The 72,089-nt window shown below is 41.0% G+C and overlaps 2 protein-coding genes across 9 annotated transcripts; both read right to left on the reverse strand.

Moving 5' to 3' along the window:
* Positions 1-1,181: 1,181 nt before the first annotated feature.
* atp9b (ATPase phospholipid transporting 9B) lies at positions 1,182-47,433 on the reverse strand. 7 transcript variants are annotated; one of them, XM_030740892.1, is made up of 32 exons: positions 47,324-47,379; positions 46,791-46,862; positions 46,122-46,160; positions 45,900-45,962; positions 37,516-37,689; positions 34,268-34,418; positions 33,067-33,180; positions 32,725-32,833; positions 32,055-32,113; positions 30,892-30,943; positions 29,464-29,558; positions 27,825-27,905; positions 25,956-26,031; positions 24,657-24,733; positions 21,668-21,828; positions 20,762-20,904; positions 18,541-18,653; positions 16,287-16,538; positions 12,384-12,545; positions 12,046-12,138; positions 10,180-10,263; positions 9,397-9,567; positions 8,889-8,987; positions 8,332-8,421; positions 7,917-8,061; positions 7,439-7,503; positions 7,196-7,351; positions 6,988-7,052; positions 6,761-6,869; positions 6,595-6,652; positions 3,622-3,825; positions 2,631-2,767 (listed from the first exon to the last, which is right to left on the reverse strand). In XM_030740892.1, exons 5-32 carry the CDS (start codon positions 37,650-37,652, stop codon positions 2,631-2,633), a joined length of 3,258 nt encoding a protein of 1,085 aa, XP_030596752.1. In that variant the 5' UTR covers positions 37,653-37,689; positions 45,900-45,962; positions 46,122-46,160; positions 46,791-46,862; positions 47,324-47,379. The 7 variants fall into 7 exon arrangements, with proteins under 7 accessions (XP_030596754.1, XP_030596748.1, XP_030596752.1 ...); XM_030740891.1 differs by lacking the exon at positions 46,122-46,160 and having other exon boundaries at positions 46,807-46,862; positions 47,324-47,405; XM_030740890.1 differs by lacking the exon at positions 46,122-46,160 and having other exon boundaries at positions 47,324-47,386.
* Positions 47,434-48,251: 818 nt separating this feature from the next.
* On the reverse strand, positions 48,252-57,920 carry sall3b (spalt-like transcription factor 3b). Of its 2 annotated transcripts, none has more exons than XM_030741908.1 (4): positions 57,017-57,920; positions 50,384-53,368; positions 49,945-50,288; positions 48,252-49,082 (listed from the first exon to the last, which is right to left on the reverse strand). In XM_030741908.1, exons 1-4 carry the CDS (start codon positions 57,096-57,098, stop codon positions 48,690-48,692), a joined length of 3,804 nt encoding a protein of 1,267 aa, XP_030597768.1. In that variant the 5' UTR covers positions 57,099-57,920; the 3' UTR covers positions 48,252-48,689. The 2 variants fall into 2 exon arrangements, with proteins under 2 accessions (XP_030597768.1, XP_030597769.1); XM_030741909.1 differs by lacking the exon at positions 57,017-57,920 and adding an exon at positions 53,519-53,636 and having other exon boundaries at positions 50,384-53,329.
* Positions 57,921-72,089: the final 14,169 nt, after the last annotated feature.

Here is a 72,089-nt window from a genome sequence, read left to right on the forward strand (position 1 = left end):
CAGCACATTAATTCTCCACTTTTGCTCGTCTGGAAAACAAACCACAATAACTCTCATAGATGCTGCAAGAACAGTAAAATACAACCTGCAGTGCAGCCCTCCTTCCCCTCCCTTCCCTACAAGTGAAAACCGGGAGATGAAAGAACCTCTCTGAACATGTCGAAACCATCGGACCATCACATTCATCACTGGGTCACCCTCCATCAACAAAGTACTTCCTGCTCCATGGGGAGAGAAATTGATAGCACATTGTCTGTTTGCTCAATAGCTGCCTTAGATTACGCGGTAAAACATAGTTTCTTTTAAATGGTCGTTAAATCTTCCTCCATACGGCTCACATTTAACTGCACGCTGGTTTCCTCCATTTGTACGTACAGTAAGGAGTAACAGACATTTCCCAGGTGAGCGGCATTTGCATCTAAAAATGGAAATGTGGGACAGTTACAGATGCTCTTATAGGTTTGGGTGCGTGAAGTGATTTAAAACATGCGTGTGATTTAGCTTTAAATGTTGGAAACTGGTACTCCTATTTTGGCATCAACACTGATGAAAAAGGATGCAAACTGCACACATGATATAAAATGCTTTTAAAAGGTTAATAAAATATGTTACAACCATCCAAACCTCGCACTTCATTTCTAAATAATTTAAACCTTAATGTTTCTCAGCAGGGAGGTGAGTCACGCAGGTTTCTGAAGGGGTTTGGAGCACACGCTTAATTCACAGCCTTTAAATTGTGCAAACTGACCAACATTTCAACACCACCGCGTCTTCATCGGGCCTCAGATGACTGAAATGTTTGCACGATTAAAAAGCTGTGAACTCGAATCCCTTCTGTCCTTTTGAAGTTTGCCTTCCTTCAGCTGCGCTTCACCTTTTTTTTAATAATATTAATTTGATTACACGTAAAAGTGTTTGAAAGTTCTGGTCATGGGGTTTTAAAATGTTATTTTTCACTACGCGAGACTTGTAACAATGTATATGTTATTTGTAATCTCTGTTATGACAGATGTTATTTTTTTAAATACATGTAGAGGAAAAAAAAAACACCTCTAAGAAGAAGAACTGAAACGCTCGATTATTCTCCACTATTTAGTCTCTGTCTCCATCTAGTGGTAATATGATAAACTTGACATGAATATGAAATATCCAAACAGGGAATGTTTTTCTATTCATCTTATATTTTTATTACTCATTAATCAATACCAGTTTTTATAAATAAACATACAATTAGAAATTGCTGTGGCAGACATGGAACGTAAGGTCATAAGAAAAGTAACACAGAAATTGCTGCTTATAAGAATGTAAATCCCAAATTCAAACCTTCAATGCAATTTGCATTAGTGTATTTACCCCCCCCTCCAATTTTCCTCCCTCCCCAACAGGGTCGCTACATTTAACAGCAGCTGTGAAACTCTGTTTAGGAAGAATGACCCTGAGTTTAACTCTGTTAGGATGCTGACAACCTGATCAACAAAGCTAAACTACAACCGGCTCCCTCAGCTGTACAGTTAACGCATCATCGGCATTCTTTTTATTCTTTCAGCACACACATACAGTACACAGAGTGAATGATAAAACTCATTCCTCCTTAAAAAGAGCTGAATGTCAAAGTCAACTGCAGGCCAAAGTCAAACAGCTGCAGCAGTCAAATTGTCAATCAAGGCCGAGACGAGTTTTATCCGGGCCCTCGGTGCAGTCAGAGAAGCTGCAGGATTCACGTCCAGATTTAGCTGCAGAGGTAAAAACACAAACACCTCTGACTGAGTCCACGAACGCGCATCATAATGAGGCACAAAGCGAGCTGCCGCCCTGACAGGAGGACTGATGGCCACAGACGCACAAAAAATGATACAATCAAGGCCAAACACGGAAACATTTACCGCTGCTCAGGAGTCAAACACTGTGGGGGACCGATGTCTCAAAAAAAATGTGACACACATTTAACACAAAGTTCACTTCAAGGCCCGTCGCAGGAAGTTTCAGCCTTTAATGTTTAATCAGCATTTCCTCGTGAGTGTCGTCTCAGCTGATCGTGTTTTTGGTTAACAAACGTTTGCGCACGATTGAAACACAGCGATGGTCACATGAAGAGCGTTAACAATCAAAGCTGCACCGAAACACTTTATTTACAGCGAATCATCTTTTTATCCCTCAACACTGTTCAACAACACCGGCCAGCAACTGTAATTAACACCATTAATAAAAAAAATGACGTCATAAAAAAGTTCTGAACACCACGTATAAAAATCTAAACATTTAAAGTAATGCGTCTGAGCTGTAGAAAATGATGAGCTGATTTTTCTAAATGCTTTAAAAGAAAAGGCGGCAGGTCGACCTGCAGTGGGGGTCGAGTGTTTCGGGCTTCCACCGCGTCCCGCTTCTTCTCCGTGCCGATCAACCACGCCTCCTTTCACAGTCCGAGCATGTGTGCAATCTTTTCAAGTAATTCCAAGTCTCAGTGGCAAAACCGCAAAGAACAATAACCTCCCCCCAGTTTTTTCTTTGATTATTCCAGTGTTTCCTCTGTCCATCATTGAGGACCAGTGAGTACAAAAAGTGCTGAAAATGGCGAAGCTCTCACTGATGCCCAGAACTACAAACCTAACAGAAAGTAATCCCAGTTCGGCTCACGAGGAGAGCTTGGAGTAGCTCGGCGGTGAAAATTTGCGCTTCAGGTATTTGATTATGTAGAGAGGAAGACAGCTGACCAGCGTGATGGCGGACACCTTCCACAGGAAAGGCCAAGTCGTGATGAAGGACAAGTCTGAGAGGGAGAAAGAGCACAACGGTCAGAGTTCTATCATAACTGCACAGGAGTGTAGGAAATCTAGCAAAGTTAGAGAGAAAAATACTTTATTATAAAGGTATACGAGACATGAACAGCTGAGATGCAGCTTAGAAAGTCTAAAATTATGTTGGTGATTGTGTGAAAACTCATCGACACATGAGACGACAAAGACCCACAAGGTAAAATAAAGATGATGCAGACACGGAAATGTAAAAGTGGATATGCAGTACCAGAGACAGATGAGGGGGAAAAAGGGGGGGTTTGAATTCACAGGCTATACACCTACCAAGGAAAGCTCCAAAGGACACCCTGCCTATGCCTGTTGCCAACATACAGAAGCAAAAGAAGCGCAGCAGAAACAGTGAGTGCAGAACTTTGAGGTTAGCAGTGAAGAGAGAAATAAAACAGGGGAGGGGGGGCACAGAGCTGAGGGTTTAAACAACAGCACTCAGGTGCCAAACATCATTACATCAAACCAAACTGAAAGCAGGCGCGGCGACGAGGACAGCGGCTCCTTGAAGCACTCAGACCGATCAATACTGGACTTATCAAACCAAATGTAACCACTTTTCTCACAGCGACTGTCCGAGCCGCTCACAGGTACTGTACAGGTACAACGAGCAACCAGACAACACCGGCTGGCACGATTAGCTGATTGTTTAACAACTGGAAAAAAAAAAATCTCATATTTGTTTAATACTCGATGGTTGTTCAGACTTAAGTGGTATTTTAACTTTTCACATAATTATCCAATAGCATGTTCTCAAATCTGAAACACTTAAAAGGTCAGCACACGAACAGTAAAGAACTCAGAGGAAAACTGTACCTACCGAAGTACTCGTTGAGAAAGGCGAGCGAGGCGAGGTAGCAGCCCAGGCTGAAGAACTCAGCCACCACCATGAGCCAGTGCCAGGTCCGGATGGTCAGCGCCACCATCAGCAGCTCGGTCAGGATGAGCGCCGTGAAGGAGATGGCGACCACGTGAACGAACTCCGACTCAAACAGAAGCAGCGCGCCGTACATGAGGATGCCCCCTGTTGGCGCAGAGATAACACTGAATCTTTGATCAGTGCAGAACCAGAAACTCGCCCTCTGTTTGAGCTGAACTGAAGCATCACAAACACTGAAAGGACTTTTACTTTTTTATGACTGCTAAATTACATTACTCATTATCCATGTGGGACCTGCTGTGCCACAAATCTCCATGTAAGAAATCACTATTATTTTTCAAAGATAATTTGGCCCAGTCTATCGCTTTCACCAGGGCTGGACTGGGACAAAAAAATCGGCCCTGGCATTTTTGGCTTAGACCGGCCCGCAACTATGTCTTAGAAGCATTTGACACTGTTTTACTCTTATTCAGTGTGGGCATACCTTTTGCTAATAATACTTTTACACTTTTTTTTTTTTTAACTTACTTTAGTAATGCTTAAATTGCAAAGCTTTGATGGATCATTTAGTTTTTTAAAATCTGTTATTTCACCTGCTTGAGGGCTTTTTAAAACATGTTTAACCAGCACAGAGGCTACAAATCCAAACTACTGTGCAGCCTTTCAACACACCTTTAACCTAAATATCTAAAATGCTGTGATGCAGCCTAAAATGGACACTTGCTGCTCATCCAACACTTCTCGGCCTTGACCGTTTGCTATTTTATCAGATTAAGGTGCCATGGCTGCCAGATTTGGGGAAGTATGCAAATGTAAATAAATATTGATATTAATCAGTCGCCATTGCTCATCACACTGCTGCTGTCTTCACCTACAGCAGAGTCTGCCCAAGCCTTGAAGGGGACCTAAGCAATATTTGATTTGGGGCCCCCTTCATACCACTTCATTGTCCCATGAACTTAAATGTTATTAATGCTGGAGGGTTAAAGTTGATTTTTTTTTTTTTTTAGGATATATTACAGTTTCAGCCTTTTCAATTCAATTTTTCAATTCAATTACATTTTATTTATACAGTGCCAACTCACAACAAGCAGACCTCTCAAGGCACTTTATAGTGTAAGGTAAAGACCCCACAATAATTACAGAGAAAACCCATCGTTCATCCTAATCTTAAAAATAGAGAGGGTGTCTGTCTCATGAATCCAAACTAGGAGCTGGTTCCACAGAAGAGGGGCCTGAAAGCTGAAGGCTCTGCCTCCCACTCTACTCTTAGGAACCACAAGTAAGCCAGCAGTCTGAGAGCAAAGTGCTCTATTGGAGTGATACGGTATTATGAGCCAATGAAAAGAAGCCAATATGGGAAATCTGCTCTCTCTTTCTAGTCCCTGTCAATACTCTAGCTGCAGCATTTTGGATCAGCTGAAGGCTTTTCAGGGAGCTTTTAAGACAGCCTGATAATAATGAATTACAATAGTCCATCCTAGAAGTAACAGATGCATGAATTAGCTTTTTAGCATCAGTCTGAGACAGAAATATTAGAGTGTGCCTACTCATTATATTAGTGTTGTTACAAGTGTACAAATCTGGACAGTTAGAATAGTCTCTTCTTTCTTTTAGGAAATTGGCATTTGTAAAATTTAAAACAAACCAAAAAAGTTTCATGACAAATGTGGGCGAGCTTGGGGTGCCCCTGGTGGTCAGGGGGCCCTATGCAGCCGCATATGTCGCCTATGCCTCTGGCCGGCTCTGCCTACAGCCTGCTGTTGCTGCAGCATTGCTGTTACAGAGGATGTGGAGGCTACAGCAGCAAACATGTCTGTGATCTTTACACATTTTGTAGCATCTACAGCGACACTCTTTAATTTCTTCGCACGTAACTTCTCCGCACCTCCTTTCTGCCGCTTTGGTTTCTCCATATTGCCTCTCCTTTAACACACGCACTCAACACTGAAACTACTAGCAGGAGTAGTTTCAGTGCTCTGCACCACGCAGAGAAAGGGTGGGGCCGCTTTCATCCTATATCCTGATTGGTTCTGTCCACTGTCTATATTGAAGATGGGCCAATGGGCCGCCCCCTCTAAATTGTGGGCCGGTCTCTTAGAAAAAAGGGAATTAAAAAAATCCACCGGCATCGGCCCTTGAGGACTGTCGGCCCACCGGGCAAATGCCCGGTACGCCCGATTGCCAGTCCACCCCTGGGTTTCACCAACATCGGTCTGGGACACTGAGTTAAGGATTATGGTGTCTGCAGATAAGGCCTGATTCAATAACATTATTTATGAGCCTGAAGGATGCACAATGACTTCCAGTGTGTCTCACTCTCAAGTGTCCAGACACTCACTCATCTTTGGGCGCCTGCTGTATCTTGATAGCCTTTCATTTTATCATAACACTACGCAAATTGAGCTTAACGGCCTATAACTGATCACGTAATTGCTTTTTCACTTAATACACAGTACATTCCACCGACTCAAGCTCTAATAAATGATGCTAGATCGGTGCCTAATATTTCCTTCCTCTCATATTGTCTTTGTTTCTTTTTCTCCTCTCTCTGCAGACCGAGTATTGGCCTTTAATTAAAAACCCTGAGCTGTCAGGAAGTCACGCTCGAGCAAGAACATAGATCTTTCTCACTCGCTTGCATGGCTTAGCGATTACAGAAATATCGATTTACTGGACAGACAAAAGCGTGCATGTAAAAGCGGATGGCAGTTGGAAACCTTAGATACTGAGAAAGGGACTGTGCGAGGGCTTGAAGGGGCCTGGGGACTGTGGTATTAGACACGGCACAGATGATGAAACGGTGGCTAAAAAAAAGTAGCTCTGACTGTCTACAGTTCAAAACTGGCCACTGTTTGAAGTCACGCTGTTTTCAGGAAGCAAATGTGGGTGAATAATAAGGAAAAAACATACCTTGATAGACACTGATCAAAACCCAAATGAGGAAAGTCTTAAAAGATAATGAACGGCCCTGAAAGACACAAACACCTTCTGTGAGTCTTGTGTTTTCACTTGTTTAAAGCTGAATTTAAATGACGATGAAGGAAAGCTGTCAAGAAACATAAAAATGGTCTTAAACCTTAGTGAGGTCTTTATATAGCTCTGGGTACAGCAGGGCCATCTCCGGCTTCACATCTTGGTCCAGCACCAGGGAGAACACAGGAAACATGGTGTAGATAGTCGCATACCTGCTCACAGAAATCAAAGTTTAGCTGGAGAGAGGAGAGGCGACAAAACTGAAGCTTCCATCATCAAACACTGCAGAGGCACGCGTCGGGGTTGTGCTGTTATTACACAGGTGCTCACCCGACCATGAGGAAACCCTGGTACAGAGGCACAGAGGCAAAGTAGAAGATGGAGGAGAAGACGGCCTGAGGATAAGACACAAAACTGGTGTTACTAAGTTACTAAGCTTTACTGTCCCCACTGTGGGAATTTGCCTTTTAGTTTATCCCATGAAAAAATGTAAGAACAGTAAAAAGTATTTATTTTTCTCTTTTTCTCATCACTGTACCTGCATGGTGGAGATGATCATGCCTCTGTGCATGACGAACTGACCGAGCGCTGCGGAGCGCTTGTAGCTGTTCCTGCCGTGAACCATGAGCAGGCGACCGATGTGCTTAAACTGAGTGATGGAGAAGTCTGCGGCCAGCGACGCCTGCTTCCCCTCCTGTTTGAAACAAACGGTATGAAGACGCTGAGACTGAGTTTCACCTAATCCAGGACAGCACACACGTGGAACGTGCAGTGGGTTTACCTTTCCTTCGATCCCGATCCCACAGTCTGCAGCCTGGATCATACTGACATCATTCCCTCCATCACCTGTCACAAAATTACTAATTACATGTTGTTGTATAACATGGTTCAGTTTACTGAAGTAGCAGCTGTGATGGGCATTTTAAATCAGTGAGCTTTGGCTGCCACCTTGTGGACACATGTAATAACACTCAGTCCAGGACGGGACGAGTTTTTCTTCAACCTGAATAAAATCAGTGAGAATTCGAGGATTACAAAATGTTGGGTCTTCCTCTGAAATGCTTTACAAACCAGTTCAGTTTGAACCCAGTCTGGTTTGTCTAAGTTTAATAAATGGTTAAAACTTCCCTCCCTCGGAGATGGAGCTAAAATCACAGACATTTTCCCCCACTGACAGATTTTCCCAGGCTGTCGGTGGATAGGAGCCAAATGCCTTAAGGGCTTGTAGGTCTGCCGCCCTCGTATCTGTCAACGCTCACCTATGGCGCAGGTCCGGTTGGCTGTGTGCTGCTGGAGGAGTCTGACGATCTGAGCTTTCTGAGTTGGGGAGCAGCGACAGCAGACCACCGCTGGACACTGACAGGCCAGCTCCACAAACTCGTGCTCGTAGTACCTCAGACACACCTGCAACACCACAAAGAAAGTGGCATACATTCATATACATAAATTAAAAAAGGGTTGCATGACATGATTTGCCTTGTTGACCACAAAAATTAGGGTAACAATGAGTGAAAATGTTAAATTCCTGCTCGGCTTTTTTCCAGCTGTTTTTGTTATGTTTTCCTCTCCAACTCCTCCACTTCTTGGGTGAACTCCAAAGTTATAGTTTTGGCTGAGAAGTACACCCTCGACATCATCTGCTGTGAGAAGAAATGTCACTGTGTGCTGCAGTACCTCTAAGGAGTCTCCTGAGATGACCAGAGCACAGTCATGTTTCCTTCTGAAGGCGTTGAGCTCCAGATGGGCCTCTCCTCTGTTTGAGACCTGTTTGAGAGCCATAAAATACAATTAGCTGCAAGAGCATTCAGGCTTTTTGTCATCTCATGTTTAATCTTGGTGAACAGATATCTTGAGGACGAGACGTTTGTTGCCATAAACTTTCTGTTTGGAGTTTCCTTGCAGACCTGGTTCTAACAATCAGGCAGACTTTTCTTGCGTGCAGGTTCAGAGTCAATATGCAGTCCAACTTTTGGTCTCTATTCACCAAAATAGCCAAAATAATGTATCTGTTTTTGTAATCCAGTGGATGTAAAAGTAATCTTTAACCAAATATCTGTAATCTCTTCTTCACTCTGGGTATCCTGGCCGTGCCAGAAGCCCTGAAAAACTGGGAGCTGCACGCAGAGAGTAAGACAGCCGACTAGCTGATGGGTCCCCAGACTGCCTCCCTTTAAGCAGGCGCTTTATTTTACCACCACACTGGGACAGAAGGTAAAAAACAAACAGCATACCGGTCTGAAGACGTGGATGTCCTGGTTTCTGGAAACCAAATGGGAGCTTTTAGCAATGCAGGTAGCCGTCTCGAGCTTGTCCCCAGTCAACATCCAGATCTAAGAAACAACATGGAGCATGTGTTTGATGCGTTACAGGAACGGCACAAGAATGGAGTGAAATTCAGCTGATACGACCTCTGAGGTTTCTCCACTACTTTGTGGTTAATTGACAAATTCGTTCATCTTTACTTAAAGAACTTAGCTTTAAGGTATGCGTATTGTTGTTTAATAATTATGCTGCAAGCTGGTAAATTAAGTTTCTTCTACAGTTTTGAATGTTTTTAAAGTAATAGGCAAATATGAGATAGATGGAGTGTAGCTGTATACATTTTCTTTTATTACCGTGCCAAAGTCCTACGATTACTTTAATGCAAATGTTAGAAATCAAAAAGTAAACAAATCAAAGCGGAGATGATCTGAAAATAAGGACCTGCAGGATGTGAGCCTGCTGCTTTTCTGCACCAACCTTGATGCCGGCATTTCTAAGCAGCTCCAGCGTCGGCCGGACGTCTGCTTGTAGCTGGTCTTCCACACCGGTCAGACACAGAAGCTCCATCTCTCTCTCAAGACTCTCCACTACTGCTGCCACCTTCAGGGCTCGATCATGGATGCTCAGCTTTGCTTGATTGTAGCGATTCTGCACAAAAAAAAGGAGGAAAAAAAAAAATAAGAGATGAATTCTGGAGAAAATCACGGGGAAAAGCAAAGCTTCAAACCAGCAAATCCTGCACAGACCTGTTAGATAATGATTCGTTTAGAAGCACCATGAACTACAGAAACCACAAAACCTATTATTAATGTATTTTCGGGGAAATGTAACAAAGATCTGTGGATTATGATGAGTTTGTGTTTGCTTACTTATTTAAAGCGATTAAAGTCTGATGTGAATATAATCCTGAGAGAGAGGTTCTCCTTTTCCCTGCGTTATTTCCTCAAACTTGTGTTTCATCGACTCCTGCAGGTGTTTTCATTATTTAGTTCATGACAATGATATCAGTAAGTGTGAGCTAAAAGATCTTTTTTTTTTTTAGCTGCAGGGTTGTTACATCAGACTACATTAGCGTTGACAAAGGTACACATCCTCCTAATAAACTAACAACCCTGTAACCCAGCTCAAACACGGTATCAGTGCAACACTGATGCAGGTTGCATTACCCATGAGACAAAACATGTGATTCCCTGAAGGAACAACATCAGACCTCAGATGTGCAGCGAGCAGCACGACGTGCACATCGATGTTCCTCCATACCTCAAAGTCCTGATACTGCTCCTCAGACAGACACTTCTTGGCCACCACCAGAGTCCTCAGGCCCTCCCTGGCCATGTTCCCACACTGAAAGGAAGGAGATGAGAGATCTATTTCAGGGCTGTTTTCAGTCTCCAGTATCTTTCTAAAGCTCCATCTCGTGGCTGAACTGGACGATGCGGCGAGTTTACAGAAACGTGCGCGTACGTTTCCCCCGAGATGAATTTAAATCAGATGTAGGGCAGATAAGTTATTTTATCAGAGCAGCTGTGCAGCATGCAGACAGTGCCGTCAATAACAGCATATTGTTACCAACACCAAAAGGAATCAATATTGAATAACATAGCCTGCGGTGAAATTCAGAGGACACAGTAAAACAAAGGGATGGATAGCAGTTTATTTTTTGATATGAAACACCAATAGGGCCCATCTGTCCACTCGATTGGTTATTGACAAGCGGAGTTAATCTGACTACGGGATATTACAGCCAACAGGACATCATTAGCACCATTGTTCAAGAATATGACATTCTGTAATTACTTCAACTTTATCTAGGTCACTAATTAAATCAAAAGCTGCCCCCGGTGCCAAATGACTCAATAATGCCAATATAATTATGAACATATGCGCACGAGACCTTCAACCACCGAACTGGTGTAGGTGGCCTGTTGATCTTCTGATGAAATGTCCCCATTAAGAGAGCTGCCATAAGCAGCTACGCTCACATATATCTGCTGCTCATGTGTGCAGTTTATGTGTCAAATGACTCACTTTAATATTATGTTTAATCTTTATTATAGGAAGGGTTTTTTTTTTTTTGCTATATTTAGTATACATCAAATCTACATGCTCTTTAAGACCATCAGGACACTGCGATATGAGCCCGGGGCAATGAGAAACAGATTTTTAAAGCAGGTATTTTTCCATCATAATTTATATTTATTTACTTTGAGGTATTCCTGGAGCTGTTTCACCAATAACAACGACTATATTTAAATCTTTTATATCTAAAGCTCCACAATCCCTTAAATAATGTGTTATGTGAGAACAGCATTCATCAACAGTTCACACAAAAAAATGTTGTGAGGATGCATCCAGACCGATTAGAGCACAATGTTTCTTGCCCCCACTCCAGAGCCTGTAATTATGCTGCCTGCACATCATCCTATAGACTGTAATTATGAACAACCAAGAAGAAAAACTGGTTACGTCAGCCCCAATTCCAACTCTGAGTCAGAGATATTGGGAATTTCTGGCAGTGATGATTTCTCTTGATAAAAAACAACTACAAACAGGGCACCTAAAGACTGGGGATATCCTGCAAAGCCGCCATCGCAAGCAGTTAAACATGTTCCTCATTAATGGTGTTCAGACTGAAGCTGAATCTTAGAATGACCTGCAGGGTAACAGGAACAGTCTTTATGGGGCTGTTGTTGAACATTAAAATGAACAAAGTTGATGCACTAATCTGACAAACTGCATTAACCCAAACTTGCTGTCTTATTGTAACTGAATGCAAACACACGGATCACTGCAGACCGCAGGAATATTGTGCATAACTCACTGCTTTGAGTCTCATCCTGCTGAGTTTGAAGCACTTCCTGTACAAAATTCCTTGTAACTAATTTTGCTGCAAAAACTGGTTTTAACCAATTTCAATGGAACTTGCACTGCTGTAGTGAACAAGCAAAGGCTCTGAGCAGCAAACAAATCCTCTAAAATCCATGCAGGAGTTTCAGAAGCTTTTTTTGGGGGGGGGGGGGGGGGGGTCAGCTTATTTAGGCCACTTATAAAGTGACTACAAGGACAGCAGTGAGGGTGTCCACTGAGTATGCAGTAAAAATCTGTGACGCGGTTCGAGTTTTGCACCTCTTCTTCCAGCCAATCGTTATACTGGACGATGCTCGCCATGGCAACATCAGCACCCTTCATGTAGAAAGTGATGTCGCCGGTTGACTCCTCCTAAATAATTTGAAAATGAAAATGATTATATTTCTTGTACAGTTAAAAAATCTAAACAGCAGTATTCTCCTATAGTAATCATCACTGAGATAAATCAACACAGGATGCATTAAACATAAATTGAATGCCAAAAGGACAGGATGGAAAAAAAATGATGTGCAGGAATGACAGAAACAGACATGCCTCAGACCACACAACAAGGAAAGTCCACCTACATATACACACACAATATCATCAACACACACCCGAACAATGATGCCCATCCTTTTGCTCTCGGAGGTGAAGGGGAAGATCTGCAGGATGTAAAAGGAGAGAATCTGTCCAGAGGGAGTCTTCAGCTGCAGGGAGGTCAGGTCTCTGTTCACCAGGGTCAAACCAACGCTTTCTGTCCACCGCACGAGTGCCACCTGACGGGAAACACAAACACAAAAAAAAAAAAACAAGACAATCACAACAGACTCACACAAAAAGGAAGACAGTGGAGTCTAATATTTTAAAAGCAGGGTGATGATTTTTCTTTTAGGATGATTGTTTATCAAAAGTCACGAGTTAAAGAGAAAAAGACTTGCTGCAGGAAAGAAACTGTTGACAACATGTGAGCTGATTGAACGTATTTTCACTTGCACTTGAAGGATGGGAGAGAGTCACCTCCAGAGCTGCTGAGCTCTTCCCCATTCAGCTCCACATAAGTGTTTTTCTGTTTCTCTTTCCTCCTTTTCCCCTCAGCAGGAACTGCAGCCCCCGAGTGAGTGTTCAGCTGCACACGACTCAATCCTCAATGGGTTCATTTTCAATTTGCTCACTCAAAGGTTGTTATTATACTCTGACCTACAAATTAGAACTTCCTGTTAATACCCCATCATTTCTCCTGCTCCCCCTTTGAGCTCCGTAAAAAGGCTGCCTATATTTACTTAACACACATCTGTGTGCCATTATCCTGTGTGTGTGCGCACACGTAGCTGCACACATGAATTGACACGCACAACATGTGCTGACATTAAAACGAGTCCTTTTAATCTACTTCATCAGCTCTACAAAAACTATTTAAAGCTTTGTCAACTTTGATACAAATTGCATGTGATTCAAAGTGCGTGTGTTACAACATTAATAAAAAAGACGGCTGCTGACTAATTTACTGCAATGGCAGCCTGCCTTAAACAACCTAATCAATCATTTCAACTGTGTTCGCTATGTTTCAGCAGCCATGTAAATCACAGCGGCAGCGAGTGGACCCTTAACAGTTAAATTCCTTTTTCTGCTGTAATGTCACCGCCAGTATAAAGGCTGCACCCTCAAGAGCTCAGTTTATTTTGGGATCAGCTGACACAGTTTAGATTTGATGGAGTAACAGTATCTAAAGACAGAGCAGAAACTGTGCATCTGGATTCATGAGAAACTTCTGTTTGTAACTCGTTTATCCATCCATCCTTTTTCTTCCGCTTATCCGAATCAGGGTGGCAGGGTGGGGTGGGGGTATCCCCGCCGCCATGAAGCGAGTCGTCCTTTTTGCTTCTTCTTGCAGCTTGTGAATAAAAGTTCTTGCACAACCAGTTTAACAACCTTTTATATATTTTACATTACAGCTGTCCTTTGGTTTGCATATATTTGTAACTGTTATTGATAAGCACACATGGATACATGCAAACCTGAACAAAACGTCGGATCATTAGCAAGAAAGCAAAAGTCGCTATTTATTTATACTATACTGAACAGTGCAGTAGATATTTAAATCTATTCTCACTGCTCTATAATCAGCATGAAAGCACCAAATAAACTGAACCCCAAATTATTTTTAGTCTGTTATATACATTGAAAATTACCTACAAAATGACCTTTATCAGATAAAAACATAGGCAGTGCTTCCACTGTAATAATCTCTACTAATAATTGACTTTGGAAATCTTTTATCTTTTTATTCGGCTTTTTAATGAAGCTTGGAATATTCTCAGTGAAATAAACTGTCAGAGTGTATGCATATAGTTTATGCATCTTATGATATAAGATCCTTTGATATAAAATTTTTGACAAGTTAAAAAATTAAAAATCGAGGACTATATAAATGAATTGAACATTTTGACAGAGTCTGGGGAGTCTAATATTAATGCTGGTTAGTAATCAGCCTGTGATCACCTTTCAAAGTTCAGTGTAGCTGCTTTTCAACTGCAGGAACTGAATGAACCCGGAGAACGAACAGGAAGAGCTTCTCTTTTGCTCGGCTTTGTATTCATAAACTTGGAAGGACCGGGGTCATTATTAAAGAGAGATATATTAGTGAAGAGATATCATTTTCATATAATAGACTCTCAGTTACAAATGGTTTAAAAGTCCTCATCTACGTACTGCACATAGAAAAGTGAAATAACAGTTACTGCAATGTTTCTGGTTTCTTATAGTCAAGATGAGGTGAGACAGTTTTCCAGATCAGCCTTACAACCTTACAGGACTTCACCGTCTCAATCTAAAAACACCTGGAATATAATTTAGCATCAGCTCCTAAAAGGTACCAAACTGTAGCTCCTGAAAAAAGTCCACTTTTAGGTGTCTGTGTTGCAAAACACCTACATCACAATAAATCATGCTTTTTGTTACATACTTCCCATTTTACAGTACATGCACTTTGTGTCCTCACTGAGACTGGCAGTTACAGCCCGACTGGAAACGGAGCACCCGCTTTCCTGAACACTGCAGTCATTAAAGGCTACAGGTCGTCTGATCAGAGTACAGCCGACTGGCAGGCTGGATGACCTACGTTCTGACCCCGGTAACTGCTTCACGTCATCTCATTAATGCCTGCTTATGATATGAGAAATGATGAGTGGAAGTACAGCAGCTGAGATTTGATGCTGCATTCAGTGAGACAGAGAATCCATAAGCAGAGAGGGAAATGAAAGGACAGAGACAGAACAAAGAATGGACTGAAAGCTCAACAATCACAGATCTACACCTCTCATTCTCTCTGAGAGAAAATTAAATATTGATCAATCCAGGCAGTGTAAGACAATGGAGAGAGGAGAGGCAGAGCAGACAGAGTGGGGATATAAATATATACATAAACTCAGGGGAGGAGAACAGGTAAAACAGAAAAATTAGATTTAACTTTTACTATCCTTTTATCTTTATTCTGATTGCTAAAAGTGGCAGGGGGGCTGAAACGCCTGCAAGTCACACAAAGGCTTTATGAAGCTTCACGTCAGGGGTGATAAACATGCCAATGATGTCGAAGTGGGTCTGCAAGGGAAGATTAACTCTCCTCCAATCTGCATTAAACCACTCAAAAAAGCCCCCAAAACAAACACTGACTTTTTGGATTGTTTTCTCCCGGTGTTCCCGCACTTGGGTTACGTGGAGAAACGGCATGATGAGGATCCCTGTGGGGACCGTGCTGCGTTCCTCCTTCAGCTGAGGCAATAAATTCTCAGGCAGCTAACACAGACAATTAAAAGCTTACCCTCTACAACGAGTTCATGACCTCTGACTTTCTGCCAGTGAAACGCTGATTATGACTAAGCACGGTTATTTAGGATCACTAATAAATGTTCCAGGAAGAGATTAGAAATATTTCTAAATGACTGTTTCAATTTGCATATGAATGATTTCTCCAAAAAAGTATTAAAAAGTGTAAAAATAAAGATTTAAGCCGAGGATGGCATCATGACACACTGCAATCATACCAACATCCCAGTATCTGTGTACCCGAAGGAAAAAATGGCTACTAAAAGGTAAAGAGAAAGTTAGAGGGTTTTTTTTTTTTAAATAATTCTTCAAATATTCAATTAAATCACTCAATTTTAACATTGTTGATTTGATTCATCAGCTTCCCGTTTCACTTTCCCATCTATGTGCCAAGTCCAGATTCAGCCTGCATCTCCACAAGTGAACTTCTGCTCACCTCATCCTCAAGTGTTTGATAAAAGCCACCACAATTATCATGAACTAGTGTTTTGGTAGGCCACAGCAGCGAGGGAAACTGTTTAGAGTGCCTGAATGTTTAAATTAAAACTTTGAGAGGAAGACGAAACAGTAGATTGCTCTATCAGTGTTTCGTCCCCCTCACTGGAGACCCAGTCTGCCAAATACTCTGATCACAAACCAAGATCAACCCTTCCCCCTGAATTCAATCAACACTTGCTGAAACAGGTCATATCTACCTCATCTGGGCTGGAGGCTTGGTACGTGCGGTTGTCATCGCTGAAGTCCTGGTCAGCTTCTGCAGATTCAGTCTCCCCGTTTACTCCGACGTGCGACTCGTACACCGGTGTGACGTTGTGGCACAGGGCGATGGCCTTCACAGCCTCGTGGATGCGGCTGCTGACGCTCTTACGAACTTTCGGGCCTGATGTCTGGGTCTTCCACGATGGTGCGGCATCGCCGGCGCTGCCACTGGATGGCTGGGAAGTTCCCTGAAACGCCGACAAACAGTCTAAGCATTGGTTTCTGTAAATGTTCGGAGACTTGCTTCCACCAGCCACTCAACTGGCAACAGTTTCTGTCCAGACTTGAATTAAATACATAGTGAATTTTGAAGAAATTAGTAAACCTGGATTCAAGATTAGTGTCCATCTCTTGTGTCCGTGTGTTTTGGCACTGAAGAATAAGCAGCCAGAACAGTGTTTTTACAGATCAGTGAAATGAACCTTTGAGCATTTTTTAAATCCTTTTAAACATTCGTGTGAAGTTTTGTAACATTTCTGTGACTTCTTGGCTAAAAATGTGTTAGATGAGGTACCAGTGACCTTGACCTTTGACCACTAAAATGTAATCGGTACATCCTTAAGTCTAAGTGGACATTTGTGCCAAGAAGAAACTCCCTCAAGAGATATCAAATTCACGAGAACAGGTTGGACATGAGGTCACACCAATCCTGATGTTTGACCCTGAAATTCGAATCAGTTCTTCCTCAAGTCCAAGAAATTCCCTCAAATCCCTCTCGGCCAGTCACGGACACACAAAAACAAAAAGATTATTAGTGACTGATGTGAGCGAAAATTGAAGTGAACATTTTTTAAATTAGCATTTATTGATGACCAAACACCAGTATTAAAACAATAATCTAATCCAATAAAAGAGAGTTAACCCCAAATACAGGATAAATAATTTATTACACAATTCAAATATCTGGGACTTTCCAGTTATTTTCCAACTACTGCAAATACTGTAGCAGAAAACCAGATTTTATCAATCTGACACCCCTTTTCATGCTAGAGGAGGGAGAGCACTGCGTCATAATCTCTAATCATGTTATTTCTGGTTTGAGGGCCTTTTCACTTTGCTCCGATTTGACAGCAACCATCAGTTTAAGTGTGGTGACTTCTGAGCACAACAACAGTCCACAGAGCCAGCTGTAGATGCATTAGACTGTGTCCAGCTGTGCAGAGAAAGGGGCTGACAGTAAGGACACAAACTTCATGTAAAGTGACTCAAAGATGTGCAGGGAGAGATCACCAAGTCATTTTGTCAGAGACGTACATGAAGGATTTTCCTGCTTTGTTTACATAGTGTCATAACTTGTATGCGAGTTAAGTTTCAAATAAAACCTTTATGAGGGCTTTTTCAGACTTTTTAAATAATCATTTTCAAATTTAACACATCACTGTAACATTATAATAGAGAAAAAATACAGTATAGCACAAATGAGAGGCACTGCTGCTCTGTGCTGCTTCAGTGGTTCTGCGCTAAAAAGACAAGTCATTTTTCATCAGCTGAGATTAGACATAAGGGTGCGGGGCAGATGGTCTCAGCCTCAGCCAGCTGTTTGGAGCTGGCTGAGAGTGAACAATATCATTCTGTCAAGACTGCAGCCAGATCTGAGCCACCCAGTGAGGAAAACACTTGCTTACAGTACGGGGAGTCTCTCAGGGACGCCGCATGATGAATGGACAATATGGGCTTCTTTCCTGGAAAACTTACTCTTAGCTCAATATAAAAATTGTTTAAACGGATCCACAGAGAGAGGCGGGAATAAACGGGAAAACACTGAGTGAAATATGGTACAAATTTCAATTGGATCTGCTCCAGTACTGGGCACAAATTTTTAAAAAAATTAAAAATCAAGTAAACTGTGTAACCAATTATGTGCAGTTTTATACATCTGAAAATCTAATGGAGTTCAGTGGGAACCCCTCCCTGTAAACACGAGCATGTCAAACTGAAACTCAAACTGGTTAAAAAGTGGGATCATCTGTTTTCTTTAAGATTGTTTTTATACACAAATGCTTCAGAGCTACTAATGTTCACAAACTTTGGTTGCACTTGCGTGCTTAAGCCTCTTTTTTAGGCTCTTTCACCTCTCACCTGAAAGGCGTCTCAGGTTCTAAAAGCTGCCTTTAACTCAAGCGCTTAAAACTAGCAGGACCTGGATGAGTGAGAACATGCAGACAAACACACGTCATGAAGGTTGCTCACCTGTGCATATGACTGGACTATATGACTTTGAATCTCATCCATGGTGTCTGTGCCGTAGGATACCGTTCCCAGGTGGAGCCGCTTGAATATCATTTCATTTTGTGTCAGAGTGCCTGCAGTTCAGAAGATGATTACATTACAAAACATACAGAAAATCCACCTATATAGCACCAACAGTGTATAATATTGATACAGATTATTATGCCCACTAATTTGAACAAAAACTCATAACATAAATAACACTTGAGGTATAAATTCCTAAGCTTGGTTATTTTTGGTCACAAGTGATTAAATTCTCCCTGAGAGAAACTGAGCAACTTCTAATGTGGCATCTCTGAACTGCAGCTTCTCGTTGTATCATCTTACATATACACAGATACCCATCAAGCTACAATAGTATCAGATGCCTTATTTATTGTGCAAGCTCCAGTGGCTTCCCAAAATTAAAAGCTAAAAATGTCCTTGCAAGCACTTCCCTTCAAGGTTGCCTCCTTATGCTCCCAGTCACCCTGCAAGATGTGCATCACAACCTAGATGTCTATTTCTGACTCCTTGCAGGTGCAAGAGACAGTACATACCTAAAATTTGCGCTGGAAGCGAGGATTAATATTTGTTTCCACCCAACTTTCATGTTGAGGACCACAGTAGTGGTTAATGAGGGTCTACAGCCCAGAGAACAATCAGAGGAGTTTGCAGCATCAGGTTTGCAGCAGGAGAATACTATGTTTTCTTTTTCCCTCTTTTCTAAATTCATGGGGTTACCCACTGAATTAGATCCTTAATTCATGGTGCAGGAAACCTGTGATACCTGCCAGACTTTGCTCCTGTGCTCTTTTGCAAAATGAAATTCAGGTCTCCATTTGAGGAGATTCACCATGCATTACTAACTGAAGAGGACCTGGAGGGAGTAATCCAGTGGTAGCAGGAGTGTATGCTGGACATGAAGACAACCTCAAAGGGCATAGCAACTGTTAATAGGTCACTTTTTTTGCTTTTTACAGTGAAATCAAGGAAATTTTTGTTTGTGTTTTTTTGGTGTGTGTGTGTGTGTGTGTGTGTGTGTGTGTGCGTGTGTGCTCTCCAAGACATTAAAATAAATCTAAAACTTCAGCTCTGGAAACAAGGAGCTGCCAACGTGTATTTGTATTACAAATATTAGCTGTTTATGATCACTCAGGGATATAAACACATTAATAGTTTGTTTATTACAACACCATACACAAGAGCAAAAATAAGATATTCAAAGCTAACACACACACAGACAGCACAGGACGGCTTTCAATGCATCATGGGACCTGCAGGGTGGTGCGTTTGCCTTCTCACTGACCTAATCTCATTACCAATATGGACTGCACGTCCCCTCTAACTAACAGACAAGACACGACACTGCATACAAAAAGACTGAGTGAATGTTCAGACACTGAAAGAAAAAAAAATCCTTGAAAATGGGGGCAATGGCCTTGTTTAATGGATGCTGGTTGCCAGAATGTGTACTGATAGAGCGTAAAGCTGATTAGAGGGCATCTAACTTCCAAAAACATTAGAGCCACAGAGTTAACCAGTTCTAATGGATTGATTGTTTCTTCTTTTTTCCATGTGCTTTAACTACCAACCTGGATAAATAGGCTCTAAATCTAATCTATTCCTACCTAGATCAGTGGGGGAAGACAAAGAAGCATATTAGGACCCCAGCAGGAGTTTATCACTCTGACACACCATCTAGAATTAGAAAAGAGCAGCCATTTGTTTATTAGCGAATCGCGCCATGATAGTGGAATAAGGGAACTTTAGGAAGCCTGAGAGGCAGTCCTCAGTTTTCTCCTTTAAAACTCAATGCTGACGGTCTGAAATACTTCAGCTATCATCAGATGTGCTTAATTCATAAGAGAAATATTAATGTGGCTACATTAAAGACTTCATGTGATGACTCTCTGGTTTTAAATCGCACCAAGTAACCAGGTAACATCAGTTTCTACTCGCTAAGTAGGTTTCTTGTCCATCTCAAAATGTTATAAAACATTAAAAACCTATAAAAGCTACAATACACACACACACACACACACACACGGATCTTTCACATATCTCATGGTATGATGAGGTTAACTTCCACAGAGTCTGTCATTAGAAGATGCACAGCCTCCATTTGCATGCAAATCAGTCGTCCTCTTTAAATGAATAATTGTATTCAAACTGTGACTTCCATTAAAATCTTAAGCACTACCTGTCTTGTCTGTCAGCAGATAGACAAGCCGGCCCAGTTCTTCAGGAATAGTGCTCGTCCTCACAACGGTGCCAGGGATGTTTTCGTCTTTCATTATCATCCAGCCGTAGGCCGACTTCCCCATGTCCAGGTTTACACGTAAACTACGCAAAAGATAAAGTGACTGTAATCCACCACCAATTAAACAAAAAAGCATTCAAAAACAAAAGAAGTGTGAGGAAGGAGGCACAAAAAAAAGGAGCAGATTTGGAGCTTTGGTGTCTTTTAGTCCCATCAGTCACTGTAAGGTCATTTTTTTTTTAATGCACTCAATAATCGTGTGTCAGCCGTACGTTTCAGCAAACCTTCACTGAAATACAAAGATCTTTAATTCAAAAATCAAAATCAGTTTAACCCTGAATGCAAGAAGACAAACTAAAATTTGTACTGAACATATTAAAATGTACATAAAGGTCAAATGTAAAAGCACATTTTTCTCTAAGTTTTATTATGTAACTATTTTGGCAAAAACATCTACACCTGCCAATGTGGGAGGACCGTCTTAGAAGGTTTTTTTTGGCCTTTTTACGGCTTTATTCAACAGGTTTTTTTTGTTTGTCTTTTTAGCAGTGGAGGGAGACAGGAAAGCAGGAGGAAAAACGCGGAAGTCACACGGCAAATGGCGACAGGTCAGGACTCAAACCTGCGCCGACCGCGCTGCCATGCAGCATATATGGTCGACTGCTCACACCGAACCACCCTGGTGTCCCTGTCTTAGAAGGTTCACCTGCGTTTGGGACATCGGTTTCAAAGATGGCAGAAGTAGATTTTTTTTTAACCATGTGTTCCTGACAGAAAGAACTACACTTATTTGGATGTGATCACAAAATATCTGACGAAAAACCTTTTAATACAATGATGCGGTACCTGATGGGGATGATGTAGGAGAAAAGCACCACAAATCGGCAGAGATTGCGGTACCAAGGACCCACAAACCCTTGCAGCGCTACCATCACCACAGAGAGAACCACCTGGGCCAGGAACAGGGCTTTGGTGAGCCGGTTCAGCTCCAGGTCCAGCAGACCGACCTTTGGGGGAAAAATATCAAACAGATGGAAAAATAATTTTTTGGTTAGAGAGTAAAATCTGATGAAGTTTAGCATTCACTGAGTAACACATTTTCAATAAACGTAAAATTAAAGGTACAGACAGAGTCTGACTGAGGAAGACTAAACATCTTATTCCTTTTCTGACAACTTCTAAAAAGAGAATGAAAAAACAAAGCCAATCAAAGAGCTGCAGGTTTTTAACAGGCAAACTGTATATAAATAAGTTTATGCTAAACTTCAAAATGCATTATCGTCGTGCTGAAGTATTGTCTTTCAGTGCAACAAACAGAAGGTCAAAAGGCCTCAAAAACAGAAAAAGTTCCCATATTGAGATCCCGCTCAAGAAAAAAGACAAAAAAGGGGGTCAGAATTGTCTTTTATTTTTCGAGTGTATCTCCCAGCCAATGAAGCATGTGGGAAAAAGATGTCAAATAAAGAAGCGCCCTTCCCCTTTCTGGCAGTGCTCACAGCAAAGCCCTGTACACAGAGGGCTTTCATCTGACGCACCACGCTTACAAAAACAGCAGAACATAACATCTCTCCTTCTCTCAAATAAAGGAACTGCTCTGAAAAGGAGGGGAGGGGGCAGGCATATATAAAAAGCAGCAAAATTCCTCCACTGCCTAAACCCCCACCAAAACCATTCCCCTGAGGACTGGGAGAGCTGGGAGACCAGTGTGACTGATTTATCAGTTGGTGCTTAACTCCCAGTAGCAAGGGAAGGGGTAAGGGGTCCGAGTGAGCGGGTGGGCATCTCCCCACCCCGGTGCCTCACTACATGGTTCATGGTTGAGCTATTGAGAAAAATAGCGGGTTTGGTTGGATTAAAATGAAGAAAAATTAAGACAGAGAGCACAGTGCATGCCTGAAAAGCAAAGGATCGCCTTCTGCTCGAACAATGGCCAGTCTAAATTTTCCAAGCCTTGCCGGGGATCAGATGAAGTCATTATTCATTCAGTCAAGGGGGGAAAAAGGACTCAATTACCTCAACCTAAAGATGCTATCAATGAATAAAAGTGCATATTTTACTCCATTCATCTCCAAGCCATTAAAACTGAAAGGAATGATTCGATCTGCCTGTGTGGCTTGTATTTTAGCATGTGTGTGAAATCTGATGAAGGAGTGCAGACGCAGGACATGAATATTCATTAAATTAAAACCAAAGAATTCAGTCTTAGTGAATTGTTAGAGCTCGGAAATCTGGCAACGAAGAAAGTGAAGAAAAATAAAATTGATCTTTGAGAGGTTAGCGAACAAGTTCAGAGCAGCTCGGTCTGAGAGACACGTGAAGAGAGCAGAGTACTGGAACTTGGATATAAACTTCAAACAATCTTTATTGAGAAGCGGCTTCTTGTCAAATGACAACATTCTGCCTCTTTCCTCAGACAGCGGTCTGTAACTACACTGCAACAAGGCGCGAACGTACGCCTGACGTCCTGTCAGATTGATCAGGCGCAGGCGTCGCCCCGGCCGGTGTCACAACAGATTATATGAGACCAAAACGTTCTTGCGACTTCAGCCGCACTGTATCGACTTTCGCCCCCAATCTCCAGTCTCCATATTGGCACTTCTGACATCATCTCCTTGAAATATTGAATTCCTCTCAGCTGTCGAGCTTACACAAAACAGCGGCCTGCCGTTCGACCGGCCACATCAGCGTTCTAAATAAAAGGCACTGGTGTCAGAACGGTGCTGCAGCAGGACGGGGTTATGTTGCGCCACGGAGAGCTTTAGTAGGTGACAGCTGTAAGTGACAACTTTGTGTGTTAAAGTCATTGAATGGTAGATACACTGTAGCTGGGAAAAAAAAACCAAAAAAAAAAAACACAAAACCAACAACTCCTGTTTATCGCAGCCTCTATCAGATGACCTGCGTCTGTCTGAGCCAAACATCTTCAAGGTAAAATCTTATATTTAGCATAAAATTTTCACTAATCACTTCAATCTGGGGACAAAACGCTCGATGGGGATTCTGTGGGATTAACGTTCTGTTGAAAATGTCATTTAAATCCTCAGTTAGTTAATTTCCCTTTTGGTTAATTAGCAAGTGGTACTGACCTTTTGCATTGACAGGCACAACTTTATCTAGAAAGTCAAGGTTAAAAAACCACCTTGCCGTAGTGATTGATTAGTGATCAGAGGTGAGGGGGATAAGAGATGGCATGAAGGGAAATTGGGATAGATGTCACTTTGTTGGTGCTTTTCTCACCGTAGCTTTTACACACAAAAAATTTAATGTTTACGTTGGAAAGGCCTCACAAACCTGCACTTTGTGAGCTGAACAAAAATCTGTAGAGGATATTTTTACAAAATTGTTTCATGTTGTCCAAAAATCTGCTCTCAGAAAGACCATTTAGTGCTGTCAGCAATGTGATTTAAATACAGTCAAAATGAATCTTCATCCAGCATTTAAATTTATGACTGTTTCTCCTGCTGCTTCTCTTATTTTTAGTAAGGAAAATAAACCAAAGGGGAAACAGGAGGGTGCTTATGCAAGTTTCAGACATTTTTAACACCAATCAGTTAATTACAAATATTTATAGTAGATTATTTCACATTGGATTAGATTCAATTTATTCTCATTGCATGTGTCACAAGTGCAATGCAACAAAATGCAGATCACATCTAACCAGATGTGCTTAACAGTGAAAAAAAAAAAAGGATCACGTGATAGCTGATTTCTATAGGAAACTAGAAAAAGAAAAAAAACACCTTCAGGTTAAAAGCATCTGTGAATAAAAACTTTCCAACAAATCAGAGAACTTCTGCAAAACTATAAAAAAAAACCAAACAAAAGCAGCCTTCACCTTGTTCTTGGCGTAGGACGTGTTCAGTACGCTTCTGGTCTCTTTGCCCGTGTAGATCACCACCCCTATCACCGTGCCTGCCAAAGATAGAGACAAGGAAAGTAATGCTACTCATTAACTGAACCGCACCCCCGCCATCTCACGCACGCGCGCAACACACACAAATATGCATGCGCACACTCATCTTGGTCAAGTAAGATGAACTGCATGAGCGGAAACACAATAAGGCTGAGCTGAGGCAGTTTGGCCTCATTGCCACTCAAGCCAACAGACAGGAGTTTAATACGCTCAGACACTCGGGGCCTTCAGCCACCCTATGGAAGCTCATAAAACCTGATCAATACTCTGCCATCTTTATTTGCCAATTCATTACAGCAGCCTTATTAAAAAGGATTAATGAGTCATTAATATTAAATGAGCTTAATGGCAGAGCAAAGACACCAATAAACCTAAATGCAGCCCCTGAAATCCCCAAACTATAAAAAATGGCAAGTTAAAAATGGTTAAAAAAACAAAACAAGGAAAGTAAAGTGCAGGCACAGAGGAAGAGAAGAGAGGCCGGCGGTTACAGGATCACAGGAGAAAGGTGATGAATTGCCCCTCTTGACTTTTAACTCCAGAAATATTGAGCGGTGTGACAAATGGTGTGTGTGTGGCTCAGCATGCAGAGGGGCTTCAATTTGAATATGCGAACAACTAATTCTCTTGTCACAGCTGGACTGGGGCCCATAACGGAGTGAATACAGGGGGATCTGGGCCAGATCGAGTGCCCTGAAAGCCGCTGTAGAGGAGAGAAGTGCCTGTCAGGAAGAGTCTTGTGAGGGACAATGACATTTCCAAAGTATGGATGATGTAATGGGTCTAAGTCAGGCGTTCTGTGCCACTGTGTATATTTGCTCTTCTGGTCAAGGTCAGGCCAGAGGGGAGAGCAACACCACAAATCAATGGTGTGGCCATCACCGGGAGCATCACAAACACTCTCAACTGACACAACCGTTTCTGCCGGGAATGGCTCAGCTGACGTGAGGGAGGATCAGCTCCACTGTGGCTTTTCTTAAGCAAATACCTCAAATCAAACCGATTCCTCGAGGTTTAACGCCACGAATCTGTGTGAATTTAGTGTGAGCAACAAATGCATATTAGAAAATGTGAGTCAGTGCATGTTTCCAACAACATTTACACAAATATGCATCGGGTTATCCTGTTGTGTGCCGTTATAGCAGGTGGAAGAGGGTGAAATTAAACAAGCCTTGATTTCTAAAAATCATATAAAAAATAAAATAGTTTTCAGTTACTTACCAGATGCAACCACAGTGCTGGCCCACAGAGTGTTTTCAATGCTTAGACTCTCGTGAATCTGTGGGTCAGCGTCTTCCTGTAAATAAAGAAATTGGGATTATTGCTAAACTAACTGCTGGACAGATTAAATCTTAGATATTACTAACGCAAACTTAATGTATTTTTGTTTCTTCCTTTTATGACACATGATTGTACAGGAGGAAAAAAAAAAATCCTCAGAAACAAAAAAATTAAACCAAAAAGAAGCTTCCAGCTTAAGAGAAATACCTCAACACAGTGAGTTTATGCCTCCAATTAGCCACCTTCTAATTAGTATTTCTCAGTGTGGCCCTCAGGCAAACAATGAAAACAGCAGCACCGGGAAGAGATGAGGTTCACTCCAGTGAATTTAATAGTAAAAATTTGTTGCAGTTAAACATTTTATTCTCTACAAAAATGACAAAAAAATATATTTTTTTTTAGCTTTTATTTTCGTGACTGAATTCTCGAGGGGCTCACGCACCATTAATTATTTTTAAAAACTGAATTCAACTGAATCCTATAGGTGGTTGTAAATAGTATTTTCAATTCAATTCGATTTTATTCATATAGTGCCAAAACACAACAAACAGCTGCCTCGAGGTGCTTATTTTTAGACTAATCTTAGTCTTTTACCTATTATTTGATAACCATTACTTAATAAAATCACTACAAAATAATTACCTCCCCATTTTAGTCATAGATTTACTGAAAGACCTTTACAAGAGAAAAAAAAAAAAAGAAAAGCTGACAGACCCCAGCTCAGACTGTGTAAAGCTGGACCAGGAGAGCTGCACCATTAATTTTCACAAGCACCTTGCACAGTTGTGCAGACTGCAGCAGTCCTCTTACGTACACTAGATTTGGCATGGCGATAGAGGCTCCTTTTAAAAAACAGTATAGAGTGTGCAAGTAGATGAGATTTTAGCGATAAATAAGCCCCTGGAGAGCCTCTTGTTTCAGCCTCCCCGTTTCACCCCTCTCTCTTAAATAAAGACAAATGCTGAAAATGGCTTGAGTCAGGAGTGCAGAGTCAAGGCTCCAGTTTCGGCTCAAATTGCTTGCCCGATATGATAATTATGATACCTAAGCACCCGCATCCTGTCAATCCACTCAAACATGGGAAGAGGTGCATGAAAAATAAATGGCAGTTTGCAGAATGCTTGACCGCTCTGACATTGGCATCACAGTACGGTGTTCATAACTGCAGAGGGTCCCAATAAAGACCACAGAAACAAAGCCACCATATCCGTCTCAAGAAAAAAAAAAAAAGAAAAAAGAAACTCTCATAAATAGGTAAGTTCATTTGCTGCGGATCTGTGGGAACCCATTTTTTTTTCCCATCCTGCTCAGACTAAAAGCACACGCTATGCAAAGGAAGGCCGTGGAGGATGAATGAGCGCAGGAAGTGCTCGCTCACTAAGCCTGGTGTGTGGCCAAGAGTGAAGACGGACCACAAAGCCCCCCTTTGTACTGGAGCTCTCCTCTCTGTGGGGGCTGCGCTAATCTGCTATTAATAAAAAAAAAAAAAAAAAAAAAAAAAAAAAAGGGGGGGGGGGGGGGGGGGGGGGGGGGGAGAGAGAAGGAAAAAAAAAAAAAAAAAAAAAACATCACTGAGCAACAACCAAGACGGGACGGACAGAGCTGGAGCTGCGAGAACCTGCCTGTGATGTAAGAGGCATGCCTACTGGAGATAACAGGCCCAGATGGACACACAAGCCCCTATTGTTGTCATCTGTCAACACACTGCAGTGATACACATCTTCTATGTCAATCCACTTTCTATAGAAAAATCTGCATGTCTTTAAGATTTGTTTTACAGGTTATAAATATGTCAACGAGATACTATACCCTCGTGAAATTCCCCTCAAAACTGTGGATGTCCAGCTGAGGCTTCTGGGCGTAGACGTAGGCGCTGATGGAGAAGAGATCCTGAGACAAAAAAAAAAAGACATCACAGAGGTGTCACTTAATTAGTCTGAAACTGAGACCCAGCCTCGTTTAAGGAGGTTATGTGAGTGAGCGATTCCTTTGAAAACTCCAAATGGAAAAGAGCCCAGCTGGGATAAAACTGTGTTAATGTTTCGGTATTTTACAGTTTCCCTCGTTAGTCAGCAGCTCAAACGAAACGCCTTATTCTGAAGACGTGCATCTTTGAAAACAAGCTGCAAAAATACATTTTTATTTTGAAAAGATTCCTACAGCTGAAAATGGGATATTTGAGCAAATACTGCCAAAAATATTGTTGCATTGTGTTAAGAAGGAGAGTCAGTTTATATTTGATGTACGACTGATTGTTTACCACATTATAGCAGAGTATAACAAATTGTTATAGAGGGAAATACTTCAAGTGGTGTGTTTTTTAGCTCTGTGGCTCAAAGGAATAAGACAGCTTTTGCTACACAAGCAAAACTTTTAGTAAGACTCTTCTTTTGTGACACAAACGCATCCATCCAGGGTACTAAGATAACAGGACCACCATAAATGTAGGGTCTGGCTTATTAACAAAAAGGAAACAACCTCAGGAAGTCACAACAATAAACACTAAATCACGAGCCTTCAATCATCCGTTTCTCTCAGTCACCCTGACAAATAAGCCTGCAGCCTAAGGCCTGTCAAGCATCCAATACCAGCCTTCCCCCCTCTTAGTGGAACAAAAATTGATTGTAAATATTAAATTATTCAGGCAGGAACGCATGCATGGAGCCTCTGCAACGGCCAGGCAGCCCTGAGTCGAGCTTAGATAGTGTTCTCCTGGTGAGAACACGGGCAGAGCGCTTAAAGAGGAGCAGGGGAGATTATTTTACTGAACCCCCAGCGGAGAGTTATGTTGCTCCAGCATTTTAGAGACAAACGCACAGACTCAGTGCAGCGCTGTGTGTGAGTGAACATGTGTGACCCCGATGAAGGCCACAAGCTTAAAGTTGTTGGTTTAACAATAAAAATAATTTATACCAGAAGTGTTACTGGAGTCGTGACCTTTTTGAACGTATATACTTAAACTGTAATTCTTAGTAGATGAGAGGACATTAAAACCTACAACTAATAATCTGCGATCATGTGTGTCGTATGCATTTCTTGTTGTGACGGTGCAACAAACCGATTTACTTTAACTCCTAATAATCTTTCAATGTAATACAAAAGCAAAGCATGTTAACAAGGCGAAAACTGGCTCCACCAATGACCCTCGCTATCATCCAGTGTCTTGAAACCTAATCCAGAAGCAGAGGCTCAATCATCAAATGACTCGCTGAAACTTTAATTCTCTGATCACATTAAGTGGCAACAAAAAAAACCCCTCAAATCTGAAGTGTTGGGTATCATCTCCAGTTAAAGGAAGCTGCTGTCAGGTTCAGACTGTTCCTGCTGTCTGTCATCAGTGATTAGGTTTCCATCACAGCACAGACATTCGATGAGCAGTGCCGTTAGTGATAACTCAACACTCATTCACAGACACTTTGTTACCAGAGATTCACCAACGTATCCATACCCCAACTGCTGGCAGTCGCTGCGTGCAGCCAACAGTAACTTTCAGTTTCCAGTCTGTTTCTCCATCGAGCTGATCTGTTCTGATGAAACAGGCACCTGGAAAAAAAAGAATTGGATAAGCAGAAGAAATGGATGGTTAGAAAACACACACACACACACACACACACACACACACACACACACACACACACACACACACACAAAGACTGCTGAGTTGTGGTGACTGCACACTTTGTAGCCATTCTTAAGTGTTTATGACTTTCCAAATAAATTCATTCTGACTCCAAGACAGCTTTTTTAAAAATCACAATTTTACATGTTTAACACATATTTCTATGTAATTATCTATTAGCAGTAGAATTTTTTTCTATTTTATTTTATATTTTCTAAAAATATTTGTATATTTTTTAGAAACAGACTAAAGCTTAGAGGTAGATCCTGCAGGTTAATCAATTAATGGCCAAAAACATGAGGCTGCTTTGACCTGATGAAACATTTAAATAAATTAAAAAAAAAAGATTAATTATGCTTCCACATTATAATGTACTGAAAAACTTAAACATGTTCACAGCATATATAAATCGTCTTAACCTAATAAATCAAACATTAATACAGAGCCTGTAGCACAACGGGAAGCATCTGTGGCTGCTGTGAACACCGCAAGGCCTGATAAAAATTGAGCAGTGGTGACCTGTATTGATCTGAGGCAATATTACATATGAAACTGATGGATGAGAGCAACTATCTGGCAGAGAGGGTAAAAGGGCAACTATAAACCTTCCCCGGAGGGTTAAGTATGATGGAAAACATTAACACAAGTAGGATGATTCATGCTTTCCCTCTGCAGCGATGGCAGGTCAGCTTCTCACGTGACACCGCCGGGATGTGAGTGTGTGTATATGAGCACGTGAAAGACAAAATATATGAGCCCGTGTGGGAAAGAGAAAGATGCGTTTAATGTGTACGTGTGTGGGTGTGTGCGTTAGAGACAAAGACATCAACAACTTCCTGCCAAGCTTATTGACATATCAAAGATTGATGCAAATGATGTCCTCTGAACATTTCTCCAGGATGTCCCTCAGAAAAGAGCCAGAATCTGCTGCAGCTCATTGATTAAATGGAATTTGCATGGTCGGTCACTCGAACAAATCATATGAATCACAGGGTGACTTGATCGGTTGATGTCAAAGGACTGGAACTGTGGGGAAAAGTCACATTTCTCACCTAAAAGCATTTACCTCAGCTCGCTGAAGTGCCACAAGGCACACAAAGTTCAACTGTGAGGGATTCTGTGTGTGTGCGTGTTTTAACATACTGTTTTACTGTTGTCCAAGATATTTTTTATCACTTTAAAAAATGCTTTAAAATTCAGTTTTGCTGAGCATCAGCTACACACTGATACAGACAGACCTGCAGTTTGCCTGCTCACCGTTTTTCTCAGACGTCCGAAGGAATATCATGTCTGCAGGAATCCTTTGGTTCTAGGAAAAAAAGGAAAGTGTTAAAGGTGGTACAGTATATTATTGAGCGCTGTGACAAAGGCCCTTTGAATCTTCCTGAATAATTAATTATGGTCAATACCCTGACTGGAGGTTAAAGGAGAAACACTTTAAGTCAAGCTAATGCACAGCAGTGAAAATTTTAAAGTGGACCTACTATGACTTTCACTATTTTACTTCTGCCTGTCAAAGTAATCCCTGTGCTCATCCTCCAGCCCAAACACTCCGTTTCAGGCAGTTTTTTCTACTCTCAGCTCTGTTTGATGTTAGTGAGAGAGGATCTCTCTAAGAGTTTTCTCAGGCCTACAGCTCACACCCTCCTCCTGCTGAACAAGCCCTTTTGTTTGGGAATGGCAGCCAATCAGATGAAAGTTGTCTTAAAGCCGGAGCAGCATTAAAGTGAGAGAAGCTGCAAAGAAAAAGCTTGTCTCAGACAGAGCAGCTGCACCGAGGCCACGCTACACCAGTACAGCCCAAGAATAAAAACATGGAGCTGGAACCAACTATTGCAAACTGATCAAGGAATTTTTAGTATTGAAAATAAAAAAAAGTATTGAAAACTTTAAAACTGTAGTGTTTAAATCATATCCAGTTATCTGCTTGATAATATCTGCCGGTCTAAATTACAAAATTCTTCTGGCATTCTTTTATTTTTTTGAAAGTAGGGAGATTAGTGCTGAAGGCTTTCACAAAGACAAAAATATTACATATGCAAATAAAATGTTTTTGTTGTATTTTTTTACTTATTTATTTTACAAATGTCTTAATAGAAAAATGTGTTAAAATGATGCGTACTGAGAGTCAAATCCGCAGCTATCATACAAGCTACTTCCAGCTACTTCTTTACCACAAGGGGTCACCACAGTGGGCAGCTCCCCATGGTTTGGCAGACCTTTTCACCCTTCCTGATTCAACCCCAAAGGGGATTTGTGTCTCCAGCCAGAATCGAACCAGAGATCTTTCACTTGCCTAGCGAATGTGTTAACCACTGCACAAGTGGAGCAGCTATCATACAAGCAAATACACCCAATCTAATCCCTTTAAAATCCTTGTGTGGAAAGACATGTAGGAGGAAGTGACAGAAGAGATTTACCTTCTCAACGATGATCAGGTCTCCAACTTGTATGTCTGAGCTTTTCACTTGAATTTTACCTAAAGAAAAGGACAGACTGTGCTAAGAAAATTGTGAAAGACACCAGACTTCCATCCTGGAACACCTTCAAAATAAATTATGCCATGAAATAAAATGCAGATATTGATTTTTGGCCCATGAAAATGATGCTGACTCGTAAAACCCCGACCCACTTTTTGTTATTGCTCTTCTGTTTCTCTCTCTCACCTTCTAATTGATTGATTACCTCCAGCTTGATAATGTAATACCCTTCTGTTTTCAGAGGCACAGACAAAAACAATGACATAAAGGGTCACTCTCAATTATACCACCCCAATATCCACTACGACCCTTCTACTGCACTTTAATGCACAAATAGACATGTGCATGTGCACACGATGGCTGCGAAGTGTTACGACCTCAACAAAAGGTGCAGATCTTCGGTTTTGATAAATTTGGAGAGGAAAAAAAAAAATCAATGCAATTTCAGTGAGTGAAAATGACTTCTGCTGCAAGTGCAAATCCAGCAGAGAGCCATCTCTTAATTGCATGAAGAGAGCTTCACAATCACTGGAATAACAGTCATCATAATGTCAGCAAACAGAGGAACAAGGGGGAAGGTGGATGGGTGTCTCTCAGTCGTCTCACTAACCTCTCACTGTCAGCTTGCTGTAGAGTTGAGAGTTCATCTCTTTGTCCCGCTGACACCGTCTCACTTCATCCACAGCCTCCCGCACCATCGTGACAGCTAACACAAAACCCTGGGCAACAAAAGAAGTACTTTAAAAACTAGTTTCATCAAATAAACTATGCTGGCATACTTAAAATAGCAGGCAACTCGTGCAGTCAGTGGAAAAATGTAGGTTTATTCTCTTGTGGGAAAGCAATAGCACAACTTATTTGCCTTTACTGTCTCTCTGATGCTTCCAAATAACCTAATAGATCAAAAACAGTTCATTTCATTTCTGTGAAAAACAACTAAAAGTGCATTTACCAGAGGCGCCCAGTACGTGTATAAATATCCAATTTTCAGCGATGGCACAAACTGTGAACAGGCCACCACTAGAAAATAGAGATTGAGGAAGAACTTGAACTGCTGGTAGAGAACCTGAGAGGGGACAGAAGACAAAGATTCAGCGAGGTGAGCGAACATGTCAGCGAGGTGAGTCAAAGATGACGACAGCTGCAGACAAGATAAAAGAGGATGCAGCGGCAGAAACAAACCAGACGGGATGGGTTACTGTACACGTTCCAAGAGGAAACAAGATACATGTTAATGCTGTTAACTTTACATTAACCTAATGGAAACTCTGACACTTTGAGAACGTCTGTTTCAAATGGCAAGGGTGCAGATTTCACATGTAAGGACAACTAGGTACGATGTGAGCGCCCAAAGCTCTGAAGAATAATCCTACACCGCGTGACCAAAGCTGCAAATGAAGAAGGAAAACAGACGCACTCTGTTGATAAATCTGCACGAGTTTGACTCATTCAGATATCGTTTCAGCTCAGACTTTCTTATATTACACATGCCAAAGCAGCTCTTGTGACTTGCTCAAACCTCTTTGCTAATGGGCTATCCATCACAGCATTCCAGTCATCTAAGGTCAAATTTTGAATAATGTTTGCAATAATGAGAGTCCAGTATCTAGTCGCAGATTATCAGAGACAATGGGATCAATGCGTGACGCTCTACAGTTAATGAACCTCCTGACCTTTAGGGGAAAATGCATACGGCTAAACTCAATTCATGTGTATTTAATAATTCAAAGTGGAGGGAGAAAAACAGCCGTTTCGTTCACCGTCGTCCAGAATATCTACGTCTCTAATAGACAGTTGACATTTAATGGCCTCAGCTGAAAGCAGCCCTCTTAATCAAGGAACCATTTGCTTTTTAATAAGTAACTCTGATGGATCTTTAATGTTCCCTACAGAGTAAACCCTTAACTTAATGACAGAATAGTTAACAATGAGATCCAGTGAATGCTCCTGTGCATTACAGTGTGTTAATCAGTGAAAGAAGCAACTGAGTTCAGCTGAAAGGATGAATTGGTGCTGTAGAGACTACAAGGACTCGGAACGTGGACTCAATAAAAGGCAAAACTGTTGCATTACAAGCAAAGTTTGGGGTGTGAAATGTACATTCAGCTACTAAAGCAATCTGAAACAGACTACAAGTTGTGCGTGCGACTCACCCCAGGCACAAAGGTAATGATGTTGTATTTCTGGTTTTTGATGGTATTTTTGGGGTACTTCTCTTCACACTTCTCAGGGCAGCCGAGCCAAACCGTCCTGGCCTTCAGCTCCTTCTTCCTGCGACATATCCGGACCAGGCAGTCACAGCAGCTTAGAAAGGAAGCATACAATATGATTAAAAAAATATATTAAAACAACAAAACAATGCTACCTTCGTAGCTTTATTTCTTGGTTGTAAAAGTGGATTCTAGCCAAGGGGTCAGAATATCCCACAGAAGGTCACAAAGTAAAATTAACAGCTGATTAAAGGAATAGCAGCCTGAAAAGTGTGTGTGTGTGTAAAGTAATCAAAATAGCAACATAGCCAGCAACAAAAAAAACCTGGAAATAAACTCAGTGGTGATGCATGATTTGTCTGTGAATCTCTGCAGAGTTTGCACAACACCGTATCACAAATTAAGCAATACGTAGAAAAGTTGATTAAAGCAATTCCTTGACTTTATCTTCAGTTGCTTTCCGTGCTTAAACAGGTATCATGCAGTAACGCCACTAATAGAAGTACATACAGTATGTTAATCCACTGAGCTTTTGTAACTCAAGGTTTCTGAAGTAGAGCCAGCTTCTTTGTGGCAACAATGATGCGCACTGAATGAAATGAGCAAGTAGTGCAGTGGGAGAGCATGGTATGGCTGCAGTTAGTACATCAGAACAACCCTCTTTTCTCATTAAAAAAAAAGTATAATAATGAGCCAGCTGACTATAAATAATCACTGATTTCCAATTCATTTTCTGTTAACTTCGATGGGTTGTTTTGTGGGTGGACCTGAAATGGTGGCAGAAAGTGACATCCCCCACATATCTTTGTATGTCTTATGTCAAAAACTAGTCGATACAAAAGAAAAATTAAACAGATGTACAATTTTCATATTCAATTTTCTGTTCTCAGCAGTCTTCATTCACTCGTTTTCTGTTTTTCAGCAGCTACACTGACACAACCATGACGTCCACTCTAAACTGGTATATTTATTCTTATTCAGGTTCTCAGCTGTTAGATCATTTGTAGCCACCGAGCGCCACAGCTGTGTTCTGATGGGATTTATATTCCAGGTCTCATCAGCGTAAATTAGATGTTCAAGGCTGTTTTTGATCCACTTGTATAAAGAGGACCTTTGCTTTTAACACTATGAGTAATCTAAAAGGGTGAGTATTTGATCCTGGTGGGAAATCCATTGCTAAATCTGTTGAAGTCTGACAAGTTCAGAGCTGGATCATCTAATTGACCTCAAGATTCAAACATGTTGTATGTATATAATCAAACTGTATGAAACTTGTTGACATACATTAGCTTTGTTAGTTTTACCCAAGCAGCAACTTCTGGGGCTAAAAAGAAGCTAACATGGAAAAACTCCCACTGTGGAGGTTTAAAAAGCAGGTTTACATTCATGTACATTACATTGTGGCTCTACAGCTTCCATCATCATAACTGTACAGTGAGTGATTTTTGTATATTGATAACACTTAAAGTTCGTGGTGTGGATGCTTTGATTGACAGGTGTGCCCACATGTTCGTGTCTTCTGGAGCACATTATTGGAAATATCTCAGCTTGATAAGCAGTACATGTTGTCCAAGAAGCCTGTGCCTTACTTTTAGTGAGTGAACCTCTATTTTAGTATTTTATTAGTTTGGTACTTAGCACTGAGCAGCCGATATGCTTGTCTGTGTGTTGCACGAGTACAGTTAATGGACGCCAACATGGCAGTGGCCAAAACACATCACTGATGCATCAAAATATGGAATCCAAAAACCAATGGGTGGCATTATGGTGATTAAATCTATTTTTTTATATGCAGTCTACGGTTTTAGCGCTAGTTAATTTCTGCTTGTGTGCACTAACATCATTACCGCGATATTATCAAAACTGAATAACGAGATGGCTTCGGATCGACATTTACTTTTTAAAAAGTAAGTGACTTTCTATCAACCTGGTAATGACTACAATGGGGGGCTTATTTCCCATATCTGATATCAAATGCAAACAGTGGCATAGTGTGCGAGTAAATTTCAATGAGAGCAGCTCGACCTAAACTGGCACCTGGGGGGAACGAGGGGAGAGTGTCAGTGTATACCGTCATGCTGAACGGCTTGGCTTTTCCACATTTTAAGCAAGTTGGCAAAACATGAAACTAAATAAACCAACTTTGGTAAAAAGTCTTGTTTGTATTGGCCTCGACGTTCTCTGTCTCTGTGCACTCCGAGTCCAGATTCATAAGAGCGATTATTTGAGCAAATGAATGCTATTCAAATAATATGCCATTTGAACAGTCGGGGCTTATTCACTGTGAATTATTTGTGTTTTATAATCCCACACTATGCACACATAAAATTACTGGAAAGCATCAAACTGGTCAGCTGTGAAAAATCCGATTTGTTCATTAGTGGGGGGGATGGGGAGGGGGATCAATATGCAGTTTCAATTGGACGTGTACCACTACCAACAAAACTGAAGTGAAAACCGAATATGCTATGAAATTCCAGCAGCGGTGAATGTTACATTTTGGGCACCGGAGTACTACACAAACACACACACGCACGTGTTTATAAATGTCACACAAACAAACAGTCCTCTTAGCCTGAAAGGAGCATCGTTAGAGGGCAAAACCTGTCAAATAAATCATTAGTCGGATAAACCGCCCAGTTCTGTTTGACCTGAAAATCTTTTTGGACTGATGGTGCGCATCGAGGAACCCGACCAAAAAACATGCCCTTATCCTCTCTTTGCACTTCATGCACAGCTACCAGTGCGTTTGAAATCCAAACTCATCATCTCCAGCACGCTTACTGACATCATACACTACACTCGCATTTACAGAGAGACTCTCAGAAACGTTAAAAAGATCTGTTTCATATCCAAACGTGAACTGACAGCCTGCTTTAATGTTCAGAGATCAGCCTGCTGTGTTTGAATGTTACAGATTACTTGGAAAACATACAAGAAGGTGGTGCATTGTGCGGCAGAAGGTAAAAATATGTGGCTACAGCAGAGGGCAGAAATAGAAACTTCAGTGAAAACTCAGTTATTCTATTTTTGCTTTAAAATGGTCTCAGTGAATTTTCCTATTAAAAAGAAGCAGAGCTCAAGTGAATAACCAGAAAACACCCAGAATGTAAACTATGAATATTTTTTTCTCTACCATGATTATAAACAATCATTAAATCAATACATTAACAACAATGGCAGAGCGGTACCTCCCACACAGGACTTTCCAGCCTCCCAGGAGGAACCAGCCGAGGCCTCCCCGTCTCTGATTGACTCTGGCCCGGGGTAGAGTCTGGTAGTCGCTCTCATCGTTCTCAAAGCCTTCCTCCGACATCATCAGAGGCATCTCGTCCAAGTTAGAGGGCTCATCTTCTAAAGAGTATCTGAAAGAACAGCACCCTGTGTTAAGCTGACTCAGTTACTTTGAGGATAAATATTTGTGTTGGGGAACAATTTTAGGAACACTTTAACAGGTCTTCGCAATTACCTAAAATCCATGTTAATTTGCACACAGCTTCCGACAATTATAAGATAATCACATTAAAATTATTGTGCTTGAGCTCATTTTTCCTTGTGATATCATTTCAGCACCTCCTTTCCTCCCAAACAGGCTCTGGCAGGTCTGCATCAGCACGAGCCAATATGACGCAAAGAGAGACACCCTGTACAGGTCACCGATCTATCACAGGACCAACACAGAGTTAGACAACTGTTCACATCCACATTCACACTTATTTAGAATCACCAATAAACCTAACTGCATGTCTTTGGACTGTGGGAGGAAGCCAGAGTACCCGGAGAAAACCCATGCAGGCATAAGGGGAGCATGCAAACCCCCTGAAGAAAGGCCCCAGCCAGCCGGTGACTTCAAACCCGGGACCTTAATGCTGTGACGTAACTGTACTAACCACTGTACCTCTACATTTTCCACATTGCAATATCTGTTTGATGTGAATGAAAACACCACATTAATGTAAAAAATCAGCCCAGTCTCAGATCAAAACAGGAAACAGTCACAAAAAAAAAAACCGATTTGTTTTGAGTTCATGGACCTAAATTTTCACATTATTTACAGACTCTTAGGCCCAGTTTCCCGTACAGGGATTAAGTCTAATCCTGGACTAAATATTTTTTCCTATTGTGGTCTTCATTGACTTTTTCCTTTTAGTCTAGGACCATGCTTAATCCATGAATGGGAAACCGGCCAGTAGTGTCTGTGTCAGGATGTCCAGAGCCCTCAGCTTCAGCCTTCAGCTCAGTCACATCACTTACACTTTAAAAGAAGCAACCATTGTATTTTATCCCAAACCATGATCTTCTTCTAACACGGAACCCAGTTTTATGGCATAAACCTAACCGTGACAATAAGCTATTTTAAATTAAAAGTATATTAAAAGCAGTTTAAAATAAGTATGAAAATCTGTAATGTGTCCGAATCAATCTGTGGTCTCTAGTGTGAGTGGCAAAATGATTCACTCCAACAACCCCTCCATGTCCCCCCAAATTTGGAACTTTTAAAGTTTAATAATATTTATTTTATCTAAATGGACACAAGGCAGTACCAGACCACAGCAATGGGGGAAAAGTGCCCAGAAATATGAAACAATAGAGGTTGTGAATATTCACAATCTGCTGTGAGATTGTGTTGAAGAAAAAAAAAAAAAAAAAAAAAAAAAAAGCTTCACTTGTTAAAAAAAAATTTAAAAAGCACTCTACTCAGTACAGCAAACTCACCTTTAAATATTAAGACATGACCTACAACTGTACACCCAGGCTGCTTGTAGGTATGAACAATTTTACAGTTAGTGGAGACTCGAGGTTTGAGAATGAGGAAATGCACTTCAAAGCTCCACTTCACAGGAGGACTTAAGAAAGGCCAAGATTAAAGCTGGTCAGGGCAGCCGGCTCTGCTCCTCCATCACTGAATACTGTAGAGTCCCACTGACATAAAGAAACACTAGAAACACTGTTGAGGAGCACATATTGCCTTATTCATGAGGCCCCCTTTAACAAACTGAAAAGTCTGGATTCTTATAGTATATTCGATCTAGACAATCGAGATTCTATATCAAAGAATCTGGATTGTGTATTCTGCCATGGCCACAAATAAACAAGTGAGATAAATGAGAATGTCAGTTCAATACAGCAGTAAACATTTAATTATACATTTAAAGTATTAATGTTAAATTATATATATAATAATAAAAAAAAAAGAGTCTGATAGGGTTTTAATTGCAGGTGTGTTGATTTAACTGCAGGTGTGGAGACGTGCTGATGTGTTTTATGGATTTCCATCCACAGGTGTGGATTTTAAACAGACCAGTGACAAAAACAACAATGGAAAAGGGTTTGAATGCTGTTTGACAGGTTCAGTCAAGAAACCAGGACGACGAATGAACACGTCACCACATACAAGCAAGAAACAAATTAATTCAAATTTAAATGAATTTAACATGGTTCACAGTTTTGGGGAGTGTTTTTGGTAATTATCAGTTTAAACCCCAAATCTCTTTTTTAGAGGCAGCAAATCTGTTTGTATAAAATAAAATGCTATGATAAAAGCAGGCTGAAAGGCCACATGAGTGTTGTATCAAAAATAAATAAATAAATAAACCAACATGGACACGTGAGCGAGCAAACGTAGCACAAGCAGGATTATGAGCTTAAGATCCAAACTCGTTCTCACTGATGTGGCAAAACATTAAGACGTCTGGTGCAGCCTGACTTCAGCTGAAGAACCAGAGAGATGATGACACTGGTGATTAAGAGGCAAAACAACCTGTTACCTGTGTGCGCACCAAGTGTTTGAAAGTGTGTGAAACTCCCAAAGCTCTGATTCTTAAACACGAGGTCTCCACTGCTGGGCTCAGCTGGTTCATGGATTCACTTTGCTTTCACCACAAAATCAACCTTATATGATGTTGGGACGGTGGTCACTGGTGTTTTCCATTAAATATAACCCTCTTCATTTAATTTGGCCTCGCCCCGAGTCAAAGCAAAATCAAAATCCTTTTACAAATGTACATGTTAAATAAATCATCTCTAGGGCTACAGACAGCATGCTATAATGTTTTATCACAATATAATGTACCCACTCGGCTCCACACTTCTAAAAATCACAGCTCAGATTTCCAGCAATCCCAAATGCTAAATTAGATAACTAAATACAAAGGTCACTTCAGTCTAATTGTTAGGCTAATTTAATTTTGGATTGATGACATGCTTATGTTTGATTTACCAAGATAAAACAAGTATGATTTTTGTTTTTCAAATAAAATTTGAATCTGCTGCCTGAACTAATCTTAATGGGTTTTTTCTTAATGTTTTTTTTTCCCCCCAATCATTTACACGAGAGATTTTAAACTGGACAACAACAACAAAAAAAAAAGTGCTGCAGTTTCATTTTAATCAAACTACATGTGCCAACCAAGAGAAACATGCATTCACAGCACTTAACAAATGTATTAGATCACCTGTCATAAAAACAAGAGAATAATAAAGTGCTTTACTATTTTTTTCCTGTATTTTTGTAAAACAATTAACATTTGAAAATTCACAGATAATATTTATATTTTAGCATTAAAAACATTTCTATCAAAGAGTTTGCACAGACTGGTGGATTAACCATTACAGAAACATACAAAAATGATTTGGGTAATTACCAGTATTCTTAATTTAGGGCAGCTGTGGCATAAACCTTACATTGGGTGGTAGTCTAATAAATTTGTTATGCACTGTAACTAATACTACAACTCAGCCAGGCGGGAATCCATTCATGCTCACATCCTGTCACGGGTAGCTGCAGCCGTATTTCTGTACAGCAACACCGACAGTTATCCGACAGTTTGGTAAGGAAAAAAATTTGTTCCTCACAACATTACACGTGTTTTTAAGTAACTGAGTCATGACATCTGGAAAGATGCATTACTGATGAGCACAAAAAGGGGAATGTCATATAGTTTCATGAAATTAAAGAGATGTCAGAATACTGGTGACATAAGATTCCCTAAACTTAAGAACTACAACACAGGATTCATTAAATTACACAGCATTTCCTTATTTAGTGCCAAACTGGAGAAACTCTGATCTTATATACTTTTCTTACTGAAGGAGGGTAAGCTAAATAACCCTGTCTGTATAACGCAGTAAAGCTCAGCCACAAGCAATTAATTTTTAATTATCGTGCAGGAGAGTGTAACCCAGGTTATTTTTGTAGCTACGATTTACAGATGTCCACTAAACTCGCGCATGCAGGCAATAATTAAATTACTGTTTTAAAAGGAGGATTATAAGCATATGCTCGCTATTATTTAAAATGTGTGTGTGATTGTGGCTGTTTAAAACACAAAACCAATTTCTCAAAAAACCGCTCACCCAAATAACACGAGTGAGTGACCGAAGGCATTTATTACTGCAGAGGTGTTTAGATTAGTCTGATGATAAAGTCCATCTGATTAAAGAGGAGTTTGATAAAGTTCAACACCAAGAAATGACCTGGGTCTGGAGCACGGGTTCGTTTTTGTGTGCCGTAGGATGTATGAGCTTAAATAAAAACATGTGCAGCATTGTTTGTGACTTTATTACAATCAGAAAGAGTAAACTTTGTAAATGTTAGAACTTTGCTTCAGGGTTAAATTTAAGGTTTAAGTCAGAGTTATGGTTTGTGATGTCTGAAAGTGGGATTAAGCGGCTTGGGAATGTAGGTATATCACTGCATATCTTCATAAAGACAATCAAACACACACTGTGTGTATTTGTACCCCTCACCTTAAACACAGAGTGGAACATGCATCGGTCACTATAAGGGAAAAACTGGTAACTGTTCATTCAAATGACTTCACACTCGGCATTGCACTTCAGGGCCTGGCAAGGTTGTGTGTGGGTCCTAAGCAGAGCAATATCTGCATGTTGCAACTGTGTGTTGACATCCAGGCAGTGTCAAAAATACAACAACTGTTGCCAGCTACTGTTGCTTGTTGTTGGTAGTTCTTTAGCTTAGGCAGACAGAAGTGAAAATTTACAAAGAACTCTGTGCTAAAAACAACACAAACTGTCCACTGCAACCACTATTTGTGGGTTTGAAGTTCCTTTTCTTTTTTTTCGGATGATTTCAATTATCTTCCACCTTCGTGGCAAACTCTGCAGTCAGTCCATTTGCAAGCAAACTTTTGAACAAATCAGCACTCATCCTGCACACAGCGTCATCACCTTCAGACTAAGCACTACTCATTTTTTGGAGAACTGTATGCAAGCACATCTGCATTGGCTGCACCACCAAATCCATCACCCTGCATAGCTAAAGACCTAACTGTGCAAGTTTCAATCAGGCGAGATAAACGGTTGTCAATGAAACGATTTCTCAAGTTACAAATAAGATGACAGTCATGAAGTCAAATCAGCAAACACTCAGTAACCTTTCAACTGAATGAAAATATGCTGGGAGAGAAACTCCTAAAGAGGACAGAATGAAGCCAACAGAATGAAAGCAACTGTACTTCAAACAGTAGTAGCGTAAAACCAGTATATATTGTGCTTAAAGCAATCTCTGAGTCATATGATCTGAAAGGTTTCACTGCCTCTAAAATGTGTGATTTGTTTACATGCGATTTGAACTTGCTAAGAAAGAGCATTATTAGCTGCAGTGTTTCCTGCTGTGGAACACCCACACGTGATTACACAACAACTCAATCCTGTGAGAAACGTGGGCTGCTTTGTAAAAATGTTTTCTGCCTCTCCGGCGCAGCATTGACACTGTTGCCAACAGTTGCTCACAGTGTCAGTGTAAAATCATTCTCCATCAGCTTCAGGACAAATGCTTTGGAACAGTTTGAGAAAATTAGATCTCATCATCCCCCTACAGGGATCAATAAAATGCCACATTAATTTCATCGCCATCATGAGAAAGGAATTCAGTGTGGCAGAAGATTTTCCCATTAAGTCAGAGTTTAAATGTGCTTTTAGGCAAAGCAGTAGTATTTTAAAGATGGACACAACTTCCAGGTCTTAAAAGCTAAGTGGGAGTCATCGTCCTGTTCTGAATCCCTGCCACTGTGGCAACATTGCTGTTTGCACTTATGGTTGTGTGTTGGTGTGTCTGCATACATCCACCACAAGTGAAACTGGGCTCTTCATGTTGGACTTGGAGCTGATACATTTTGAAAGAAACCTGTGACTGCAGTGACCACTTTACTGATGAACTTATGGTCTCACTTGCTATTTTGAAGTCTTTTTGAACACAACTTGATATTCCTTTCACAAAATACAGCCCCCATTAGAGTCAAAAAAGATGATAAAACAGACTTTTCTTTAGAGCCTATCCTGTGACTGACATGTCAATACTGTAACAGCAAGCAGTAACCCTCAGTTTCTCAGTCAGATCAGCTGCTTGCATGAAGGCTTCAGTTTCAAAACAACAAGATGGTGATTGGGAAAACGCTCAGCTTGAGTTTTCACAACAGGACCTTGCTACCACCATCTTTTATATACAGTCTATGAGCAGTACACTGATTACAAATCAACTGGGTTTTGATGTGGTGTTTTTGAAAACTATAACCTCCTAATACTCATCAAACCATGCAGTGACCGTCCCCCAAAATTTGACAAGGACTTTCTAGGTGAATTTTCTGATTTTTTATCAGGAATAATGACTGAGTATGATCATGTGCTTATACTTGGAGATTTTAATATTCATGTATGTTGTCCTGCGAAACCGATGGCGAAAGACTTTCTTACTCTTATCGACTCTTAATTTGGTGCAGCGGGTGACTGGCCCCACACATGAACATGGTCATAAATTGGATCTTATTCTCTCTTATGGCTTGCCTGTGACTGATCTAGAAATAGGTGATAATATTATCTCTGATCATATGCCTGTTCTGTTAAATGTTGTTCTATCTGCTGCCACAGTTAAATCTCTCCTTCCCGCTGGTTGGTGTCGAGTTTTTAACCCTTCTACTCTTGCACAGTTTTCTGCTACCTTTGAGCAGCTTAACGTTCCCTCTGACTTAGATACAGAGCAACTAAGTTTCTGGTTGGACGGATCTTGTAAGTGTATTTTGGATACTGTAGCTCCTAAGAAAATCATGCAGCCCAAAGTAAAAACTGATCCGTGGTTTAATGACAAACCGCCAGACGGGAATACCGTAAAGCTGAACGTAAATGGAAGGAGGACAATTTGCAAGTTTCCTTCCAGATTCTCAAAAACTGTTGGCGACACTATCAGAACACCGTGAAGGATGAAAAAAGGGAATATCCATCCAAGATTATTGTGTCCCATCGTGATAATTCACGTATGTTGTTTAAAATGATTGTGTTCTTAATGCCCCGCAGCCTCTTTGTGTAGAGCCATGTCTAAAAACGTGATGATTTTCTGCACTTTTTTAAAGATAGGGTAGCTGCTGCAAGAGCCCTTATTTTACCACCTAGTTATGATCCTTCCTGTATGGCTCCTTATCCAGCCGTGATTGAAAAATTTGAAACAGTGAATCTGACTTTTTTAAAGGATGTAGTCGAACATATCAAGCCATCAGGTTCTCCTCGTGACCCTGGTCCCCCTCAGTTTCTTAATGAGGCATTTTCCAGCATAGGACAGATTATTCTTGCCATTGTAAACAACAGCCTGCTGTCAGGTACAGTTCCTGCGAGTTTTAAGCAAGCTGTGGTGCAACCTCTACTTAAGAAACCCGGCCTTGATCAAACAGTTTTAGCTAATTTTAGACCTATTTCTAAGTTGCCTTTTATCTCCAAAGTTTGAGAGAAAGTTGTTTCCACTCAGGTTATGTCCTATTTAGATAAACATAACATTACGGAAGTTTTTCAGTCAGGTTTTAAGGCCCTGCACAGTACGGAGTCTGCGTTAGTGAGAGTTTTTAATGATTTTTTAGGGCAAATGATGCCGGGGAGCATGTTGTTCTTGTTCTCCTCGACCTAACTGCAGCATTCGACACGGTGGACCACAGTATTCTATTAGCTCGTTTACAGACCCAGTTTGGCTTCAGTGGCACCGTATTAAAATGGTTTAGGTCTTATCTGGCAGACAGAACCATGTCTGTAAGGTTAGCCAATTTTGAATCTTCATCTGCTCCCCTACTTTATGGGGTCCCTCAAGGCTCAATCTTCAGTCCCCTGCTTTTCTCACTTTACTTGCTCCCATTGGGCTCTATACTTAGAAAACATGGGATCTCCTTTCACTATTATGCAGACGATAGCCAGATATACATGCCTTTAAAAAAGGTACACACTCGATTAAGCCGCTATTGCTGTGTCTTGAAGACATTAAGACATGGTTGGCCTGAAATTTCCTAAATTTTAATGATAAGAAGACTGAGGTAATGGTGTTTTGTCCCAGTGGCTGCTACGCAACATCTTCCATTGACCTGGGCCCTTGGAATCTTATTTAAGGCAGACCGTCTCAAACTTAGGTGTGAAAATTGATAGTGATCTTAAAATGGATTTCCAGGTCAGGGCAGTGGTTAAGTCCTGTTTTTACCATCTTAGGCAGTTGGCAAAGATTAAACCGATCCTTTCAAAACCACATTTTGAAACAGTGATCCATGCCTTTACATCTCAGCTTGACTACTGTAATGCTCTTTACCTTGGAATTAGTCAATCCTCCCTTAAGCGCCTTCAGCTCGTCCAGAATGCTGCTGCGCGGCTTCTGATGGGGGCCAGAAGGAGAGAACATATCACTCCTATTCTGGCTTCACTACACTGGTTACCAGTGCATTTTAGAGTTCATTTTAAGATTCTCTTATTTGTTTTTAAATGTTTACATGGTCTTGCCCCATCTCATCTCTGTGAGCTATTAAACCCATACCTTCCAGCTCGTTGCCTCAGGTCAGCTGATCACCTGCTCCTAGAGGTACCAAGGTCGAAGTTGAAGCTCAGGGGTGACAGAGCTTTTAGTGTTGCTGCTCCTAAACTATGGAACAACTTGCCGTTGCATATTAGGAGCGCTCCTTTATTGTCGACTTTTAAAACTGCTCTTAAGACACATTTTTATTCCCTGGCTTTTAATACATGCTGAGACTCATTTTATTTGTTTTATTGTGTTGGTTTCTTATTGTCGTTGTTGTCATTGTTATGTGTATTGGCTCATTTTACTTGTATCTGTACAGCACTTTGTTGCAATTGCTGTTGTTTTAAAGTGCTTTATAAATAAAGTAGTAGTAGTGACTCCTTATGCACTATGGATGGAGGCATTATTTTCCTAAAGGAGATCCCTAGATGTGTTTCACCATAGGAGGCAGAAAATTTTAACTCTCCTCTCCAAGGAGCTAAGTGAATGTAAAACATACCAGGATAAATTATCCCCAACTCATAACACAGCCACAAGAATCCCACACTTGGGTCAAGACTTCATGTTTTCCTTTAACTAGACACGTGTCTATAAGTAAACATGATCCAAAGCATTTGCTGTGGACACATGCTGCTTAAAACAACTAAGAACTACTGCTCCTACTACTGCTCCTGGACTTTAAAGTACCTTGTTATGCACCTACTTCGCTTCCTGTCCATTCCTCACCCTGAGGACTGTGTTAGTTCATCGTCTTCCAGTCTGAAAGATGAACAAGATGGTGAATCATGGCTACAGACAGTAACTACCTTCATATATCATGTGACGAAGTAGGGTAACACAGGCTATCATGTGACTTTAAATTAAAAGCTTGAGGGGACTGAGCAGCAGTGGACAGCAGATATCTATCGCTAACATATGCTACTGACCTCTGACAGGCTGTTGGATAGGACTTGTAAGAAAGCAGAGCAATTACCGCACGGGGTTTTTAGCTTTACTGCTGGTGGTGTGATCAAACCCAGCAGCTGTCAAAGGTGAAAATGCTAATGAGCTGTCAGCAGCACTGCTAGCAAAACAAGCTAACAACCACGACCACCGAACACAGACCAGAACCCGGGAGCAAAAGCGAAGCAGCCACACGTAAACCTTTCAGACAAACTCCCGGTCCTTCAGTACGAGACCGAAAAAAGGAAAAACCGCCCGGCTACGTAGCCCTTCCGTACCTTGAAAGCCTGGCTGAGTTGTAATACGGGATTCTCTTCGAGTTCTTCCGCACCGGATTTAACGGGATGCTGTCAGCCATCTTGGCTGGGCAGTACCTGCGCGACGTCACGCAAAACGTTGGGGGATTGATGTAGCATTCACGTGCTATTTAGAAATGTCGGAGCTATGACTATCACAACCGAAAAAAACAGGCTTTATTGAAGATTAGAGAGCACTGAATGAGGGTTTTTCATATCTCGCACAACACTGGGTTTGATCAACGAGCGTGTAAAAATCAGACAAATGAACAAAGTGGGTTTCGTCTTACTAAAAGTTGAACGTTTATGCATTTTCCAGATGTACCCGAAAGCAGCACGCAGATGAGCTCAGTTAAGGTCACTGTGTAGTCAAGTAATAAATAATTCATGCTAAAAATAAGACTATGGAGGATGGTACTGAGCCTAAAATAGGTGGTATATGGTGATGGGCACCATATCACTCATTTTAAAGTCATTCGAGAAAATAACAAGTGTTCTAATTTAATTTGTCAAAAAAAAAGCCCCACCACCAAACTGAGTCACAAAGTGATGCTGATGCTGACTATTGTCTTACCTTTGTGCTATTTTATTTTTGATATTACAGATAATGTAACTTGCCGACTTTTTAACTGATTGGGTAACCTAGTAAGCTTAATCTTCTCAATATTATTAATGTCATTGTCTATGATAGTTTAATTGAGAACTTCATGCATAGCCTTGCAGGTCTACTAAGATGATAAAATATAAATAAACTATAGAAGCAAAAAAAAAAAAAAAATTATAGAGATGAAGGATGAAACTAGGTGAAAGCACTTATTCCCCGGCTGTAATTTCTAAGACTCAATATGTGAAATTAAACAAGCGTATAAAGTGTGTCATGTAGGTATCTGGTTCTGTTTTTTATTCGGTCCAGCTGTTCTGTAAGAATGACAGTTTCTCACCATAACATTGACAACGGATGTTTGCAGTTGATAGTTGTGCATGTTTGTGAGTATATTTTGTGTGTTGCACTCGCTGTAGCAGCTGTCCGGAGGAGAAAGCAGACTCTTTGCATTATTGATTATCGAACATATGTTCCTTTCTTCAGAGCAACCATACATCTAAGGAATTGTCAATTACAGCACGAGTTGAACAACTTCTTTACTGTGTAGAAAAAAAAACAAATCACAAATGACTGCAAAGTAAAATAGCAGAATGTGAATACCCTACAACCCTCTGTCAAGCCTTAAAAAGTTATTTTTCAAGTCTATATATAATACATAAGGACAAACAAGATGTTTTACAAATATTTTAATGTCCATAATAACTTGCATAATAATTTCATCAACATTTGCTTTTTGTTTTTTTTTCAATTGATTCCAATTTCTTTACTGTCATCAATCAGCAAAGAAAAATGTCTGTTATTTCCCAGGTCGATGCCTGTCTTGGTTAAACCGGTAATCGGACCTCCTGCGGTGCTCACTCTGTCCATGCTTGCCGTGAGAGGGTGAAGCTGAGGGATGCCTCTGTTCTGGATCACCGAGATCTCGTTGTTCTTCATGGCCAGGCTGTTGGTGATAGCTGTCGCGTAACGGTTCCAAAATCCAGGGTCTACATTCATGGCTCGAGCTGCCAGGTCCTTCTGAAACATCTCTCCAAACTTCACAGCCTCTCCACCCAGCAGGGCCATGGGGTTCTCCACCGACAGCCGCCGGCCTCTCCTGGCTGGCGCATTGTTCCACATGTGAGTTCCCATATGAACCTGAAAATGGCATTTAAGAGACAAAGATAGTTATGAAGCCACCTATGAGACAGTTGGCATTAATAAACATTCATGTTCTGTTTGATTTTCTGATGCTTCAGAAAGATTTTTTTGTTATATTTCATTATTTTTAGGCTCTGATAATACCAGCGTTTAAGGCGCAAGGTTTATTATTTAGTCCAGAAATAATTTGTTGATTAATGAATTAGTCAGAAAAGTTTTTGATTATTAAATATGATCAAATATCTATTTTTACAGCTTCTCAAATGTGATAGCTTTAATTTATCAATATTTTGTTTTTGGACTGTTGGCTTGATAAAACAAGGACCATGAAGGTGCCACCCTGGGTTTTGGGGAATTCTAATGGAAAATTATATTAATATTTCTTCACATTTTATAAATAAAAGTAATAATCAGTTATGATTTTTAAGATTCAAGCAGTCAGTCACAGAGTTTGCCACTGAAGTGTTTAAGTGTTGTTGCACTAAATCATGAACAAGGTCTTAATCCTGCAGAAGCCTGTATGGCTAAGCAGACTTTTATTGTGAAAGGTGCATGTTTCATAGTTATATTTCCTAATTCGTGGTTCTTTAAGTGTTAATGGATTCTTATAAGCAAAGGTAAATATGCACACTTTTTTTCTGGAAGTCACATGTGAACACTTTGTTTCTCTAAAACTGAAACCTGGTTCTTGCTACAGGATGCCAGCCTTGCAGGAAGTGTTGCCTTATCCGCTATTCAACACAACAGAATGAGTCCCAGCTCACCAACTGCAGGACTCTCTTTCATCATAAAATAATATCTAATATTTCACAAAGGTAGATCCTGACACAACACGACAGAACAGGTGATCTTTATCTACCTTCAGATTGCCTTTTGTGGTGAAAGCTCTGCCACAGATCGAGCAGACAAACGGTTTCTCTCCGGTGTGCGTCCGCTCGTGGATCTGAAGGGCGCTGGCTGATGAGAAGTTCTTCCCGCAGACGTTGCAGTTGTGCTGCTTCGGGGTCCGGCGAGGAGGCGCAGGGCCGAGCAGGGAGGTCATACCTGGGCTGCCGACTGACGGATAAGCTGGGGCGATGTGGACGCTGAACGGAGGGTGCTGCCCTTCCATCGGGGTGCTCGGTTGACTGTGACCGTTCACCTCGGCTTTTATCACGCCTGATGGAGTGCTGGTAATCAGGCTGGGAATACTTTGAGCCACAGCTGAAAAAAAAAGCAGACAGCATAAAGTTATCTTCATGGCACCAAACTTTTCTTTAGGTTATTTTAATCAACGCTTACACGACTTTTAGCTTTACCTCTCTCCCTGCTCAGCTGGAATGACATACTATAAGGCATCTCCTCTTTCACACACAGTTTGCTGGGCTGTGTTCCTCTCGGCTCTTGGGCAGGTGCTGGTGCAGAGGCGGGAGACTCAGATTGCTCTCTCTTCACTGAGGCTGCCAAAGGCTCCTGGGATTCTGGCCTGCTGTTGTCAACTGCCGGTGATTTGATCGTCATGCTTTCCGAGTTGCTTTGAAAGGGAGACGCTGATACACAAGGTGAACAGGAGGACTCGGACACATGTGGGCTGTTTTCACTGCAGTTCTCCACCCTTTTCTCTGATAACGCGCCTTCAATATTGAGCTGGCTGCTGTCTTTAAAACCATTAGTTAGGAGTTTTGGACCAAATAACTGGTTTAGGCTTACAGTAGAGTCAATCATCCTCATTTGGTTCTCCAGAGCTGCTATACTTGAGACGACTGCTAAAGACTTGGGAGGAGAATAACAGTCAGAGATTAAGGGTTTAGAAGGATTTACACCTTCCTCCATATTTTCTACTTCCTCTTCCCCTTCCTCGTTATCCTCTTCCATTGAAATATCATCAGTGAGGTCATTGCCATTGCTGCTGAGGCTGTCAAAGTTGTTCTCATTGACAGGCATATTGCTGTCCACCTCCTGCAGTCCGTCCACAGCGGCTAAGTCTGAAATCTGCCCAACCATGTGCATACGGATATGCTGCTGAAGAACAACAGCATTGGTGAACTTCTTCTGGCAAATGGGACACGAGTGTTGCACGTGAACGGGGGGATTTTCTCTGTGAACGCCGATGTGAGTCTTCAGGTTTCCTTTGGTGGTGAAAGCCCTGCCGCACACTTTGCATTTAAAGGGTCTCTCGCCTGTGTGGATGCGATAGTGCATCTTCAGCGCACTCTGACAGCTGAGGACGCGGTGACAGAGGACACACTGGTTGGGATCTGTAATCTTTTTGTCAATATTTTCCACCAGCTGCTGAAGCTTTGAGGTCTCTGATGTTTGCATAGAATCCAGGAGGCCACACGATGAGAGCTTTGTTTCTTCTGAGTTTAATGAGAGGGAAGGAGAGTGGGAGACAGGAGATGCCGAGGAAATGGGTTCAGGTGTGGTGGCCACAGGTGGGATGGTGGTGCTAGTCGTTTCAGTGACAAGGCCAGGTCTCAAACTAATGGTACAGCTTTGGGGCAGGTGCACCCCCTCTGTTTTCAGTATACTGGAGGCTTCTATCTCACAGTTAGACTGTGGAGACTCTAAAACAGGAGTGAAACAAGCCTCGCTGCCTCTGTGGTTGGGTGACACAGATACACATTCACCAGGAGCTGGCTGATAAGAAGATTTAACAGATGGTGTTACACTTACAGGGTCATTTGAGCCTCCGATACTAGCAATAGTAGAGGAAAGCGGAAGTCCCAGAGTCGCTGGCAGAGTTGCTACAACCGGCTTGCTATCCAGCCACGAGGAGACGGGTTTTTCTGGAGGGACAGACATTCCATAGGGAATCCCAGAACTTGTTGGCACATTGTCTAGATATTCTGGCACTGGGAAGGGGTTCATTTGAATGTGAGGATACTTCTCTTTGTGCCGCTGAAAGTGCACCTTTAAGTTCCCCTTTGTGGAAAAGCGATTGCCGCAGATGTTGCATTTGAAGGGCCGCTCTCCTGTATGTGAGCGCAGGTGGATCTGCAGAGCGCTGTCGCTGCCAAACACTTTGGCACAGAACCTACATTTATGCTTGAAGAAGGGTTCCTCTGGGCTGGGCTTGGTTTCGAACAAGGGCACATTAGGCAGTTTCCCTTTCCTGTGTTTCATCAGGGCTGCAAGAGGGTCAAGTGCATTAGCTGTGGCGGCAATGCTAGCCAGGGGATTGGGGAAAATGACACTGCTGGGGGGGCTCTGAGGTAGAAATGGCAGGCTAGAAGAAGAGCTGAGTAGACTGCCCTGTGCCAGTGTGAGTGGGCTGGAGGAGCTCAGTGTCTGAGTGCTGCTAACACTGCTGGTGTGTGAGCCTGTGTAAGGAGGCAGCAATGTGGAGACGCTGCTGTTGCAGCTGGAGAGAGATGGGGTTGAGTTTTCTGAGGAGGATGAGGTACATGTAACATCCTTAAATGCGGGCTGTCCACATATAGTTTGTGAGGGCAGACTTTGCGACTTTTCAAGCACAGAAGACAAAGAAACAGCCGCCTGTCCATTAATGGCGGAGGGAGTTGTTCCTGACAGTGGCAGGACGGGAGGAGGGATGATGCCTTGGGAAGGGAAAGGGTTAGGTGCCAAAGACAAGGACCTGGACACTGGGTTTAATGCTGCTTGTGTTGGTTGTCTGTTCATGACAGCTACCTGGCTACAGATCTGCTCAATGAGCTGCAGCTGGTGGACCTGTTGTTGCTGCAGAGCTAGCAGGTGTTCCAGGATCACTGGGATGGCTGCTGAAGCTGCCTTCCCTCCAGGACCATTGCTATTGATGCCCTGGGAGAACTGGGCAACAGCCACCCTGGTGCTGTGAAGAATCTCAAGTGTCACGTTGGTACTTGGCATGGTGTAGCTGCCAGCTGCGGACATCTGGGAAGAAGTAGACTCGACTGAATCTGGAGGATTAGGGCTAGGGGTTGTAGTGTATTTGTCCTGTGGGCAGTTCTCAAGCTCCATCACTTCATCCTGCTCCCTCACTTCCTCCAAATTATCCAGACTGTCAGTGTCATTCACCAGCATGTCTCCCAGCTCAAAGCCAGCATCCGTGGACTCTGCCGCGGACGAGTCGCTGGACGCTACACTGGGAACTGGAGATGGCTGGGCAGGAGATTCCTCTGGCGCAGGCATCCCGTCACTGTCCTTCACTATCAGCACCAAGGGATCCTCAGTGCAGACTTTGTGGTGCTCTAACAGTTCAGTCCAAGTGAAGAACTGAGCACAGCATTTGTCACAGATGTGTGTTTCCTCACTGCTATGGCCATCTCCATTAGTCTCCTCCCTCTCCGTGCCATCCAAAATCCCTGATAAGGAAAAAACAAGAGTAAGAATCAGAAACTGATCATTTTCCCTCTGTCACATTTAAATTCATGTCCTTTCCTTTACTCACTCACACACACACGCGCACACACGCGCACACACACACACACACACACACACAGCAGTGAGTCCATCTTTCCCGTCTTGTGTTGTGTGGACAACCATTGTTTAACTCCACTGAACGTTGAAATCCACAAGACACCCTGCAGCGTCCAAAGATAACAAACATGTCAGGCTGAAACAGGCGGGTCTGTCGAGGAATTATCCAAAACAAATTTAGATTCCACTGCATATATGTTGTACACAGCACGCACGCCTTAAATTTGTATGCATGCACAAAGATGGAAAAACACTTCTGAAGCCACACAAGGAAACATTTTGGTATTATAATCGCAAGTAAGAAAAATTGCATTTTAAAACCAAAACCATTCTCAGGTACTTCAAAGTTTGTGATCATTTTTAATGAGTTTAAAATACCGAATTCTACAGTCCTCATAAAAAAAAAATAGCAGGCATAGGTTTTCAACTCGCACTTCCTGTTTTCATTTGAAAAGAAATAAATGATGTAAATTAAATATTTGTGACTTTGTCCATAATATATACTAATTTTCTGAGCATTTATATAATTCAGGGTGTGTAATAAAACATTGTTGTAACCTTTCATAATCCAAACAGTCTGAAATATGTTACACTCTGATTATTATTCAAATATTGTGTTTGCTCTCAGGGTCTAATGAATTTAATTGTCCTCTCCCATTTCTAGAGTAACACAGCTGTGCATGTGCATCAGCAACATTTATCTTTTACTGCATTCCATGTAGCTAAATACTGATTTTTTTACATGCAGTCAAGCATGTAAAAATAAATGTGCAGGAAAGCATTAAAATACCAAAAAAAAAATCTCCGGATGTGCACAGGATGTAAGGGTGCACCCTGCTGCCCTCGCTTCTAATCTGCAAAACTTTTGCGTACGTATTTCTCACATTTTAGCACAACTCTTCTCCTTTAATTTTGAAATCTTCTTTTCATTTTGCCCCGTTTAAGTAGCTGATATGTGACATTCCTTATGACAGGATTTCACACTTTATGATCACTGTTGCATCTGTTCACGTTTTGCCCCATTAGGAAACAGACAGTAATGCCAGATGGGAAGTTTTGGGGAAACCAGTACTGAATTATTGTTACATATACCCAGGCTTTCCTACACTGCTTTAAGGATAACAGTTTAAAAAGCATTCAGTGAAGAAAGATGAATATTTTCAGAGAGATTTTTAACTGGATATTTTTTCCATCCTTATAAGTGTCTGATGTCAAAGACGCGGTCAAACATCAACTTTCTTCTTAAACACAAAAATGTGGATTTCAGATCATTTTAGCTTGAAACATGTGTGTCTGCGTGGCCCCGTATGTGCACATATTTTGTGTATGCGTGCACATGCGTGTGTGTTTGTGTTTCCAACTTAAATCAATAAACTCCAATTATCACATTTCACCACCTAAAAGAATTACTCCCAGTGTGCTCGAGCTAAACGCAGCCCGAGACGTCGGTTTTATTTACAATCATACGAACACACTGAACAAATCCTCGTGCAAACACACAGAACAATGTCTGTGCTGAGGAGGAAATTAGTTAACTAACACGTCATGGACTGTAGCTTCAAATGCTGCACATCTGAGATTTTTAAAAAATGGATTTTAAGAACTTTTCCCAGTTTAGAGAGTGTGTAACCAGAGTAGAGTAGTAAAATCTATTTGAAAGTCAAACCTGTCAAGGGTAAATAATCAGAGTCCCTGCCTCACAGAGTGGGTGGTCTGAAGATCACCGGGGCGATTCAGCAAACACAGGAGTGAAAACACTTCCACGGTTTTAGGACAGGATTTTGTCTGCTCTCTGTAAGATTTACTTCCAATGAAAACAAAGAAAAGATCAGATTTGATTTAAACCTCTAAATATATTTCCAAATGTAACAACACGTGATGGGAATTTATTTTAAAATGTCACCCTCACTCAGTCCATAATGTCGGGAACAGTAAACAGATTTATGTCTGTTTCTTGTGTGGTTTGGCGGCGAGAGGCGAGAAAAAAATCACGAAGCTGCAGCTGAAAAGCAAACAGACTCGCAGCCCGGCGTTAATGCTTCTGTGACTCTCTGCGCGACCTCTGGGCCACAGAGGTCAATGGTTCAGATGTACTAATTGTATTGTGATCCAGACATGCACCACTTGCCCCTCTCAGGGTGAGGCTGCCAAAGGTTAAGTCAGCAGGCTCAATCAAAGCCCATCTCAGAGTGGCGGAGCCCCCTGCTTGGCTGGAGGGCTGTGGGAGGGCCCGAGCCAGGAGGGCCTCTTCCACAGCCGGCACCTTTTCACAGCCACGCATGAAAACAAAGTCACATAAAACCAAATGAAAAAAAATATGCAACAAGAAGTGTGATGATGATTAAAAAAAAAAAAATGAATCCATGAGTGAATCTGATTTGTCCATTTGCAGGCCTTTTCTTTATGAGGATGCTGCAATAAAAATAAAAAAAAACAAGAAATCTATATTAATGTAATTAAAACCAAGTAAAATGACTGATTTTACATTAGAATTATTTGGGTTAATTTATATTTACAAGCCTGGTGGGATGTAAAAATATTCTATGTGATTCTGCACCAAATTCAGAGCCTAAAAATTTATTTTAAAATTCTGCCAGATTTGAATAAACATGTTAGTTTCATCCAGCAGTTTAAAGGTTTAATTACACTTAAAATATTAACGTTGATATGATTCAATGCTCAGCTTCTTTATTGATTGAAAGGTTGAATCAGGTTTTAGTGGACACACAAGGAGAAAAGTAAATCATGAGATTGACAGTTTACAGAATAAAACTTCTGCTGAACACAGAACGGTTTAATGATCTGAATCTCTTTACAAATAATATGAATTGTGCTGGTAATCATTAATCTTTATTTTACTTATTGGACTCCCCAAATGTTAGAATTAAAACTTATGGGTCTTGACTGAATACAAACATCCTACTTTGTTCAGAAGCCATTTCCTGATTCGTGATATAAATGTTTCCCATTAGAAGTTTAATATCAGAGGCAGAGGGGCCTTTGCCTCAAAAATAAAAAACAAAATAAAATAAATCATCTGTAGAAATATAACCTGAAATAAAACATCAGCTTTTCGCTGTTTCCGTTCGGTTTTATTTAGGTCTTGATTCTTCAATATTTAAAAATTAATGACATTTTTTTTGGTTCATATATAAAAAAAAAAAAAAGTGAAATCGTTTTGGCCTACAGTTTGTAAAGTGCCAGCTGTTAATTTTTAACCTGCACTCTTCAAAAACCCCTCACTAAAACTAATTACAATAAACTTCAAATCATGAACCTGTTTATAATTTTTACTTTAACAAAGTTTCACTTATAAGAGTGTGATAACTAAAAAATGCTAAAATAACGGATACATTTGCGCAGAAAATTGTAAGTAAAATGGTGTAAATTATTTTTCTTCCATTTTGTTTCCAAATTGCCTGAAAAGTTTTTCCTAATAGGATAAATCATTGTGAATAAAACCACAGTTCTTCTTTATGCAGCAGCTTTAGTAAACCCCTGTAAAAGTAGTCCAAAGCTCCCCGGACGCCTACCGTTTTTGCAGAGCAGTCCGGTCTGTGTCGCCTCCTCATCTGACTTGAGGTGCTGCGGCTTGGCTTGCTTTCGCCGGGACATGTTGATCTGTTTGTGCGCCTCGCTGTTGCCTTTCGCCGGATCATCTACAAGCAGCGAATGGGACCCTTCGGTGAGAGCGGGTTCGGTGAAATAAGCGATCGGAGGTTGGTGTTGATGCCCGTGTGCAGATTGCGCATGTCAGTGTAATTATGATGGAGGAAGGATAACGCTTTTACGACTCTAGCTGCCCTCCGATGGGTGATTGGCTGCCGTCCAGCCAACTCACGCTAGATATGGAAATGAGGGATGGTGTTTAATAATAATTAGTTCACTTCCTGTCCGATGTGCGGCTGATTTTACGCACAACTCCGAGCAGCGCCAACATGGTTTAGTCCATCCTGAACTCCTGAGAGTGTCTTATGCGTTTTGGAACAGTCTTGGGTTTAACTCTGTGGCCAGATGCTGCATCTTTAGATGGTCCGCTTCAGTTTTAAGATGGTTTTATTTCCTTAGCTTAGCCATTCCACTTTGACCTCCTCGGGAGGTGGATGGTTCGATGTCCCAGCTGAATCTCTCACACACACACTCAAAGGCAAAAGCGTAACAGTATCAGGAGCAGCCTCAGAAAAAATTCGGTTGAACACCTAAAACTGCCTCAAGCCCAGAATCAACGCGACGGAAGAGGTAACTCCCTAACAAATCAGATTTCGTAGGATTAAATACGTGCGTAAAATCAAACTTTGTGCGTAAAAATCTCACTCGGGTCGCACGTAGATCCGATCTTAAACTGGTGACTGTCGGAAGTGAGACTCCCTGGTTTATCCGAGCTACCGGCGCTCTCCTTGTTGCCTCCGCCTCCGGTCCATCATTAGATGCCCTTCAGCCGCCTGCGATAGGCTACTGCCAGGATACCACAGGAGGTGTTGGAGCCCTTGCTTCATTTGTTACGACCTCCCACAATTTGGCGCCATAATAGACTGAAAAATGTGTCGGAGAAGAAATCCTCCCTCGAGTGAGCATCAGGGAAGTGTGTAAGATAAACCCAGCTGAGCTCGGTTTGGAAACAGAACTAGGCTGACTGCACCTTTTTTTTTTTTTCAGCTTGTATTTATGTTTTACTGGTTGCTTGGCATGATAGCAGCCGACTACAGGCCAGAGCTTAAACTTAAAGTCAGCTCAGCCATCAATAAATAAATCAAAGTTATTTGAAAAAAGAAAGTATGCAGGAGTATGAGGTGTAAAGTAAAAATCTGCTATTGTTTGAACCCACAGACTGTAGCTGTTTTTCAAAGCTGAGAGAAGAATGAAGCATACTTCAGCAAAGCTGTAATCCCCTTTCACCAGACAATGTCCCCAAACTTGTAATTATGTGGTATTAAAAGATGCAGCTGGGGGACGACAGAATCAGCTGTTGATAATTGCAAGTACTACACAACAGCCTGGTATTGATCGGCATGTCTCCTATTCCCCTGCTATGGAGAGATAAGGAGGCCCCACTCCTGCTCGAATATAATTTCTTCTGACCTATCAGGTTTCTACAGACTTATGATGAATAGCCAGAGTGGCCAAGAACGCTTATCTGGAAACTCAACCCTCCTTGATTCGATATTGATTCTTTGTAACCAGCGTCAGCACACAAAATCAAACTAGCAACTACTTGACCATGATCGCTTCCAGATTCTAACTTGGCCTCCACCGGTGAAGACTCTACTCTTGGCCTGAAGCACCACTTGATTTTAATTATTCTGAGCATCTGTTGAGTGGAACAAATGTATGAGTTTGCACTGTTTAATATGATGAGGAAAGTAAATGCATTTGAACCAGTAAAATAAATCATGTTCATTAATGAAGAACTGTTGAAAGTAAACAATTGCACTACAAATATACTTAAACTTAAGTAATAATGCTGAAATAATGACGTAATAATGAAATAAAAAGGCACTTAGCAGTTACACATGATGCCATTCATTAAACTATTGCTTCTAAAAATGCTCAGCTTTCTTCAGCAGAGCACCAGAAGTCTCCGGTTAATTTTGGAGCAGCAGTAAGTGGGGTTGTGGTGTTACACTGCAATACAAACACTGGCTTAATTTAAGAAACAAAGAGGTCCTGAATGCTGGGTGAGGAGGCTATTACATGAGATTTCAGTAGGATTTTTGTTTTCAGTGGTTTTGTTAGAAAAATAACTGACCAGTAGTATTCCAGACTATTTAATGATCTCCAGAGAAGTCTAAATGGGACGTTTTTAAAGTTGTAAATGCTGCAAAAATGGCATATAGTCAGAAATAAGTATGGGAGAAAAAACAATATAAAGTACCTTTGTTTAGGACACAACATCAATGTATGGCTTTAAAAACGAGTCTAAAGTCCACATGATTCACATCATTTTTAAGCCATTAATGACCCACTGTGTCCTATGGATGGGGGCACTGTTGTTCTGGAAGAGACCATTCTCAAATGTGATCACCCAGAAAAACTGCGTCTTGGTATGTTCTCAACCGTAATTTCCTCCTGAAACCTTTTTATCCACCAGTCCAGTGCCAGCGCCAAATCTAGAACCAGTTGTGGGCTTTTTCAGTGAAGAAGAAAAGATTCGTGCTGGTGCCGAAAAGCTGGCACGAGTACCACACCACAAAATTGCTGAGCCCAAATTTGGAGCCATTGAAGTAACTAAGGGAGGGGTTTATGGCAAGAAACTCGCAGATGATTTGCAGATTCTGTCCACCATGATTTTCATCACATGGAAATTACCTCAACTTAGTGCGATGTTATATTTGGTTCTCAAACCTGCCAAAATGTGGGCTGGTTTTCAAAATGCACCGAGGCACGCGGGGCTCTGCGCTGGCACCAAAACCAGGCACCACGGCACAACGGGCCCAAACCGTAACCACGCTGTTAGGGTCAGGGATTCCTGGTTTTCCTTTAATTCTGCACGTTTCCTTGTGTTATGCAATGTTCATTTTCTTGTACAAATCAAACCGTACCCACCCATAATTATATGGCAAACAATCTGATATAAAGGAGGAAGAGGTCTAAATTTCCAAACATTGGTTGATATAGTCAGTAATAATCGTTCTAGCTTGATATCCAGTGGAAACAGGAAATGTGAGTCAGCAGCATCAGCGGCTCTGGCACTGAACAGCATGGAAAGTATTTCTTTTCTTTCAGGTGACCAAAAAAAATAAATAAAATCAGCAGCCACCTGTCCTAAAAAGAGCATCAAATTTAATATAAACTGCATTAAATCGCTGAGATGTTTGTGATATTTTGGCCACTCCAGAAGAACTCGGCAAAGATAGCAGTTATTATAGGTGTTATTACATTATGATATTGCTTTTTAGATCAAAGTCAATCCAAAGCACCTGCAAAACAGGTGAAAACAGCCCAAACACACTATTATATTTGAAATACTATTTAATGAAAGTTAAACCTGTAATTGTAATGTTTGAGTTGTTTGCATCACTTTTAAGCCGTTTGTCTATCAGTCATCTTCTCCAAGATTAAAAAATTTCCCTGCGACCACGTTCTGTCTGTATGAAAATGACAGCAGGCAGTGATTTACTCGCAGCTGAAAGGAGGAACAGATACGGCAGCATCTCATCAGCCGGTGCCAGCGGAGGAATGTGAGGGTTTCTGTACAGAGCAGGCGGCCACAGATGGAGATATGACAAACTAATGGCCCCTGAAGACAGTGATCAGCCACGAGAAAAATGCAAAACTTTCCAGAGACAGATCGAGCTGAGAGACACGGTAAGACCATTTATTCATACTGAGGTATTTACTGACTGACAGGAAAAACTTCATGCTCACAGTATCTGCACAGAATTATGAGGATGTTTATGTGCAGAGTTTTATTTAAAGAGCTTCACTGCCTACAGTTAAACCTGAGTGACCCATGAGGTGATCACTACAGGCTGATGCTGTGAGGCCAAACATTGGTTAAACTCACTAAAATGTTTGTATCATTTAAGTTCTAAATTTTGAAATGGGACCAGTTTGACCGAAGGCTCAAAGATTATTCTGTCAGTGAAAACACTGACAGAATAATCACTTCCAAAATTGAATGAAATAATTTAACAAATGCTTAATTGGAGGTAAGATTAGTGCTGAACTCTTCAAATATTATTTTTCATTATAACTTTGGACGTTACGCATCTGCCTCAAGGCTTCTGCAGCAGGACGTCCACATCTGTTAGCCACGGTTCACAGCAAAACATTACAATGTAGCAATTACGAGTGGAAGATTACAGTAAAATCAACATTTGTGAAAACATAACTTGACCCTGCACGACCTTCCATTACCCTCGTCATACCAATGGGATACTTCCTGGAATGACTATGAAAAGTTGAAGGAGAAATAGATTGAAAAAGACAGTCGTCAGCAAAGACAATAGAAAAACTACACAATGCAGTTTCTGGAGAAATTGTTTCCAATGCTCTACATTGTTGCATTTTCTTGTGTAGGTTAGGTTTAAATCTGGTAAGACATATGTACACTTTTAGGTATACATGTGTGCATGATATATTGGCCAGATACACAAGTGTACCTAATGAAGTGACCAGGTGCACAGGTGTGCCTAATAAATGTTATTAAATTTTATAAAGTGACCAAGTTCTTTTTATTAGGTACACGTGTACCTGATAAAAGGCCGGCCACTTTTTTAGGCACACAGCTGCACCTAAATATGCACTTCAGCTGGCAGCAGCAGTCCGGCAGCTCTGATCTGTACTCAACTTTAGTTTTTTTTTTTTTTTTTGTTAAGTACTGATGGATACTTCTGTGGGGAGAAGAATTTACTCATGAGAAGAGCTTTTTCACTGAAATGGAGCAAATCTGGAAGATGCTCCTTATTCCAGCTGAGATAAGGAGATGTTTTCGTGGTGAAGGTGAAAGCTTAGAAGTGGAGATGTAAGCCCTTTCTGCCAACAGGCATCATGGGAAAAGTCAACTCTCTGCCCAACAAAAGTGATGAGCTGGAGATGTTGGTGAAGAAGTATACAGTGAGTGCACTTTCATGTGTTTTACTGAAACGTGGTTGAATCCAAACCTCTCAGACTCTAACGTGGATCTACCTGGTTTCACCCTCATACAGTCAAAAAGAGATGCTAAAGCTAGTGGCAAGAAAAAAGGTGAAGGTCTTTGTTTGTGAACCAGCGATGGTGGAATCCTCACATGTCACTGTCAAGGAGAAGATGTGTTGCCCTGATATTAAATTACTGGCAGTTGGTATGTGACCATAACATATACCAAGAGTATTCAGTCATATCATAATAACACTTTTGCACATTCCACCCAAGGCAACAGCCGAAGTTCCACAAAACTGTTGCCAGGATAAAGACTAAACATCCAGAAGCACTCTTCATAATTTCAGGAGACTTCACTCATGTTTTTCCTCTCCTCCCACCTGACTGGATGAAAGCTGGTTCTGTAACTGGAGCCAGACTGGACACGCTCGGAGAGGCGGTGAAGAAATTCACGCTAAAGACGTTAGACGCCACCCTGAACAGCTTTGATCACTTCATAACATCTTTATGGAACAAAAAAAACAGCAGTACTGGAAAACTCCTCTCAGAAAATCATTTGCACCCTCAGCCATCAGGCTTTTTAATTCTCATACAAATAACAGATGAGCTATCAGACATATTAATTTCCCTCTGGGATCAATGAAGTTATTCTTCTTCTTCTTAGTAAAGTTGTCGGCCACTTAAGTCCTGGATACTAGACATCTGACTCAGAAATATGCAATGCTTAAAAAATTTATTAGACCGCCTACCATTAAAAAGTAAAATGCAGATATTTTAAAAATCTGTCGACAACTCGTTTAAAAATAAAAATGACTGAATTCACTGAAGTGAATCATTTGAGAATACGGAAATTAATTAAGTAAAACATTCAACCAGTAAAACAATTTTTTCTGTCCAGAAATGCAAGTAAAGGACTGTAATTTGGCATCTTGATCAAAAAATAATAAAAAACAGTAAATTAGAAAATTCATGGATAACAATAATTATATCATAGGATTAAAAAATATTTCAGTTGAAGACTTTGCATGCTCTGATGGATTAACAATTACAGAAACATAAAAAATATGATTTTGGAACGAGTGCTGTTAATTTAGGGCAGCTGTGGCTTAAAGCATGTAGGTCATTTCATTAAAAAACTCAGGGCTTTTATTCTGAAATTTGACACATCTGTTCCCTGGTGGAAGTCAGGGCCTGTTGTCCATCTACAGTATTTGCGAGTGTGTGTGTGTGTGTGTGTGTGTGTGTGTGTGTGTGTGTGTGTGTGTGTGTGTGTGTGTGAGACAGTCTCTTCAGTGTAATTTGCACCAAAAAGAAGCGTGTTGTGTGTTGTGAGTAGTTAATGTATGACATTGTGAAAGTGCTTGTCTGAACAGTTTATTTAATCTGAGCCAGAGGTTTGAATCTCTGTCAGTTTTACAGCCTTCTCACTGATAAAGTCTTCGCCCATGGCCCGCCGCAGCACGCTGAAGTAAGCCCAGGAGCTATGCCAAAGCTTTGCTCTGATTTATGATAGCAGTACTTCTTCATAAAGACAGTACACAATCTCAGTGTGGAAAAACTAAAAGATAGAGAAACTGTGAATATTATTCTTTCCTTTTCAGGTTTTAATAAACTGTTTTGTAAGTGAGATATTCAATAAATGTAAAAGTTTTCAGAATATTTTGCTTTGGAGGTGTTTTCTGGGTAATTATGCAATGATTTTACCCATGAACGAAAATGAGTTTGATAATTTAGAAGTATATTTTAGGAATGTAGTCAAGCTCAGTAATAGGGTGGGATTTCTAAATTACCCACATTATCTAAGAGGTGGATGGTTTAAAGCCACAGGCTGCAGCCACAGTTTGTAACTCATGAGTCTGCAGAGCCAGCTGCTTCCTTTGATTTACTTTTCATTGAAACCAACAGGATCATAACAATTTTTTAGTTGAAAATATCTCTCCTCCGAGGGGCTTCAGGGCAGCAATCTGTTTAGCCCTCCACCGCTGGCACTGTGCTATATAATATCGCTAAAAGAAGTGCAGTCATTCAGGCTCTGTTTCCTCATATAATCACACAAAAGGATTTTTCTAGAAAATGATCGTAAATCACAGGCTGGATCAATACAGCGGGCCCAGGCTGCACTAGCCTGATAACACAATCAATATGGGGTATTTGGATTTTAATTAATACATGACGGCACCTCAGCCCTGAAACAGTGAAATATGACCTCAAACCCTTTTGAAATACACCCCGCAGAGCGTCACATACAACCCTGATATCTGCTGCAACTCATCAGCTGTCGATGTGATCTGGTACCTGAGGAGCTGAAGGAGCAGGGGCCTGCAGGAAAGAGGGGGTGAGAATACAAGTGGACACACACACACACACACACAAACACACGCACACACACACACACACACACACACACACACACACACACACACACACACACACACACACACACACACACACACAGACAGTATCTGAACAAGAAGCATGTAAAATAAAACAAGTCAGGACAGCAGAGGCTGGATTTAAGCCGAATGATGCTTTTAAATGCCCACTGCAGCATAACAACATGGCTAGTATGATAATTAACTTTTTTCATAAAAAGCAATTTTTTTTGACTATGACGAGTGATGACGATGAGTGATGAGATGTCAAAGGATTACTAAAGTAATCCCAGTTTCTCTGAATCTGTGAAACGTAATTTTATGACAGTTTGACCTCACGACAAAAATGGCAGTAATGGCTGAAGGTGGTTGAAGCTGCAGCTGGTCTCAGGTGGTCTGTTGTGGCACCTGACTCGACCATCTTCAGACGTCATCATGATAATCCAGAAAATGGAGAAAGAGTTGTTTCATAATCATAAGCTGTAAATAAAAGATGGACTCAGCTGCTCTGACATCATCAGCTCACTCTGGACTTTACATTTTGAAGCCTCGGCATTAACTGCATCCACACTGGAAGGAAAGTGGCACCCAGAGACCAAAGAACGCGAATGAAATTATGAATCTTCAGGTAACTACGGGCAAAACAGGAAGTGGGCGTGGCCCCTTCGTTTTTCATCTGAAAGTAAATTATTTCATGATTACTTTATTCCCTCATTTGATCAGTTTCAAGTCTATCTCACTAACAGAACAGTGTTCATTTTGTTAACCGTGGCACAATCTAGAGCAAAATGAAGCTGTTTCTCTCTCCCCTCACAGCAGATGACCGCCCCTCCCTGAGCCTGGTTCTGCTGGAGGTTTCTTCCTGTTAAAAGGGAGTTTTTCCTTCCCACTGTCACCAAGTGCTGCTCATAGGGGGTCGTTTTGACTGTTGGGTTTTCTGTGTAATTATTGTAGAGTCTTTACCTACAATATAAAGCGCCTTGAGACGACTGTTTGTTGTGATTTGGCGCTATATAAATAAAATTGAATAGAATATCCTTCAGCCCGTGGTTACACGAATGCCTCGGTTTCTCAGTCGCTCGTGAAGTCGGTTTTCATAAAAGATGGTGACAGCCAAATTGCTGAGGCTTTAAGATTGCTGTTGAAAAACCAGTGGGTGGTTCTGTCATAGTGGTTATCTCCATCTTTTACATACAGTCTGTGTTTCTAACATCTTTTTTTTAAAACCAAGTTGTGCTTTTCCTAAAACAAACCCAGTGTGTTACTGCAAATATGAACTAAACAAAATAGTCAAAATAGTGTGGAGTATGTTAAGTAGAGTCACTGGCACTCGGCCTCTTCTGTTGTTTAGGTGTAAGGATTCATTTAATTATCATCTAATTATCATTCATCTAATTAACACTTGTTAATCACAACCATGGATACAAACCTAATGGTGACAAATGAGAGCTCAGAATCATCAAAATCGGTGTAGGTATTATTCTCCTGTAAATCATGGAGCTCTGTTTGGAATTTTATTCTTATCCCCTCAACAGATTTTTCACTAAAACTCCAAATTTTTAACCTTCTTCTAGAGGAAAAGGTGGTCAGGCTTCATCCTCTGGGGACCGCCGAATGTCTGTGCACAAGTTCTTTTCAATCCATCCACGCGATGCTGAGAAATAGTGCAGACCACAGCTGTGGGATGCTAACGTCTCTAACCGCTAATTCTGCTTTAAAACAAGAGGGCTGATTCCTCCTGCCCTTATTGTCAAAGCTGATATGGAGGCTCAGGCCCAGACAGTCTCCCCTGCAATATCCAAAACCTTCACTCAGCAGTTATTGCGGTTGAATGGGATCTGGTTCTTCATCCCAAAACACAAAGCAAACAGAGAATAGACCAAAAAGAAATCAGAAGCGAACAAAGAGGGACTGAACAGAGAGCGGAGAGTGACAGACAGCACCGAGGCAGGGCTGTTAGGTTATGTAGACTGATTTCTGATCGCTTTAATTCACTACACCTAACTTGGCTCGGCTCTCTGCCCCTCTCTGCTTTTATCTAACACTGTGTTTCTCTATTGATTTTTTTTCTTTATCTTCGAGGCTGGATAAGAGGACACAGAACCGCGGGACTGAGAGTGAATGGAGAACTTTCCTGAAGATTGCTGCTATTCTCCGGCTTATTGCCTCCTGTCCTTCATGGTTTCACATGATGTCCCGGGTGTCAGGATCGCCTTCGAGCTGGAAATGAGGAAAGTGATGATACCAGTGGGCTGGGAGCGGAAAGGAGGAAATTGGCTAAGGTAGAAAAAAAGATGACAAAAATAAATCAGTTAAAGTGCAGGATGACATCAAATAGCTGCAAATATTTGTAAACTTCTGCTGTATGAGGAAACTGAAAGGGTGCCGGGATAATCCGTCCATTTAGAGCAGGATGAGAGAAACAGGAGCTCACATTAAAACACATCCTCAGCTGCTGGACTGTGTAGACATGAAAACCTACATGACAAAAATGCTGCAGATTTCAGGAAAAAGGGGAAACTTTCATGCTAATTACAACAAAGGAGGCAATAAAACAGAAGCTTTTTACAACCTTCATGCAGAAGACAATATTCTGCAGTTTCCTTAAAAGCACCAGTCCATTTTAGGACAGAAAATCTTTTATGGAATTATTTCTGGGGTGTATTAAAGTTACAAGTGTTTCAATTGAAAGGCAAAACCTTTCAACTAACAGATTTCTTCAAACAAAGAAGAGGAGGGCTTAAATGTAGCAGCAGGACGCCCTTTTCTTATCTCAGAAACCATTAAGCAGCACGGTTGTTTAGAATGAGAATAGCTTGTTTCAGCTCCAAGTCTTTTCCCAGCTGAGGAGCAGAGCAGACTACCTGCAGCCAGCCTTTTGTTTCCCTGAACATCAGATGATCACATCAGCCCGACTTTTCCTTCTCCATCTCTGTTTCAATTTCTATCCTTGCAGCGATGCAGAGTGACTGTATGAGCTCGGGCACTGTTTGAAGTGATGGGATGGAATAATGCAGAGTAAACTGCAGAAATCAGTGACGCCTTTTTCTTTTCTCTAAAATGAGGTCAAACGCATCATCCCCCGATGATTCACATTTTTAAACTCGTCCTGGTTACAAAAGAGGCCGGCATGCTAAAGAGTTAACTATCTGCGTTAACTATTTAAAAACAAAAACATCTTCATAAACTTTTTGGGTGATTTGGCTTCCATAAGTTGTCTTTTTTCAGACTAATGGAAAGAAATTGTACAAAATGCACATTTAGGTTGATTTTATGCACACTTAAGGCAAGTTTGTGTGCGTTTAATGAGACAACGCCTCACAAAACATTAAGACAATACGAAATATAGATCCTAATGCAAGTAATTACCCGGAGAAGCATCAGGGGGATATCTGTGAGTCAGCATCTGGAATGTGATGGAATTTAACAACATGCAGCCGTTTTCTCAAAATGAGCTCTTCTCATATTCAGATTCTCATTTTCCTTCCTCCTGTTTTTCTGCAGGTTTTTACAGAAGGTTTGCTCATATATCACGTAGGGCCTGTTTTACAGAACAATTTAACCCTAAAAACACCCAGAGAATGAAACTTTCCGGCTCTTGAAGATATTTTTCTGATTATTGGAAACAATCCAAAATCTCCTCGGTTCCCACCTTTTACTTTAACGCAAAACATAAAAATAAAGACCTGCCTTTATTCAGTATCTAGAACTGAATGACTGAGAAAAACGTGGAAATAATCATGCACTGAAATAGATAACATTAAATTAAACAAATTTGAACTATAACAAATATGAAAATTTGCGACATGCAGCAGCAAAATTTTCTGAAAACTTGCAAAAACAAAAACTTAACGTCTTAGCGAATATTCAACTGAGGAATTTTTTAAAACTTCTTTTTTATTAAATTTTGTAATATTATGTAGTACAAATCACATAATCACCACAAATTAAGAGCACATTCCCTTCCCCCTTCTCAGCCCTCACCCTCTGCTCTGTTTCAATAAGGATGACTCAGCTGAGGAGGTTTTAACCTGCAGTGTGTCTCCTGAAAGGCCTCTAACAAAAATCCAAAACTCCTCAAAAAGTTTATAAACAGAAAATCCTGAAGATTTAAACGAGACACTTTAAAAACGTCGTAAATCTCCTCGGACATCGTTTCCTTTTTTCCTGGAACTGCTACTCGATACTTTTAAGAAAAAAGTATCCAACCTTTATCTCACCGTTTCTCACTCAGCTGTTAAAGATTACATACAGTCACATGATCAGTTTACACACCAACATTAAAAATGCCTGATTTGTTCCCAACTTCTGCTTGCATATAAATAACAACAATCCAGTAACATAAAGAATATATTTATGTTTAGTATTTTACTTTTGACTTAAACACAACTTTTAATCTATAACTTTCAGCTGCGGTGGTGGAGTACTTGTATGTATCCGCATCACATCCTTTTCTGATGTTGAACATCTAAATACTTCTCCCAGTACTTGCAGAAACACATACTGAAGCAGTAAGAGCAGCCCCGCGGGCGTCTTTCACACATTAAAGCAACATATGTGAAGATTTTCTAGCCTCCTCCTTCAGCGTGGCGCTCAGTGGGAGGCAGACAGTGGCCAGAATAATGATGAGGAAACTCGACCTAAAGCACACCGGGAGAAACTCGTGGCTGTCCTCGTAACCGACACCAATAAATGCTCGTAGCCACAGCCTGTATCGCGCCGTTCCACATCATCATTAGAGGACGAAACTAAAAAGACAAACTTTCACACGCGTGTGTGTTATATCAAAGGACTGCATCACTGCACTGAACTGTAACCAGCTGAAATAATAAAATCATTTGACCCGAGTGAAATTGTTCATTAGAAGCTCTGGCTTACTCGTGTCCACGTAAAGCTGCAGGTCCTCCTGAAATTTGAAGGAAAATCTAAGAAAGAGCCCGTAAACAAATAAAGGTGTCGTCTCCCACCAAGTCAAACAGTAAAGCTCCCCTGCTCTCTGCACACAGCGAAAAGGAGGTGAGGAAAGAGAGGAAACTAAACCAAAAGGGCCCAGACTGATTTTTATGTGAATGTTGACTAAGAATGGTCTCCATCTGTGCAAACCAACTCAAACACTTACTTCCTGTGAGTCACAGTCTGAAGCCTGGAGCAAATCACTGATATTTATCATGCAAGATGGCACACATTCCCAGGGTTATACTCTCTGCTGCTGGTCTCCCATTCGGGCTCCGGCCTGCTGACGGAGGTGACTTTTTAATCAAAGCAGGAGCTGATTTTCAAAGTTATAGGTAAGATTGTCTTTATTTATCAAAGGCACAGGAAGCTTTCAGGCCTCACTGCAGACATTACAAAGAAATATTTTAGGGACTAAGTAGTGCGCAGCACCGGATTGGCCGAAAGGTTGCTCAACTCTCCCACTAAGTGGTCAACTGGTAGTGTTTTAGCATCTGTTAGATGTTGTGGTGCGTAGAAGCGAGGCACAGTAAGTTTTGTGTTTAGATGAAGCTAAAATCTGGAATAATCCTTAAATTTTTAAGGTATTTATCAGCAAATTGATCAGTTTTGAAGTCTAGATTGTGCTAAATCTATTAGCAGTATGCTAAAATGCACACTAAAATATCTCAATGATTTCTGCACATATTACTTTATACTTTTTGGTGATATTTAGCAGGTTGCAGGTTTTCTTGTACATCTAATGACAATAAAACTGAAGTGATTTTTAGCTGATGTGAATCTGTGCTGGATGTTCCTCCTTTGCACTAAATATGTTAGATAATTTTATTTTTACACCTCCTGCACAGATGCACAACTCTAAACAATATTTGTGGCCAGCTGTGGAAATTTACAACACAGTCAGAACTTTCCTTCAGTCTTTGCTTTGTGGCTTCCTGAGAGCAACACAAAGTGCTGCCTTTGTTTCAGAAAGCTGAACTTTATGATGTTACTGGCCTTAATTCTAGCCACACATACTCAAAGGTAGCACTGAAGGTACGGCAGGTACAACCACAGAGAAGCTCCACTGAGCTGAACCTTTTTTTTCTTAATTATTTAAAAATGATCTGCTGAGCTCAAACTGAAGTTAAGATGGAAACTTGTGATTTGTTTGCATTATTTTTGGTTTCCTCTGTTAAAGCTCTGACTTGTTCTCGTTTTGTTGCATTTCGGCATGTTTCAAGTAAACCGCCCCATGCAGTGTTTTTCAGAGTCACCGTCACCCTCAGTCATCACCCCCCCCAACTTTAATGATGCAATAAAAGGCAGGACAGAAGGAGAGAGTTACGGATAATTGCAAAGTCATGCTCCGTGGGGCTGGTGTGGTTTATTTGATTAGCCTATAGTGACAGGTCAGATGGTGGGAATATGTTTTTGGGGCACATGATCATGGGTCATTTATGACTTCCTGCTAAAGGATGATCAATAGCTGGATGGACAGACTGCCGGGCAGCTGACAAAATCTGTCATCAGGGTGATGTTTGAATATTTGCTCCTGAGGCAAAGTGACGGGCAGCATCGAGACGCTGCCAGGGGTCACTGACCCTTTTTGACAGGGATGGTGTTTACAGAGAAATGGAAAGGGGAGAAAAAAGAACAGAGAGAAAGAAAAGGGAAAATGAGAGACAAATGTTCTCACAACAGTGGCGTTTAAACCCCACAAATGTTTCTGTTTCCATACCTGCCACACACCCTTTTTCTCTCACATGTTACAAAAATGGCAGCATGTGTGTCACACAGCCTTTTCAAAGAGAGAGACAAGGGGAGGCGACGAGAGGGGGAGTGGGGAAAGAGAAAAACAAATGTCATGCAATGCAAACAGTAAAGAGAGTCCAATCTGCTTTACAGCAGTTTTATAGCACGTCCTGGGCTGAGCTTCAGTGGCTGCCTGCAGACAAACCCTCTCTCGCCTGCGAGCTGCAGCTGCTCTCTGCAGCTCTCTGCAGCTCTCTGCCATCCTCCCCTCCTGCTGCACTTTGGAGCAGCAACCTTTTAAGAGCTCCTAGCGGCTGCAAGCAGATGCAATTTTGCATTTCCGGTAGTCTAGACATAACTGAGGCAGAGTTGCAGCACAGCTCAGTTCATTCTCGGTGCAATAAAAGTTTTACAACAATAAAAAAATTGAACCAAAAAGAGAAAATGCTAAAAATCCATTAAAAAATAAATAAAATGTAAAAAAAATAAAATCCATAAAAAAGAAACATTTTGAAATTCCCATTCCAGAAAAATCCCTAAAGACTTTAATTTAAAACAAAATAATTTAAAAAAAACCCCAAAAAAATCAAGAAAAATTAATTTATGAGAAATTAAAAAAAAACAAAAAACAAAACAAACAAAAAAACCCAGAAATATTCCATCCATTTAAACCCTGTTATTTAAAACAAATGATAACTATACTAAAAAGGAAAACGTGAATGTCTTTAAGAAGCTAAATATTAATCTTGCACTACAAGAGGATGAGATCATTTACTCCTGAAAATATGAATAAGTCGACGTTTTGATTTTGTCTCACATGCTCAGTGCAGTCAGAGCACCAGATTTAATTCTTTTCAACTGCTCTTATTTTATTTTTTTAAGTAATCTACTTTTTATAATCCTTTAATAAGCAGTAATGCATTTTCCAGCCTTGCTTGTGGACAGTGAACGTGTCTCATCTTTGACT

Source organism: Archocentrus centrarchus, chromosome 11 (genome assembly GCF_007364275.1).
Source record: "Archocentrus centrarchus isolate MPI-CPG fArcCen1 chromosome 11, fArcCen1, whole genome shotgun sequence".
NCBI classification, from domain to species: domain Eukaryota; kingdom Metazoa; phylum Chordata; class Actinopteri; order Cichliformes; family Cichlidae; genus Archocentrus; species Archocentrus centrarchus.

What these genes read in the sequence shown, in the direction of transcription:
- sall3b (XM_030741908.1), bottom strand. Translation starts at nt 57,098, where the DNA reads ATGTCCCGGCGAAAGCAAGCCAAGCCGCAGCACCTCAAGTCAGATGAG. An exon ending in CCAGCTGAGCAGGGAGAGAG is followed by an intron (nt 50,289 to 50,383) that starts GTAAAGCTAAAA and finishes TTTTTTTTTCAG; the next exon opens with CTGTGGCTCAAAGTATTCCC. An exon ending in CCACAAAAGGCAATCTGAAG is followed by an intron (nt 49,083 to 49,944) that starts GTAGATAAAGAT and finishes TGCCATTTTCAG; the next exon opens with GTTCATATGGGAACTCACAT.
- atp9b (XM_030740894.1), bottom strand. Translation starts at nt 47,403, where the DNA reads ATGGCTGACAGCATCCCGTTAAATCCGGTGCGGAAGAACTCGAAGAGA. An exon ending in CAGCACTGTGGTTGCATCTG is followed by an intron (nt 24,734 to 25,955) that starts GTAAGTAACTGA and finishes TATCTTTGGCAG; the next exon opens with GCACGGTGATAGGGGTGGTG. An exon ending in AGCAGTATCAGGACTTTGAG is followed by an intron (nt 9,568 to 10,179) that starts GTATGGAGGAAC and finishes TTTTTTGTGCAG; the next exon opens with AATCGCTACAATCAAGCAAA.